The sequence below is a fragment of the Sciurus vulgaris genome (genome assembly GCF_902686455.1).
Source record: "Sciurus vulgaris genome assembly, chromosome: 7".
In the NCBI taxonomy this organism is placed as follows: domain Eukaryota; kingdom Metazoa; phylum Chordata; class Mammalia; order Rodentia; family Sciuridae; genus Sciurus; species Sciurus vulgaris.
Genome location: NC_136467.1, coordinates 47,556,355 through 47,628,443, shown reverse-complemented (window position 1 = coordinate 47,628,443; position 72,089 = coordinate 47,556,355). Strand labels below are relative to the sequence as shown.

At 36.0% G+C, this 72,089-nt stretch overlaps 3 protein-coding genes across 10 annotated transcripts in view; 2 read left to right on the top strand and 1 right to left on the bottom strand.

Annotated features, from left to right (window-relative positions):
- GOPC (golgi associated PDZ and coiled-coil motif containing) overlaps positions 1–2,721 on the bottom strand; it is a 42,482-nt gene extending 39,761 nt beyond the window's left edge. Inside the window, exon 1 of one of the 3 annotated variants that reach the window (XM_079149021.1) lies at positions 2,241–2,721. In XM_079149021.1, coding sequence (XP_079005147.1) covers positions 2,241–2,528 — 288 coding nt within the window. In that variant the 5' untranslated portion in view covers positions 2,529–2,721. The remainder of the gene's footprint in view (positions 1–2,240) is intronic. The other 2 variants (XM_079149019.1, XM_079149020.1) reach the window with 2 other exon arrangements.
- Positions 2,722–2,913: 192 nt separating this feature from the next.
- Positions 2,914–25,409, top strand: LOC306666765 (nephrocan-like; the record flags this gene model as incomplete). 2 transcript variants are annotated; one of them, XM_079149018.1, is made up of 4 exons in its annotated part: positions 2,914–3,330; positions 11,598–11,745; positions 17,637–18,538; positions 24,781–25,409. In XM_079149018.1, 3 exons carry the CDS (start codon positions 11,671–11,673, stop codon positions 25,226–25,228), a joined length of 1,425 nt encoding a protein of 474 aa, XP_079005144.1. In that variant the 3' UTR covers positions 25,229–25,409. The 2 variants fall into 2 exon arrangements, with proteins under 2 accessions (XP_079005144.1, XP_079005143.1); XM_079149017.1 differs by lacking the exon at positions 2,914–3,330 and having other exon boundaries at positions 11,557–11,745.
- Positions 25,410–45,317: 19,908 nt separating this feature from the next.
- On the top strand, positions 45,318–71,880 carry NUS1 (NUS1 dehydrodolichyl diphosphate synthase subunit). Of its 5 annotated transcripts, XR_013765359.1 has the most exons (6): positions 45,320–45,786; positions 59,219–59,344; positions 60,175–60,324; positions 65,184–65,283; positions 67,861–67,985; positions 68,289–71,880. XR_013765359.1 is itself a non-coding variant. In XM_079148825.1 (5 exons), the coding sequence occupies exons 1-5, from the start codon at positions 45,372–45,374 to the stop codon at positions 68,377–68,379; spliced, it is 882 nt and encodes a 293-aa protein (XP_079004951.1). In that variant the 5' UTR covers positions 45,318–45,371; the 3' UTR covers positions 68,380–71,880. The 5 variants fall into 5 exon arrangements, 4 of the variants coding, with proteins under 4 accessions (XP_079004951.1, XP_079004948.1, XP_079004950.1 ...); XM_079148825.1 differs by lacking the exon at positions 67,861–67,985 and having other exon boundaries at positions 45,318–45,786; XM_079148822.1 differs by lacking the exons at positions 67,861–67,985; positions 68,289–71,880 and adding an exon at positions 66,159–66,507.
- Positions 71,881–72,089: the final 209 nt, after the last annotated feature.

Genomic DNA, 72,089 nt, shown 5'->3' with positions numbered 1-72,089 from the left:
TCTATGTAATTATAACAATAAAATTAATTCAACTGCTTAATAAGAAATTAAGTAAGAAAGCAAAGAAACCTCGGTTTATGATTTCAAGATCTCGAGCTGCAGTTGTAGCTCAGAGGTAAAGTGCTTGCCTAGCACATGCAAGGCACTGGGTTCAATCCTCAGTACATTAAAAAAAAAAAAAAAAAAAAATCAAATAAAGGTATTATGTCCATCTACAACTAAAAAAAAATTTAAAAAAATTTCAAGATCTCTGAAAATTAATAAAAATTCTCAAATTCTGCAGATAGTATACCCACAGGGCTATTTGGAAAAGAATTGCTGACAATGAGCCCTTCCACAGCAATATAGAAGTGATTCCATGAAAACTATATAAGATGCTTTATATGTAGAAATTAACACCAAAGACAGATGAATCAGCTATAACTGAAAATACTTATTAAACAAAAAAATCCAATTTATGTGTCTCTCCTCACCATTTTCTAAGACCTCTCAATCAATCAGGGTTTTAATGTCCATTGAAAAACCATGCTCATATTGTGATCTGCTAGCATTTATTATTTTGAGAAATACTGCTACCACCTAAGCTAGGGCATGAAATCAGAATAAGTAATTATAATTTCTGAAAAAAGGAATATGCATAATTTATTATAACTCTGAACACGCAATTAAATATTTAAAGATTTTTTTAAAAAGAGGGCATTACCTCCTACTCATACAATGAGCCTTTCTTCAAAATTAGATTTTATAGCCGAGATCAAAAACATGGTTTATTTTCTTTAAGTTACTTAAAAAATAAATTAGAGATTGTTTCACTTTTAAAAAGCCATTTATCCCCAACAGATATTCAAAGTTGTAAATGATATGAAAGTTCTCATGTGATTAAAAACTACTCTTGATCTTTGTTCTTTAAAACTAAAGTACTACTTCTAAAAATTATCAAATGCAATTTCACTATCTGTTAAAATAACTACTTTCTAGAATTTATCACTAATCAAGAAATCAAGAGACATATTAATTTACCCACAATAAGTGACTGCCTTCATATCAGCACTTTAGTTCCAACCTTTTCCAAAGGGATGGAAGAAAGGAATGGTCCTCTCAGTAAAAAAGCCCACAAAATCATGCCTATGTAAATCTATGCTAATCAGTGGTTAATTATACATTTTTCATAGATAACTAAAGAAAGAACACTGACCACTAAGCCAGGAGAGAATGTGTATCTGACATACATCTTAATTTGGATGCAATGAGCATTCTCAATTAATTATAATTAGTAGAAATGATGATTTTTCTTAAGAAAGCCAATGCTCAAAGAGTTTTGCACAACACTGATGATCCCATTTTTATATACGTTAAAATGAAAACCAAATTCTCTAAATTGCCTAGTTAAAAAGTGTTCTTTATGTAATAATGTTAATCAATCATGATTGCTAAATATTGTAATTATGCCCTAAATTTAATTTTCTGCATGATGTGGTGCGCTTTTTGTTGTTTGTTTTGTAATCACCAATACTCCACCAACATTCTACCCAGGACTAGAGACTAAAGCAAATAATCATTCTTTAAATATTCTCAAAAATGAAGCCAGACTTCTGCAAATACAGTATGAACACATAAGCCTCAATGTTAGAGGCTATTTGAATAATTACAAGGAGCTCTGGAGATATCTGCTTGTTATTTAAAAACTAACTGTGGATGTAAACCAAGAAAGACAACGACTCTATTCAATATATATTCCACTGAATTTTCCTAAGAGCTTTTGATCAGGTCCTCCTAAATAGTTCATGCATGTCTCTGTGTGCAATCACAGACGTTGATCTGAGATAGTTAAAAATGAACATAAGTCTCTGTCTGAAAATACACCAATCTGGTTTATCAATGTGAAAGCAGATTACAAAACTCAAATGCCAAATGGTGGGCTAAGGTATCATGACAGAGAATCTGATAGGTTTGTCAATGTAACACCAAGAGGGAGACTAAATCGTTCTCTCCTCGTAAAGATATTTAAGGTGGATGACAGGACTCCGCGACACCCCACACGTCGGTCACATCGTTTTCTCCCCCAACCTCACCTCACTCCTTTCCTTCACACACATTTATACGCACTCTCCCATCACACTCGATGCCCAAGTGCCCAGTGGGCAGTTTTCTAGGGTCGTTTCACTGGTGCGTTAAATGGGATCTAACGTCCCCCAGTAGCCTGGGCTTGAATGCCATCGCGGCCAGCCCCCACGACTCACCTCTAGCTTGTGGTTGATTTGGGACACAGTCTGCGCTTTGTGGCAAAGCTGCGCAAAGCAGGAGCTCAAGCTGGTCATCTTCTGTCGCCCCTCATAAGTGATGTCCGCCTGGTCTGGATCAATCTCTCCCAGAAGCAGATCCACATCCACAAAGGCCTTGTCGAACTCCTTCTCCAGCACCTCCAGCCACCGGAACATGGATACCCCGCCGGGGGAGACCCCAACAGCGCAGGAGGCGCCCCCTGGGCCCCCTCCGGCTCCTGCCGGGCATGGGCCGCCCGCCGACATGGCGCCGTCTAGGGCCTCCCCCGACTGCTGCTGACCCTCGCCACCCACACCACGCGAGGGGAACTGCTGGGACTACGGGGACCCCAGCGCGCGAACACACGCTCCGTCAGTCCCTCCTTTCCCCTCGCGCTGCTAACGCCGGCAATGCAGCCCCACAGTGGCAGGAGCTGCGAGGCTGAGGCAGCTGCGGCGGCGCACACGGAAGACTCGGGCCGTCCCACCTCCTGACCCGCCCCCGCTGCGCATGCGTAGAGAAGAGCGGGACGGACGCAGCCCGGAGGGACGAAGTGGGCGGGACCGAGATGCGACCTTGGCCTATGACAGGCTTCGGCCTAGGACCAGCCTGTCAGCGGCCATATTGACAACTGGCAAAACTTTGCTTCTATCCTTAGAGAAATGGAGGCGCGTGGTGCCTGCTTCCAAGTTGGAAAGAGAAGGGCGTCCACGTCGCAGAAAGTAATGGCTTCCGCCAGTTTGACTTCACAGTGGACGGGACCGGTTCCAAAACCTCCAGGGAAAGTTGCTGTTGTGTCCAGTGGCAGAGAAGGGCGGTGTGAGCATGCGCTAATAGCCACGTTTTACCTTTTCTATTCCAGTTCCTGCTTAGGGTGGGGTGGGTAGATACACAGGCTCTTCTTGGCAAGCCCTGCAATACATTCCTGTTAGTAACTTCCTGAAGCTGCCCATTGAAGCTGGCTTACCGGGTTTTGCTGATTAAAATCAGACAGGCCTGGGTTAATGTTTTACACCCCATCACATACTGGAAGCCTGCCGTCCGAAACTTACTTCACTCAGCACTAAGGTAAATGTTCAGCTTCAGTGCTTGGCAGATGGTGTTAATCTTGTTACACCATAGGCCACACATTTCTAAAACAACTACTTTACATGGTACAATTATTATTTTTAGGGGAGGGTACTGGGGATTGAACTCAGGAGCACAGAACTACTTAGCCACATCCCCCCCCCCCGCTTTTTTTTTTTTTTTTTTTTTTGTATTTTATTTAGAGACAGGTTCTCACAGAGTTGCTTAGCGCCTCGCTAAATTGCTGAGGCTCGCTAAATTGCCTCTGCCTCCCAAACTGCTGGGATTACCAGCGTACGCCACCGTGCTCGCCTTGGTGCAATTTTTTGAAAAACTATTACAGTGTTCCCACTCATGACATTTCAGAAAAGCAAATATATGTAGGAAAAGAGGAAATGCTGGAAAATGATACTGGCCAAATTGTGTGCATGCAGGACTATGCAACAACAAAACCCACCATTATGTTTATAATACACCAATAAAATATGGAAAAAGAAGAAAATGAAGATTCATATGGTCATAAATACATTGAATGCAGACCCCACTTGCGGCAATAAGGACACAAAAACTAATGAGACATTACCTTTACTCAAACTGAGCTCAGGTTAGTGAGGGTAACAACTACAACTTGAAATTTTGCGTGCATTTAGAAGCATTGAACAACTGCTCTTTGCATTCTGCCTACCCATTCTCAACCCTCTTGTCTAAGAGTAGACAGTGCTGGAAAGGGAAGAAGAAACCAGTCTGATTAGAGTAGGCTAGTAGGAACTGTCTTTCCTGCATTGCTTAGGTTAGTATTTAGGACTGAGTACAGAATCTTCTGTGATTTGTTCTTTGGACAGACCCTTCTAATTAGTCATCGACCAAAGCCTGTACTCCGTGCCCCTCGTCAACTGCAACACCAAAGAGAAACAAGAAATCATGGCTTCAGTTTACACTCCGGTTACTTCATCTGCTGGTTAGCATCAGGGAATAAACTTATCTGGCTTCAGCGAATTTAGCTGTGCAAAACTTATCACGAGATCCTTGCCTTGAACTTAAAAATGGACCTTCACACAGGTCTTAGTATACCATAAACAATATAAAACTAAAATTTGCATCCCACTCCGTTCTCTTCCAAAATTATCTTTATTTTCATCTGCAGTGTTTGCAAGAATCATTACTAGAGCTACCAAACTCCTAGCCACTTTCTCTATATTTAGCAATGCATTTTCAGGAACTTGAAGTAAAAAGTTAAAAATTTGTGGCAGAGGGAGGGAAATGTATAGAACTTCAATAATAACAATTTTAATCATTGGGTATGTAATATGTGTTAGGCATTGTGCTAAATGCTTTATTTTGATTTTCACAAAATCCTCTGAGGTGAATATCATCACTTTTTAATAAATGAATCACAGAGAGCTTAAGTATCTTGGTAAGATCACACAGCTAGAAAGCTACAGACTTAGGTTCAGTCTAGGAGTTTTTTTACTCCAAAGTCTTTAACCATGGGATATAGACGACTAAGGGAATCCATTTCTTCTTGTATAAGTTTCCAGTATAATAAATTAGCAAATGAGTTCCAAAGGATTTTTTTCAAAAAGTTCTTCCCAGTTATAAGCTATATACAAATCTAATAACTTATAAGAAATGTTAACAAAAAGTAATTGAATATCCATTTTCTATTATGACTGTAGTATACATGGCCCACACTTGAATATAATCTTTAAAAAACTTCATTCAACTTCCAACTATATTGTGTGGGTGCAGCTCAGCTGCTTTTTGAGTATTCATATGTGTCCAGTGCTGTGATGTTTGATGCATACCTCTATTTTCAGAATTGCAGAACCCAGCTCCACTTCTGTTACAACTCCACAAGTCACACTATCTGTGTTTCAGAATAATTTCATGTCATGTTGTCCCTTCTATATAGAAGTTGCTGTATTTGTCTGTACTTGCCATCTTGTTACTACATGACCATTTCAAATGCTCCGAAGGTGCTCTAATATGATCTTTAGCCCACAGAAAGGTTTTGCAATTCTGCAAGTCAGAGCAGAACATGGAAGTGTAAAAGAGGGCTTGGTATTCAAGTGCTGCCATCTGTTGTCAGTGAACTCTATCTACATTTGTGGTCTTCACCTCAGGAACTTGGAATTGTACTTAATCGCAATACTTGTGCAATTTGATTTCCAAGAGATTAAAAAAAATCTTGACACTTTTATTTGCAGTTGGATTGGCATAAACTTCCAAAAACTGTTTCACAAGTTATGCTTTTGTGATATAAAACAACGTAATATAAATAAAATATGACAGTCTTATCCCTAAACAGTTTTGCCATTAAGAACAAATAGGGTGGAGACTGAGGAAAATGAAGAAAGAGAGAAGATGCTAACAGTTTCTTGATAGGTACTAGTCATTAGTTGTGAGATATAAAAATACTTGTAGAGCATGATTAATTTCAAAGACACTGTAAACAACATATGCCCACCTTGGAAAGGAGAGGGAGACTGTTTATTCACCTCTTCTGTGTTCCAGGTTCTATACTGTTTCACTTGTTTCATTTAATTTCCAGTAACTCTATAAAAAAAAAAAAAAATCAAGGGCTGGGGAGATAGCTCAGTTGGTAGAGTGCTTGCCTTGTAAGCACAAGGCCCTGGGTTCAATCCCCAGCACCACAAAAAAAAAAAAAAAGAAAGAAAAACCCAAAGAGTTTATTAAGTGCTATTGGTGGTTATAAAAAGATGTATGATGAATAACTACAGTCAAGAAAATTCACTGCCACTTTATTTGAGCATTGTGGGAAAATATTGGAATATTATGCTTATATGTATTATTCATATTTATTAAATTTATTATATGTTTGCCAATAATTTGAAATAAAGAAGTAAATTTGGGCATTCTAAAGTGATTTATCATCTTCATTATCCTTGTTTTTTTTTAAATTATAAAGGGATAGCTTTGCTCTCTTGTTTATAAAACTTGAGAATTTTAGTGGAATAATTTGAGAGTACCTTAGACACCTTCTTCCTTCTCATATGAAGCTATGGATTCCATCACTATTTAGTTTTTTGCAAATATCTGCTATAGCAATTGTCATATTCTTTTGGAGCCCCCTAGACTATAAACCCCTTGCTTATCTGTATCTTGCTTATCTTAGAATCTCAGGTGCTAACACAGGATCTGGAATGTGGCAGGAATGCTATAACTGTGGAATAACTTCAATAATGAGATATTCCAGCAATATATGTAGGAAATTTACAGACACTTTGCAAGACATACTTTTGATACATGCTAGAGAACATAGTAACATAGACTTTAATATTGTCTTGGGGATTAGGGATATTTATAAAATACACATTAATTTCTAAAATTCAAGGAATATTTTCCTCAACCAAAAAAAGAGGGCTTTATTTAATAATGTTCTGGCTTCTTTGACTAACAAATCAAGCATAACTTAGATTTCAAGAATTATTTTACCCATTTCAGAGTTAAAATTTACTAGATACTACATTTTCTATGGTATGGTCAAACCTAGAAACAAAGCTATTTTGATCCCTATTACTACATTTCTATTACTTTACACAATTAAAGATTGACTGTAACTGCTTTTCCATGGTTGCCTGGTCTACATTCACATTTATCCTTTCCCACAGCTCCAGGTTTGATTCAATGTTATTGAAAACCACCATTTATCAACAGTGATATCAGAGTTTACAAGTCATTGATTCTCTTCTTTCATCTACTGTCAAGTCACTGTTTATTTCTTAGATTGTCAGACTTTACAGATCAAACACACACACCTCCATCAGCCCCTGTCATTTGTTTCTTATAGATTAGTCCTATAGGGACCTCCCAAACAGGTTCATTCTAAACCCTCTCAACATTAATTATCTTTTCTTTGCACTTTGATTAAAAATCTAAGAATACTGGGTTGGGGTTGTAGCTCAGTGGTAGAGAACTTGCCTAGCATGTGAGGCACTGGGTTTAATTCTCAGCACCACATAAAAATAAATAATGGTATTGTGTCCATCTACAACTAAAAAATATTTTTAAAATATATAAGAGTACTTTCAATTATTGATAAGAATTTGTATAGTCTTATAAATTATCAAATCAGAAAATTATAGTGAAAACAATTACACAAAAAGTCATGTCGCAACATGACTTATTTTGTCTCTGATTGTGACTCACTCAAAAATTGGATCTTGTGGCAATGTTGAACAGAGGGAGTGAAGAAAAAAAGACTTCTCTAGTGAAAATTTATCACTACATATGGGGACCGTCTGTATTTGAACTCCCTTCCTCTATTTAGGGAATCCCCTACCTTATGTATCTCCTTGGTGGGAGATAGAGTCCTTCCATAATGTACAGGAAATGTCAATTGCTTTTCCAGTTCTGTGACAACTGGACCTAGGCTCAGCTAACTATAATCATCCACCTCAAATTTTAACGGGGAGATAGTGAAGTAGTGATCAGTATTGTCTTTGGTAGGGAGTAGAGAGGAAAGTGGAGATAGGAGCATCCAATTTAATCAGCAGTTAAAATGAATGTATTCCATTTCTGGTTATAGTAGAGGCCAGGTGATCAATGTTCTGTCCTAGCAGTAGTAGTGCTGTCCCCACTTGACTGAGGTGCAATTTTGCTTGTGATTCTGGCAATGTAGACTTCTTTTTATTCTTGCCCATTCCCAAATTTGTTTTCAGATTTTCCCATATTCCCATGTACTATGCAGTTTTCTCCCAGTATTTCCTTTTCTGCTTAATTGGCGAAAATTTGTTTTTGTTGCAACCAATAAGCCAAATGGATACAACTAGCATTTATACCTTTTGCACATGGATTAAACAAGCCTTGGTCCATTTCATCTTTTCCTTTTTGTAACACGGAAATTATTTCCCTCATTTTTATCTGCATTTGATAGGAGATAAAAATGAAGGTTAGGGGTTTAAGTAATGGAAGCATTTCTTTTTCTGTTTTACTTTAAACTTACACTTTCCATGCAACATGCTCCAAAATAAGCAAATACCTTTAAAAAGAATCATGTATACTTTTTAAAAATTCATTATAGTATCTTTTATCTGAGGGAGGTTTTAATTTTTTAAAGTCTTCTGTTTAGCTTTTCTGATCCTTTTTATGGTCAGAATCATGAGCTGATGATTCCAGTATCAGGTCAGAAAGAATTTATATTAGTCACTTTCCTTCCTGGAATTAAATTTCCCATTGACAGTAGGAAAGAGGGTATTGATTTAGATGATCTCTAAGGTTCCTTTCAGTGCTGACATTCTAGGAAACTAATAAAAATTCATCAACATCAAACAAAAATGTTAAATCTTCCTTTTGAGCAAAACATGAATATTCCTTAAAAATTTGAGATTTCTGCAGATTTTTAAAAATTCTGGTATAATACGCTTTCATTAATAGCTTCCAAAATAGTACACATGATATTAGGTAGCTTCAGGGTTTTGGCCAGTTATTGCTTGCCTTTTGCTTTTAATAAGTAAGGAAACACCAATACCTATTTCATAGAGATATATACATTGTGTTCATCTCACAGTTTCTTAACAATGGCACCATTGCAAAATTCTTTGTTGGGCGTGCTATCCTGCTCAGTGAAAAGTGTTTAGCAGCATCCCTGGCCACTATTTACTAGAGAACAGTAGCACGATTCCCCTTCCCTCACATTTTTATGACAATCAAAACTGTTTGTAGGGAAAGTGGGAGAATAAGTTCAAAGGAACCGCTGGTTTAAGAATCTGAACCAGGAATCCAATCCAAATTCAAATTCAGAACATATTGCTTGAGATTGCTATCTTTCCTGTGTTGAAAGATTAAACCTAGATTCTGAGCTGTATTTTGAACAGAGTTGCTGGTTGAGTCATTGAGTTTTCACACTTGAGAAAGACACCCATGTTCTATTATTTGCTTTCTTATCCAAAGAAACCAAATAAAAATAATCAGATTAGGTGGTGTTAACTCTTTGGGAGGAAAGGATTGCATGCCTTACACTTCAAAGTACTCTTGAGCTGAAGAGCTAGAAGCCTGAACTTTATACCCTTGGCTCTTAATCACCATCTGAAAACTCCAAAACTCAGCAGAAAGTAAGATAGAAGTTGAGTAATGGTGGCAGCTTCTATGGCTTACTTCCTAGTACAGTAAACAGGCAAAGGAGCCTGTCACCTTTAAAGCAAATACAACAAAACATGCAAATCCTTCAAAAACTCAGGCTGTACCTCTATATCATACTTTCTCTGCAGTTTATAGTATCAATAAAACTTTGCCTTCTCCTTAAAAAAAAAAAAAAACTGAATTCTCAATGTAAATGAATAGATGTAGTCTGGGAATCACAGTTCTTGTATCTGTCAGAGATTTCCTGAAATTTGTTTGATGGAAGTTATTTACATTTACAATGGCAAAATTGGGAAACAACCTCAGAATTCAGTAGTTAAAAATTAAATTATGGGCAATAGTCTTGATGGAGAATTATTCAGACATTCAAGTTTGTGAATACCATGAAATAATATGAAAAATATTATAATAGTGAAGAGAGCAGAATATAAAGTTATATATGAGTGTTCACAAGCTGATTAGATAAAATTATATAGTGTAATATTAGAAATTATGCCAAAATTATAATAAAGCTGATAGAATTACCATAAAAATAAGAAAAACTTATACTCAAAGGAAAGAGAATCCTATTGTCACCAAGAAGAGAAAATAGAACTCACTGCTATGCTACATAACAAAAACTTATTGATTGTAGATGAGATTATAAGCTTTTATAGGTATTTTATTTCATGTAACATGAATTTGCCTTTTTAGCAACTCACAAAAAAATGTTCAGTGAGTATTTCTCTTGTCTTTTCAAAGCCTGGGCATAGAAAAGAAATAGAAATAGAAATAGAATATTTGACTTTGGATAGGACTAAAGGTATTTTTTTTCTTCCTTGCCATTTTTTCAAAATTTATTTTATTGAGCATTATTTGATATTTGAAAATTCTAAAAATTAGAAGAATTCTATTATGAGATAAAAAACAATACAAAAGATTGTAGAAAGAATATTGACAGAAAAGAATCATCATTATCATTCCATGTCTCTGATAGTTAAAGAAGAAAAAAAAAAAGAAACAGGAAAAAGCATCAGAAAGGGGGAGTAGAAAAAGTCTTTTTGGAAAAGCACATAAAACTCTTACTCTAGGAATGAAATGAATTGATTATCAGATCAAAGAAGCTTTAGCTTTAACTGACAATTATAGCAGTGGTTGAAGAGGAGTTTCAATGCTAAAAAGCATTTTGGTTCTTTGGAGCAACCAGCTGAGGCTCATTATCAGGAAGAAATTCAGTTCTTCCACTTAAGGGGTTTTCTACATTATCTACATTTTCTGCTTAAAATGCTTTTCCTTTTTTAACCATTTATTTTTTAAAGCACACTATTGAAATACTTTGCAAAAGTCTCAGCAGGTATACTGGGAGCAAGACAAAAAGCCACAACAAAGAAGTGCCCTATACAAGTGAACTTTCCCCTCTGCAGTCAGTGAGGTTTCAGGACTGACAAATTACCTTGAAAAAACTAGAGACCTGTTCTACCATTATTACAAATAAAGATGTTTTGTTCTTAACATGGTCAGCAATATTTTTGAATGACAAAGATATTTTCTAAAATATGATATTTGGATGGATCAAATGATAGATGAATGAAATAAGTTATCTGTGACCCTAAATAACTCTCCATTGTATTCCATTGTTTCATCTAGCAATAAAATGTTCCTAAAACAACAATAACGAATATAAAACCTACCTATTTTCCCTTACTAGTTAATGTGAGAAGAAAACACCTGCCAGTTTCACTCCTACAAAAATGGTTTTAATATAGGGTCACAGAAAATTCAAAGGTTTTATGGCCCACTATAAAACAGCTCTTTGTCTTTTCCCACTAATTCCCTAGTGTCACGTTTAACAAAACAAGGAAACTACAGATAATAGAGGTGTTTGCAGATTAGCCTTCCAAGCCATAAATAACACAGGGTTTTGCTCACCTACAAATATTAAGGCAGCTTATCAATGTTTAAGCCCCTTCCCCTTTGTCATGGTTGCTAACATTTTAACCCGGACAAATTGAGAATTTTTTCTTTCCTGTCTTCTTACATTGACAGAGTACACATTCATAAGATTCTATGATCAGATTTCATGGTATAAAGAGTGAGACATCACCTAAACTCCAGCCTGCTACCTGAGAGCCCCTGATTTGGAAGATGCAGCTGCTTTATGCCCTTCTTGTTTTGTTCTCTCTTAGCGATGGTTTCAGTCCTAACTGTCCAGGAAGATGTAGTTGTGATTCTGTGCAGTCGGTGCAATGCTACAGACTGATGGAGGTGCCATCAGGTATTCCTCCCACCACCAAGAGGCTCTACATTAGCCATAGCAAAATCCAGCACCTCCAGGTAACCAAGTCATTCTGCGCTCAAGTTGCTGCCGTTTTATTTTGTGAGACATAGTGTTGGGTGAGTGTGGGGTTGTTAAATTTGATTTAGATATCATAATTGAAAAGTGCTAGTTATCAAGTTAGGGTAGTTGTACTAGCTACCTGCTTGCTCTATACTACTGAGATGGCAGTAGAAAAACCTCTGGGTATTTCTTTTTAGGAAAAAAGCAGGGGTGGGGGAAACCCAGAATCTATAATTAATAATATTGTATTTCAATATTTGAAAAAATTTAAACTGTTTTGTTGCAAAGTAAAAGTAAAGAAGGGCCTATTTCTTTAAAACAAAACACACAAGAAAAGAACATATTTTCATTTTATGACCCAGAATTAAGAATCCCTTGACCTTTCAAGGGAAAACATTTTATTTTATGCTATGCATGGCAGATGACAGAGTACCATAAGGCTATCAGGATGAGCTCAGTGTATCAGAATAATTCACACAAATCCACATATCAGTCAGGTATCACTGTCTTTGTGGAAACCAATACAGAGGAAATACGTTTTTGTTGTGTCAGGTTATCTACAGATCTCATTCTGTGTGTTTTTAAGTATGACTTTTAAATTATGCTCATTTATCCAGAGGACACTGTGAAGAATGCTGTAGATTTTTCTAACTTTTACAACACAAAAGAACTTTTATGTTTGATCTTTGCTTTTTTGAATGGTATCAACAAATTAGGGTTCTCATTCTAGTTTTCTCAATAGAGATGTCACTCTTGACAAATAGTTAAAAACATCTTCGGGCCTCACATTTTGCCAAAGTAAGTTATCTCAGGCCTCTTCTAGATAGAGCATTCTGTGACTCTCTTGATTTTCCCTTTCCTGCTTGCTGCTACTTCTTCACAGTACCAAATTCTGAGAAAATACCTCTTAATTAGTCAGGTACAGAGAGGTAGCAAGTAGATGTATTCTTCCATCAAATAAAGACAATCCCCTTCTGCATTTGGTTAAAATATTTTCATGTAGGCATCAGAATTTAATATATGTGCCATGGTATTTATGTCCAGGTTCAATAGTCATAGTTGCCTCGTCTCCATCTGTTTATGTTCCTTTTCTGGCCCTGTAGTGCCTAAAGTCAGAGTGAGTCTGACCCTTTCAGGTCAAGCAATTTAAGCAAGACACCTGGAAGGTGTAACACATTTCAACCTGATCTGTCAATGAACTGGCCTGTCAACTAAGCCTAATAATGATTCTACTCCGCCACTTTGTAACCTATAAGATGAAATTATACCTCTCATCAAAAAAAAATCAGTTATTGATTGGATCAGTTTGTCATTGATTTAGGCTCCTTAAAACATGGCATTGCCGCTCCCCTAACTTTACACTACTTGTCTCTTGGAAGGACAGATCACATTAGAAAGACGAGCGAAAGACAGAATTGTTTCGTTAAGGAAATAAAAAGCCCTGAGCAATGATAATTCTCTTTTGAAAATGCTCAGGTTTTAAATGACCGTATTTCACTTGTATTTGATGAATACATTGTATATTCTGTTTATTTGGTCTGAACTTACAGAATCAAGTACCTTTACTTATAGGAAAAAAGTGCCTTAAAATGAATCATTATATTAATATTAATAAAAATTACATATAACTATGTTTATGTTAATAAATATGTATCACAATTTAAAATGTTTATGTGACTTATTCCTATAAATCAACTGTTTGGGACCATGAATGCTGTGTTTGAGGGTGAATATAAAATATTAAAAATTCATAGTTTTTGCCCTCAGGAAAAAAGAGATTTTATTTACACTTTTATCTATAAAAATTCCTACCTCTTTGAGGTGCATGCCATTGGGCTGTAATAGTCTTTCTTTGTTTTTCTGTTTTATACTGTGTCTCTTGTCCCTTTCCTGCTGGTTCACAGTCCTCCTTCCCATCCTAAGACCTGCATCTTCTTGGGCACCTTTAATGTTCATGTGCATGGCTGGTCTGATGTCCCAGTTTCACACTTTCTTGAACTCATAAAAACAAGTACCTATCTTCTTTTTGACTTCATTTCAGCCAGTTTGATTTTATCACTTATTTATATCATAATCATGTATCATACTTCTCTACCCAGAAAATTTTGAATTTGGTTGTTATCTCGTCTTTCAGCTGTCAACTCTCTTTCTACCTTAGGAATTTTTTTTTTTTTTTTTTTTGCAATGCTGAGGATGTGATACCACACTTTTATGTCCTCATTATTCCTCTCTTATATGTCTTTTCTACTATTTTTGTAGGTTTCCTTTCCTCTAACGCGCCTCCCTTTTTGGAGTTTCTTCAAGGAATCTGAATCTTCAGCTATGCTTTTTCTTCTTATACTCACTCCCCTTAGGTGATTTCATTGTATCTAAGTGACAGTGGCTCCCATAACGGAATTTCTAATACAGATTTTCTCCCCATATTTCAGATTTATCCAGCTGCCAACTGGACTTTTTAGATATATGAAAAGGATCCCAAAACCACATATCCCAAACTTAATTTAGTCTTTTCCTCTAAATTTGTGATCTTTTGTGACTCACTTCTTTCACCTAGCATGTCCTCAAGTTTCATCCATGTTGTAGCACTTATCAGACTTTCCTTCCACTTTAAGGCTTACTGGATTCCATTATATGTATATACTAAATATCATTTATTCACTCATCAGCTATTAGACATTTGAATAGTTTCTTCCTTTTAGCTATTATGAATGATGCAGCTGTGAATATTCATATTTCAACCTACCCAAGCCACTCCTATTTTGAGGCATGCAGGTTCAGTTCAGTACTTTGTGTCCACATATGCAAAACATAATTTAAATATGCCTTACTGTTACTATTCACGCAAACCAAAGTGTTATATTCTCTTCAAAGGCAAAGGGCAAATGCAAATGTAGTTATGGTGGCAGACAATTAAAATGATTCTATTTACATATTTTGTAAGAGAGCAGCCGCTTCATCTAACTTCTCCTTGGTAAGAAACATGTAAACACAGTTTATAACAAGTAGTGGGATTATGAATTATTTTTATTTTCTTTCCATATTTTTCCAGAATTTTAAGATTGTTTATACAGAACAAATGTTGAATTCCAACTTTATTTTACAAACTCTTCACTGGCTTGGTTTACACAGGTCTGAAGTCATATCTTTGTGGGTATGTGGTACATTGGACCCATAAGAAGACCAAGGAAGGTGTGTGGCCCTCTACTGCTTGGAGTAGAGCCTGCAGTGAATTGAAACTAGAAACAAAGCCTTTTGTCAGAAAGCCAGCAGGAGCAACCTCGTACTGTACTTGATATTACTTGCCTTGTTTTTTAAAGCAACATTGAATAAGCTGCCAGCTCCAAGGTTAGCTCTAGGGCAAAAGCATCTTTTTCCACATCTTGTGAGTACACCATTGCTGAGGCCATGGAAATGAAAAATTAGATCTGGCAGGTTCTTCCACCCATTAATAGCTCTGTAAAACCCACAGAAAAGTTGAAAATTGGTGGGTATCTTCTTCATTGCTTGTGACACCATGACTTTATACTCTTGCTAGCAGGATGTGCTTGGACAGGTGATTTCACTTTATTAAGCCTTTGTTTCCCTTTCTGAAAAAAAGCAATAATAATGCTACGTATAGGGCTTTATAAAGAGTAAATTTTGTAAATACTTAGAAAACGGTAGCCATTTTAATATTAGTAATTAAAACTAGTCTTTATTGACTGACAAAAAGAAAATGAACATGTATTCTTTGCTTAAAGAAAAAAAAAACTAGCTTCTAGATTCAGGCAAGAATATGAAGGCACGTTTTGATTTCCCTCAGTCACTATATGGCATAAATAGAAAGGAAAACAGAGAAACTTTAAACATCACACTTTGTCTAGTCCCAAAATAAATTGCCTGTCCCGATTCATGTCACCTTTGAGACCACATAGTTAGCAATCTTTCAGGGTTCTTGTCACTTGGATACCAGTGAAAATATTAGTAACACTGGGTTCTTTTGGGAGTTCAGCAGTCCAAGAAGTGAAGATCCATGACGACAGTCACTTCTGAATTTATGTGAAAGATAAGTCAGTTTGAATGGAGCACAGATTAAAGATCTCTTGCATCTTAAGCAGATCATTTAACTTTTTGTGACTTGAAATCTACCACTGAAATGGTAGGTTTAGACTTATTAGTCGCTAAAATATGTCTTTTGAAAACTTTGTGATTGTGTTCAGATCTTGAGTCTCTTAAAAAAAAACAAAAACAAAAACATTAATTGTAGGCCAAATGCAGTAGAAAATGGTGAAGCCAAGGAAGGAAATGCTTTGGAGTCACATAGATCTTGTTCAGTTCTTGACTCTTTCATTTCCTAATACCCTTATCTAGAAACCAGTGTTGACAATAGCAAACTTACAACATTATCTGAAGATGGATGATAACATATAAAAAAGCATTTGAGGACTGGGGATGTAGCTCAGAGGTAGAGTGCTTGCCTGGCCTGTGCAGTGCAAGCAAAAACAAAAGCACGTGGCAGTTGTAGATATTCAACAAATGCAAGAATAAAATTGCAAGCATTATTGGGACTAAACAAATTAGTGCAACTGATTAATTCTTATTAATTCTGATTAATAAGAAAATGTCAAATATTAGCAGCAATATATAATGCAAGGCAGCTGCCAAAAAAAGGAAGAGTAAAAACGTCCATTTATGGAAATTTTAATCCCATCCATTTATGGAATCTTTCTAAAAGAATAATATATTAGAAGATGCTTATGTACCATAATACATGTCATATGTCTTTCCATAATATAGATACCTACAATAAATATGTGATACAAAATTAACTCACTTTGAAGGTGTTAAGTCACACATTGGTATTATAAAAGGACTCAACTGCATAATTAAATCAAATATTTAGAAGCCATGGATAATAAAATTCATACAATTGTGTGCTAAAAATTTCAGCTAAATCAAATTCTGCAACACGTTGAAAATTTTGTGACTATTTAGCAACCTGAAGAAAACATGCTTAAACACAACCATACTTTTACAACCAATACAAATATTGTATCATTGAATAAAAGAGGTGGATGTCAAGTTAGGAGGTTGGCAGACATGCAGAGAGATAGAGGAGCTTGCAAAACATGAGGGACATATATCAGACTTAGTAATTATGTAAATTCCAGGAGAAGAATAGCTTTAGGTCTGGAATATTTGGATGAATGAAGTTCCCTAGAGATGGAGGGAGATTCATTTATAAATTTGTTTCTTTATGGATCTTTTCATTGGTAATGTGCAAACTGGGGATAGGAAACAGGTGAGCTCATTTTCCAAATTATAATATAGTTGAAAATGTTTCTTAGTTAAGTATATCCTACTGATAGTGGAATCTGGAACATTTGGAAGTTTTACTTTTAATTTTTTTAAAGGGAAAACATTTTTAAAATGTCATAATTTCAAAAATCCAAGCAATCAAATATCCTTTGTAATCTTACACCCTAGAATTACCAAGTGTTAATAGTTTGGTGAAAGATTTATAGATTGTTCAATATCTGGCTATGATAAGGTAATAAAACAAAAGAGCACTCTACTGCACAATGAATCATTATGCAATTTGTAAACACTTCTTCCTAGAAGCAAATTTGTGGGGTCAGAGAATACACAGTTAAGAGTGGACCAATATTACATGTCTAATAGTGTGTGAAAGTGCTTGGGATATTCTTGATATCTTAAATGGATGTTCACAATCATCAATAAAAGTAACAGGATCTAAGTGTCAACCCTTTTCCAAGAGATAATTTTAAATAGAACCTGAAAGGAAATCTGGATTATCATTAGCATCATAATGATAATTTATGCAGAATTTTTTCACTATAATCTTGTTTTTTTTTTTCCCCCTTCCTTGTCCCCATCTCTTTTGTAGCAATCTAACTTCACCAGAATGTTGTCACTGGAAGATTTTATTCTTCTGGCCAGTGGAACAGAGTCTGTAGAAAATGACACCTTCAAAATTCTGAGTACCCTGAAGACCTTAGAACTCTGGAAAAATAAGTTAAGACGAGTCCCCAGTGCTCTCCCAGCCAGTCTCGAAGTGTTGAAACTAAATGATAATTCAATATATGCCCTACATGGATCAGATTTTGAAGGACTGAAAAAATTGAAAGTTCTTGAACTTAAAAACAACCTGATCTCTTCCCTGTCTCCAAGCATGCTCTCCTCCCTTGTCAGTTTGCAAAGTTTGATGGTGGATGATAACAACATAGAGTCTGTAACTGAACCCCTCATTCTTCCCCACTTGAAACACATGAGCATGGAGAATAATAAGCTACATCTTATATCGGGTAGCTTCTTTACTTCCCTGCAGTCTTTGCAGTTTCTCAGTTTCAGTGGTAACTTTCTAACTAAAATTCCTATTAATCTACCCAAATCCTTGCTATCTTTAAAGATGGAGAGAAACCAGCTCAAAGTGGTGAGGTTTCGAGATGTGAAACACTTGGAGAATCTTTCCCATCTTTACCTGTCAGAGAACCTCCTCTCTTCCATTGATGGGGCACAGCTCCTTACCAATTTAACTACTCTTGAGGTGTCCCAAAACCAACTTCAAACACTGCCCCTCAGACTACCAGTAAGACTACAAAAGCTTGACTGTAGCAGTAATCAGATTCAGAGAGTTACAGCACGAGACTTTCAGGACCTACAAGACTTGAAACATCTGTTTCTGGACAACAATGTTGTCAGCTTGTTTGAAGCTGGAGCCCTTCAGAGGTGTTCTCAGCTGTCCAACCTGGCCCTGGAGCAGAACCTGCTGTTGTCTATACCTTTAAGGTAAGTGCGTACTGTCATTTATTGTAGCTATTATAAGCATTTTCCAAAGATTGGGACATATCAGCATATTTCACAAACAACGAAATGAGTCAGCAAACATAACAAGGGCTTAGGGATAGAAGTTTTAACTGGAGGTTTGAAATCTCCAGCTCTCAAACCAAATCTAGCACTAACTTAATTTATCTTGTGCACAGGACAAGATTCTGACAGGTGATATCTATAAAGACAAAAATAATATGATGATATTGTAAAAAGCATCAAGGCTTCTAAGTATGTATTATATAGATAACCAACAGGCAGGCTGGGCATGAGTGGCCACCAGCAAAGCAAAGATACCAGGAAAAATTGAGGGATCATATACAGTAAGACTAATATTTTTTAAATAATTTAGGTAATAGCTATGGGGGAAAATTGAAACTTTACAATGCAATTCTGTATTTGTTTTGAATTATTTATTGGGGAGCCTCATATTCTCAGTGCTATAACCTTTAAAGGGCTTAATTAAGCTGGCTCTGCTTATTTCTTCATGTGTCTGCATGAGTGGGTGAGTCCATCTGTGTTGGCCTTACCTTATGTTTTTAGGTATCTCTTTAGCTCTCTTCTTCTCTGTTCTTTCCTCTCTCCCTTTCCCTCTCCCCATCTCCTCCTCCACTCTTCCTGTTTTGAACACTTACCACATGCCAAGTACCAGGTACTTGGAACACATAAATGTAAGAAAAGTGATACAATTTGCGGTTCTGTACAACCTAAATTCTAACAAGAGAAGACTGACAATAAATGTAATATACAAGTAAAGTATATAATATTTAGACCACGTTAGGTATTATAGTTATAACAACAACAACAACAAAAAAGGCACAAATATACCAGGTCTGCAGTATAGAAGGTGGAATGGCTGCAATTTTAATTAGCGTAAGCACAGTAACCATTATGAAAAGGTAAGCTTTGAGCAAAGACTTGCAGGAGGTGAGGGATTTAGCCACGAAGCTATTTTTAGAGAAAAGTGTCCTAAACAGAAGAACCGCCAGCACTAGCCCCTAAAGCACGAACAAGCCTAATACTTGCTACTTAAGAATTTTATTACTAGCCTTATTTTATATTACTGAATGTTCCTACTTGAAGAAAAAAAAGTTGTATATAAAATAAAAACTATAAAGCAGGGGATAAGAAGTGACTGTCATATAAGGACATGACAGCAGGCTGTGACAACCATGGGCAAAATGTCAGTGAACTTTTCTACTCAGTGACTTTTAGAAGGCATTTAGTTAAGTCATCCTGCTAAGTTTAGTGAATGAAAATAGCTTAATTATATACTCCTACAAGAGTACTTGTGTGTTTATAAGGGACTAGAGAAAACACAATGCTTTCACTCAATGGAGTATAATAGAATTGCAAACTGCAGCTAGCTATAGTTCTCAAATCTGACTTCACAATAAAATATCTAGAAAAACATGAAACACCATACTTATGCCCAGATCTTACTTCAAACCAATTAAATCAGCTGCTCCAGGGTTGGGGCCCAGGCATCAATATTTTTTAAAATCTCTTCAAATGAATTTAATTTGCAGCCGGGGTTGGGAACCACTCAGCAAGGACAATGGAGCAAGCAATGTAAGGTGGGAGTGGGCTTTTCATGAGGTTTAAGTTAAGTAACACAACTTTATGTCCCATGAAGGACCTTGGCTAGCTATGATAGCAGAATTCCTTTGGTTTTTAAGTACCCCCAGCACCATTATCCCCTCTTCTTGGCTTTTCTTTGTACTGGAAAATGAAAATGATCCAGAAAATGTTCTCTGTGGTTTTCCTCCGATAAAGAATAAAAACATAACAGTTTTCATTCCCTATATTTGAGTTTAAAAGCTTTTATTTATGAGCTTTAAACAGTACAACTTTTCTTTTTATTTGCATGCTTATTCATACATAAAATGTGTACTATAAAACTCAGTTGTCTAGAAACATTAGTAACCTGCTCCTATTATAAATAGGATTTCTACAAACCCTTTCTTTTTCCTACCATCCACCATTTTACATTTCATCCAGAAGATAATAGTACATGGTTTGGGAAATACACATATTCAAATACATAAATAAATTTTGTGTTTATATGAATTTGCCTCAATAATAGAAGGTGATATCTAGCATTTATTACATGCTTGCTAAAATCAGCAATGAAGTTGGATACATTTGCTATTCTTTGTTACTCTATACAACAATCGTATAAAAGTAGGTTCATTGCTTGACCTATTATTTTACAAATTAGGACACTAAGACTTAGTGGTATTAAGAAACCTGTTGAAATTCATTGTCATGAGAGAGTTATGCCATTAGCACAGGACACATTTTTGTCTTTCCACAATGTTAGAATTTATTGAATAACAATAAAGTCACAAGCTACATCACTTTCATTGGTTGAAATTCACTGATTACTCCTGGGTCATTTAGTAGCCAAAAGAGCTGGCAATTATGGGTTTTTTATTCCAATCTTAATTATTATATCTGTAACACTCAAGTCACAAATCACACAAGTCACACATCACACTTTACATAATGGCATATAGGTTATGAAAGGGCAAGAAAGGGTTAAGACAGCTACAGGGTTTTAAAAGGCCACACTGACAGCAGATTCAAGAAGAATCACTGCAGGTAGTCAGATAAAATTAGGAACCTGCCAAAGAACTTGTTTAGGGCACAGTGCTGTCAGGGCATAGAACTTATTCTAGGACAGTGTCTGGATGACAGGCAATTTGGAAAGAGGCTATGCAAGCAGGGAAATGGAGCTGAGCTGAAACTCCAAAGATAAAGCAGGAGTTAGTGTTGCCTGCTGGCCTATGAAGTGTTCACTAGATGATCTGATGACCGGTCAGTGTGTGCCGCCATATCACCTTTTATGTGTTTTAGATAAGGGTGTCTCTCCATTTATATGTTTTAGATGAGGGTTTTGCATTATTTGGGGATCTGGTGTGCCTAATAAGCTCATGTGCCTGGTTTCCTTGATATGGGTTTGCTATGCTCAGGTTCTGTATGTCTCTGATTTAATTTAATAAGTTCACAGGTTGTCTGTTTTTTTTGTTTTTTTTTTTTAAATATGAGCACAATTTACTTATCAGTTTTTGTCTTATGATTGTGCTATTCTGATGGTGGTTGTTTACTTGTACAAACAGGGATTAAAGGATTTTGCATTGGCATTTGTACTCAAGATGGAATCACAAAGTACTGCTTTATAAAATGGAGTAGCTAAGAGTAGGGCACAGCCTGCTCTCCATGCATATCTTCAATAAATGGATTTAAACACAGTAGTTTAACTCCATTTCCAGGGAGTTTTAGCCACCTCACGATCCCACCTTTGTGATTTACTCTACTGTCAACAATACTTTACTATTTAGAATGCTCAAGATCTAGGCTTCACTTTTTTTTTTTTTTTTGTACTGGGGATTGAACTCAAGGGCACTCAATCACTGAGCCCCTTACCCAGCCCTATTTTGTATTTTATTTAGAGACAGGGTCTCACTGAATTGCTTCGTGCCTCACTGTTGCTGAGACTGGCTATGAACTCTTGATCCTCCTCTTAGCCTCCTGAGCTGCTGGAATTACAGGCCTGCGCCACCTTGCCCAGATAGGTTTCACTTTTTGCTGCTTCACATTTCACCAGTCTGCATCTTGGTGAACAAACAGAAGTTACATCATCTCTTCTTTATTCTCTCTTTAGTTAATTCAAATTTAGAATAGCTTTCCATTTAATCTTATTTACACGTAAGCCCCACTAATGGCAAAACCCAAAGAATATATGATGGTATTTCTAGAGGCACATTTGCCTTCAAATCACAACAACCTTTTAATATGAATCAGATTTATGTAGACAAATTATAATAAAGCAATAAGTAACTTGTCAAATTTTATAAAACCAGAATAATTAGTATTTTTTCTTATGATGTCATTTTGGCTATAAGTTGACTAGAAACATGAAAAAAAGGAAAAGGATGGAAGGAAGGGAAGAAGAAAAGAAAGAGGTATACCTAAAAACAAGTACAATTTCTACAAACAGCCAGAACTTAATAATTGTATTTGTTTCAAAGAAAATTGGCTTGTTAATTTTTATTTGCTAACATATGTAACTTTTGGGTAGTGAGCACTTTCATCTGTTAGGGTAGAAAATCAGAAGCTTCAAGAACATTAGTAACTTACCTAAAGCCATATACTGGTAAATAGAATGATCCAAGATAGAATACAGGTCTTAATAAGTAGGGATGTTTTTGACTCCTCAGTTTACTCCACTGTCTTTTCCCAATTAGATTCTGTTGTCCTCTGCAATGGAAGTGGAGTCTTAGTTACTATTACAACTAAAGTCTATGAATAGTTCATCTTTCCTTAGGGAAGAAACAAAACAAAACTATGTGTAAGAGATTTTTCCATATACTTTTTTGGAGACTCACCTTTTATAAACTGGTATATGCATAAAATTGTATTTCTTGAAGATTAACTTTAATACTGAATTTAATGCTCAAACCATTCAGTATAGAATATTTTCCCCTGGTAAATTAATCTACTTTGTTAGGTAAATTATTCCACCTAAGAAGACACTTTAAATAATTTAGGCTTTAAATACAGTCATGTGTCACATAACAATGATTCTATCAAGGATAGATTGTATATACCACAATGGTCCCAAAAGATTATATCATTTAGTGATATCATTGCTGACTTACGTTTTTTAAGTACACAGTGATGTTCGCACAATGAAATCACCTAATGACATATTTCATAGGATGTACCCTCCCATCAGGTGTTGTGTGACTGTACTAAAAAAGTCTAAATGCTTCTGTGTGTTTAGGTACTGCATAGTTTGCAATTTAATTAAAAAAAAAAAAAAAAAGAAAGAAAGAAAGAAAGAAAGAAAACCCAAGGCCAAAATTTAGGTTAACTGCCAATAATCCAAAAACACTAACTTTAAGGAATGAAATTCATAAAAGATTAATACTATGACAAGCAAAAGGTAATACTGTCATAGATTATGGTTAAAGTTGTTTGTTTTCTCTCTTCCATATAGCAATAATATAACTGGGTCTGCCATAAGTTTCTGAATACTAAATATATGAAGGTTTATCTAATGTATTCAAACTATATGCAAATAATGTAACAGAAATCGTCTCCAGTTCATTCTGATTTTTGAAAATTTTTTAATCAACAGGCATTAGCATGACATTTGTCAAACTGATATTCAAAGTATTAGGAAAACTACCCCCCGCCAAATATTATAAACCAAAAACTGATCAAGGTTGAAAACTTAGTATGCCAAAAATTAAATTCATCTGTAGTTGCTCAGTCAGAACCATGTCTAGACATAAGCACATAATCTGTTTTCAAATATTAGGGGTCATTCAACTATATATTTTTCCACTTAATATTTTAGAATATTTTTTTCTTTTTTCCCCTTTTCTCTCTGTTTTTCTCAAGTACTGCTATAGACTTCTCATGGATCTTAATTTATTTAGTGTGTTATAATCATTTACAGTTGCTGTTCCCTTTTGATATTCCCATTATCCCAAATTTGGCAGTGGGAGTCATTCCTTCCAACTGGATCCTGTGTTTGTGACATATGACTCAGTTGATTTTTTAAAGGTTTGTTAAAATACACCTAACATAAAATTTACCATCTTAATCATTTTCATCTTATAAATCAAAACCTTAAAGAGTTTTATGATTAGGAACCAGAAAAATCAGGGGTTAAAAAGTAAGACCTATGGCCTGAGGTGTCTGGTAGCTCTGGTAGCTTTCCAGGCATGGTGCTCCACCCTCCTGTCTTGGTCTTCTTGGGAGTAGTCTCCCATCATGCTGAATTGTCTTCCAGGAGCAGCCCCTATGGGGCCCACTGAAGGGCTGGCCCTGTCTGGTCACAAATTGTGAATGCAAGGAAGCCAGGAATACAGGTTGCCTTGATGATTTAGGTTTTAATTTTGTTTTCATTGTGTCTGACAAGATACAGTTATGATGATTTATCAATTGTTATTTTAATACAATAGATTAAAAATTTAGGTTTTTAAAAAAAGACAGACCCATGAAAAAGAGTTGAAGACCTATAGGATCAGACAAGTTGGTGCTTATATTTAACTTTCTAACCTAAAGTTTGTTTCCTAACTTGATAAGAACTGTACAGAAGAGGCAGGTGATGCTCAGTTTCTGCTGCCTTCTTGGTTGTGGAATGATGGTCGTGACCTTCTCTCACATCCTGTCTCCACACTTTACAGGCTCCCCAAGACCTTAGCCAGGCTGGACCTAAAAGGCAATGCCATCCAGGATATTGCTGAGAGGGAGCTCAAGGATCTCAAGCAGCTTCAAGTTCTAAACCTGAGGAACAACAAGATCTCTGCCTTGGACCTCAAAGCCTTGGAGGGTCTGCCTCGCCTCAGGCACTTGTACCTGGATGGAAACCCGTGGAACTGCACCTGTAGTCTCCTAAGAGCCAGGGAGATACTGAAGGCCAAGGGCACAGATGTGAGGGGAGGACAGTGTGCAGCCCCAGCGGAACAACAAGGGGAAAGCTGGATGTCTTCCAAGAAGATAATGAAGCAATGCGAGCAGCACTTACACTTGATCGAGAAAAGCAAAGAGGTCAAAAAGAAATCAAAACAGGAAGACTTCTCCAGCATCAAACTCAGCATGGACGATGATGATTATGATTATGAAATAGATTAAGTATGATCTTTGTTTACAGCTCAGAAAACAATTTTCAACATTTAATCTCTTAAGCAGAAATATACTATACTTTAGATATATAAACTTGTCTTTCATAGTTTTTGTTTTCGTTTTTTGAAATTGAAGGGAATAAGGGTTAAGATAAGTTGGGGTGGGGAGTAAAGTTGAAAGAAACAATGGTAAGAAGGTGTTTTCCTAATTAAAAAATAATAATAATTAATAGTAATTTGTTTATGTTTTATCCTGAAACCTAGGCAAATGATAATGTCAAATAAAATCTTATATAGCTAAAACTTCCTGCAAGTTGAGTATTTTATCAAATAAGTGATGAGTTTGATGACTTTTGTATATGAAACTGGTATTATAGGCCTACAATACAGGCTTTTGGGCTGTAAACAATAAAAATGGTCTCTGATTTACTTAAGCATAAAAGAACTTATGGGAAGATTTGGGTTAGCTCAATCAAAAGAAAAACTGAAAAGGAAAGCATGGACAGTGTGTTAGTCACTGTCACCATGACAAATTACCTGAGATAAACACTTCTGAGGAGGAAAGATTTATTTTGGCTGATGGTGTCAGAGGTTTTGGTCCATTGTAGCTTGGCCTATTGCTTTGGGCCCATGTAAGAACAATACATCATAATGGAAGCACATAGTAGATGAGGCCTGTTTACCTCAAGGCAGCTGGGAAGCAAAGGGAGAGAAGAGGTCAAGGTTCCAATATCCCCTCCATTGGCACACCCGCAATGACCTAACTTCCTCCAACTAGGCCCCACCTTTTAAAGGTTTCACCACCTCCCAATAGTGCCACAGGGTGGGGACCAATCCTTTGACACATAGGCCTTTGGAGAGATTTCAGATCCAAACTGCAATAGATAGGGATCAGAACTGCCCCGGGGCCCCATGGAGAGACCCTTAGCTTCTTCAAGAGCTCTCATGCTACAGAACGAAGCACTTTCCACTATTTTTGGTGTCTGCTTCCCTCCTTTCAAGATTTCTGTCCTCAGAGGGAGCAGTGAATTGGCCTGGCCTGACTCACATGTGTGTGTGCCTCTTGGCTAGGGGAGAGAAAATCTGTTTGATAGTTTCACCAAGACCAACAGAAATCCAGAAAGGGAAACGCAACTGGTATCTTAAATATCACAGGTGTTCCAAAAGGGCCTTCCTGAAAAGAGTTGTACTTTCATTTTTATTGTTTTCCTGAGTTAACCACAATCCCCACAATGCCTTCCTTTTGATTCACGGCATGCTTTGGAGAGTTGCCTATTTGTAATAGCAATATGGCTATAGAATAACTTTTTTCTTTCAATCTATTTATGGATACAATCTTTCAACCTACTTGTGAATACACTCAAAACTATATCCAAAATTAGTTTCTATTCTCATTAGTAAGATTCATCTACTGCTGTACTTAACAAAGTTTTCCATCAAAATACTCCTAATGGCAGAGGAAGTAAATAGTTGAGATTTTGTTAATGAAAAAAGATGCTACAAGAATAGAGAAATTTCTCCAGAGTGTCATGTTTTAACTTAAAATTTCATGCAAATTTTGCATTATTGCTTTATGTTCATATTTTCTTCATTCAAATTTTTATAAAATTGATACCCCTTGGAGAAGAACGTTGTTAAAATTGTGGTTTCTTGTACTCCCTAGCACACAAACATGTGCCCTCAAAACACAGAAGTTTTAAGATATAAGAGCTTTTGCATGATTTTTCTTGTGATTATTTGGAGTTTCACCTCTTTTTAACACATTAGAACTATAGTTTTCTCTAAAAAATTAACAATGGGTGATACGTAATCGTTTATACCTATTGACATTGCCTGGATATTTATAATCAGAATTTCCAAGCTGTGAGAACCTTCAGAAAGAATCCAGTCTTTTGCAGATGAAGGAGCTCAGTCTTACAGGGGTGAGATGACTGTCGGGTTCACACATACAGACAGGCAGAAACAGCGTCAAAACTTGATTGTACCTGGATTTTTGTTTTGTTTTGTTTTATGCTAGGGATGGGATCTATGGCCCCAGCTCTTGCTAAGTACACACTACCACTGAGGTACAGTTTGGAACTCTAGGAGGAATACCTGAATATGGATGTTTTTGTTGTTTTATTTGTTTGTTTTACTGTTTTACTTCAGTCCTTTGCTATAGCATTCGTAGCCATGTAAAAACCATTCAGTGGCCATTCTACTTGTAAACAATGTCTAGAATAGTAATATGTTCAAGAAAGCATCTGTATTCATCTGCTTGGAAAGCCATAGCAAAATATCACAGGCTGGGTGGCTAAACAACAGAAATTCATTTTCTCACAGGTCTTGGAGGCTAAAAGTCAAGATTGAAGTACATCAGTATTGGTTTCTGGTGAGGGCCCTCTTCTTGTTTTATAGATAACCACCTTCTTGCTATGACCTCATAAGACCTCTTCTCTATGTATATACAGAAAAAGAGATTTCTGGTGTCTCTTCCTCTTTTTATAAGGTTACAGTCCTATTAGATTAGGGGTCCAATCTTAATTACCTCTCTAAGGTCCTGCCTCCAAATACTGTCACAGCAAGAATAAGACTTCGATTTGAATTTGTGAGGAACACAATTCAGTCCTTAATAGTATCTACCTATCTACCTACCTACCTATCTACTTACACATCAATCTAAATTTCTGGTCATTGATTAATTTATAAAAGAAAAAGAAAAAGGGGGAGCAACAAAGTAGAAAAGGGTAAGGAAATTTTAAAGCCTGATTATCATATATTTATACTTGTGTACATACTTTAAAAAAAAATCTTGGAAAGTAGCTAGAGATCAGAATTGGGATGTAGGGCTAGTAAAACTTGGAAGAAAGATTGAAATATGGAAAGTTTGCTTCCAGGCCCTGGAATGTGGTGTAGGGTAAGAGTCACTGGAGTTGGACAGACCAGTCCTCTTGGCAAAAGGGTTCATCTGATGCCTAAGGAAAGGAATTTCTTAGGGACAGATAAAGAAAAGGGCATTTGCAGAGACCATTTTTTCCTGTATGGCCTTTCAGTGGTTTATTTCCTCATCTGTGAAAAGGTGATTATGAAAGTGCTACAATTAAAAGTTTATGGAAGGAAAACATTTTCTAACACCCGCATGTTTAGCAAATCTGCTCCTCTCTTCAACTGGAGATATTGTTCAACACCCCAAATGCCAATCACATTTCTTATGTAAATAGGGTAATGTAACAGACAGTGTGAGCCCATCCTGAAGGCTTTCCTTTTCCCTCCCTGGAATCACCAACATTTCAAGTCATGCCCACTGAGATCTGCAAGAGTCAGAACTGAACCACAGTCTGGTCTTAACGCCTCCAAGTGCTCCTTTAATAATATAAATTCTGATTTAAGCTTTTACATGGCCCCCTGTGGGGACTTGATTGTTCTCAAATGAAGAATTAGTCTCCCACTCAGACTTGGAGGAATATCATCCCAGTTTGGAACTCTAGGAAGAATACCTGAAATAAAGAATCCGAAAAGAGGGTGCTGGTTCTCCCTTCTGGGACACACGTGTGGTCTAATGTGAAATAACTACTTTTATCAGAAATGCTCAAAATTTGCAAACTTTGAAGGGTTTCCGCACAAATTTTTGGCTATGCAAAAGAGCATAGCAGGAAATGCTATACACTTGTCTCCCTCCAGTGTGTGGGCTTTCTGCTAAGGCCTTTGTAAAGTGGCTCATGAGTCTCAAAATCTGCTTATTGCACCTATGAGTCTTTATTTTGGAGAGAGAAAGTTTGTGGACGTTTGGCTTTATAAAGGAAAGAGGTCTTCAAGTTTATCCTAAGAAAAACCCTCCTTCCTCGGGGGTGCTTCTATTATAGCTCTTTACCATGTCCCGTTGTCAAATAATGTTCTTGTAGGCTGTAGTCCAGAATTCAGCTCTTTTCAGTATAAAAGAAACATTGGTGTGCATGTGTTGGGAGGGAGTTGCTGACAGCATTTCACTCTTTCATGCCTTTTACATACAGATTATACGGATTTCACCGACACTGAAAAGCTGAATTGAATACATATGTTCAGCTGAATATTTAAAGCTCTATCTAGTCGGGAGTAATGGTTCAGTTAAGACACACCTCATTTAATTAGATATTTTGATATTAGCAAAATTTGCTTAACAAAATATGCACACAAATGAAATAATTATTGTCTTTGTAAGTCACTCAGAACTCAATATTTTTTCATCATATAGTTGTGTGGTGAATTTAAAAACTGGATTCTTGCCAAAATATCAATCTGAAACCCTAGGGAAGGGTAAAAGCTCCCCAAATCACAGTTTCACAAGAATAAACCTTACATGATGTAATAATAATGGATTATCTTAACAGTTTGGTTTAGGGATCTTGCACTCTCTCTGAGACCTCGGCTTGTCTTTATTTTAGATGGTATCTGTTTTTGACAGGAAAGAACCAGTATGATGGATTTCCTTATCTTTTCCTCTCTAAGGCAAGATCGTGTTTTAATATACTCAATTGGATTCTATAAAACGCTGTCTTTAGGAATTCAGTATAGAGGATTTGATTTAATAGACATTATTCAGCTTTTGAAATAGTCACTGACAATTGCCTTGAGAATGAAGGTGTGTTCTTAGCCAGACCTATCCTGGATTCAGAAAGATACTCTGTAGTCAGCTATTCTCTTTCCTCACCACACAATCCCCACCCCTAACCACATCCTCTTGACCCCAGGCTGGATCACTGTTATTTGGACTTACAGTTGTCTTTTTTTTTTTTTTTTTTTTTAAGATAATCACAAATGCTACTGAAAATTATTTGACTAGGCAGTAAATTCCCATGTATGCAAAGTAGTTCATGATAATGATTTATCTGGAAATGTAATAAAATTCCAAAATAGGATCTCTGTGTTAAAGACTATGTGCACTGTCAATTTCATCAAAGATTATGGTTGCAAGAGATTTTTGCAAAGATTATTTTCTTCAAATGAGATATCAACTCATGTTCCTATTGGCAGTGTCTATGGTTTCCTGTTTCCATATAGTCATCAGCATTTATCCTCACTCTTCACTTTATGCCAATCTGATGAGTAAGAAAATGTATAGCATTTCTGACTACTAGTGAGGTTGAACATGATTCTATTGTCTTTGCATACATACAAACACATACATAAAGTAAGAGCATGTTGATAGATATGATATGTACGTATATATATGTATATATATCAAATGATCAACCAATATATATAAATATATGTATATTTATCAAATGAACAATGTTTTAGTATTCCATGTTGTTTGACATTATCTATATAACTGTATTACTCAGTTAACCTGATTTAATATGTTTTTAAGTTCTTAAGTTACTTAAGGATTTTGGAAATTCTATTGAAGCTGACACTATGATATGAAAATGTCATTGAAATTTATATAGCTCTAAATTGTTTAGCATATAATTTAAAATTTTTCCTAATTTTAAGCATTATGTAGGAGTAAACTTATCTGAAGTAATTCGGTGCAAAAAAATTCAGGAAGTTTATATTAACAAGTCTCTTAATGAAAAGACAAATCCAAGGAACAGACTCAGAAACTTTTTAAAAACCAACCTAAACTGTCAAGCAGGTTATTTAAGAATTTTGAATTCTTATATAAATGTTTTCGGCCTAGCAATTTCTGTAAGAAAAGGGTTTTTTTTTTTTTCACCTTAAATAATTAGCATGTAGTTTCTTATTTTCTGGGTATTCCAGAACATCCCACCCAAGGTGTCATGAAACTCAAGAAAAGAGGCCAATAGATCCAGGATTACATAAAGTGCAATTTATTTGGTGGACTTACGGACAGGAGTGTGGTCCTGGGCCACAGCAAGCCGAAGTGGTTCCCTATAACTTCAGTTCGAAGGGTGAGAATAGAAACTGATTACTGTTGGGGGCTATGCCATACGGACTACGCCAAGATGGCGCCTGGCAGCCAGCCAGAAGTTGTTTTGATCACATCGGTTAACATAAACACACTCAGGTGCTTTATTATTGGCCGTATTCAAATAAGTCAACGCACACAATGCGTGCACATGTGTTCCCGAGTGCTCCTGCTCGGTGTCTGCTCGTTTTGACCTTTGCCGTGATCGGGCAGCTGGCTCCTCACCTGAGCTTTGCTTAACTGGCGTGGCCCTACTCTCTGCCTCTTGGAGGGAATATAAGCGGGCAGAAGGCAAAAAGCAGCAGCAGCAGCAGCAGCAGCAGCGGTAAGCAGAAAGCAGCAGCAGCAAAAGCAGTAAGCAGTAGGCAGAGGGCAGATGGCAGATCGCAGAGCGGTGGACTAAGAACACACCTCTAGGTCGCAGATCACAGATCGCAGTACGCGGGACGCACCACTAAGAAGCACCACTGATAGACAGCATCTTTAGCACTCACCTCTAGCATGCACCTTTAGTTCGCAGGATGCAGGACGCACCTCTAAGAAGAAGAAGCAGAACTCTAAGAAGAAGTAGATCTCTGAAAGCGTAGCAAGTCTCTTTTCCTCTAAGGAAAGTCTTTCTCCCTCTCAAAGCCTTTCTTCCTCCAAGATCAAGCAAGCCTCTCTTCCTCTATAAGCTAGAGAATAAGCAAGCAAGCAAGGAAGCAGCTCAGGAATAGAAGTAGTTTATTTCCAGTCACCTCCAATAAATACCCACGAGATTGTTGCTGCAGGCGGTAACAAATATCCGCAGGATTGTTGCTGCGGGCGGCGACAGATTAGGACAGAAAGTGACTTCATCCTAGCTGGAATGCACCTCATTTATCTTAATACTAACATCAGAGTCTGGCACATTCCTGGGCTCCAAGGTCCAATTGGAGAGTTCCACATACCATTCTAATAGTTTTGTCTATTTATTGCTTGCTGGCAGGAAAAAACTGACAGGGTTACTCTGAGGCAATCATGTTGGTTATAACTCAAGATAACTGCAATCATGTCAAGCCCAATCCATACACTGGGAATTCTGGGAACTCTAGGAATATTAGATTTACATAAGCAATTTTTAGCTTCTACAAACCAATTAGAATAAAACTCCTTTTACTAAGAAGACTTTATAACCTAAAACAGGTAGTGGAAATCTTTTTATGTAAATGACTAAATGATATATGTTTCAGATTTTTGTGGGCCTTGAGTTCTCTGTTGCAACTACTGAACTCTATCATAAACCATTCATAAACAAATGGATGTGGCTATCTTCCAAAAAAGCTTTATTTACAAAAATAGCAGGTCAGACTTCTCTTCCCAAATTGAAGTGACTAGGAGGTAAGTACTGAAAAATTACAACTTGCTGGAGCATGAACTGATGAGCGAAACCTTCAAGGGAATTAGTGAAGCGGGTAGGAAATCTTGAACTGTATTTGATGAACTGCCATAGGCTCACTGAGAACAAGTTTGAAGATTTAAAACCCCAGGAAGGCCCACTCGTAGGGGACCCAAATATTTCTGTGGGTTTTGCCTTTAAGAGTTAGAACAGGTTCTCCAAGTGAATGTTGCCAAAATACCTCTCATCAGAGGAAGGAGAAAAGGACCATATTAATATACAACACAGCACTGTTCTTATTAACACGTCCTGCCCTTAAGAGAAACTACTTTATCAGAACCTAAACTATTGAAGTTTTTATCAGAGCCTAGTCAAGGAAATACTTAATTCCAGCCCACTCTAGTCATCCTGTCCCACCTAATGAAGGATATTGAGAAGTACTTGTAAAGTTCACATCCAGAGTCACAGACTCACTAAACAACTGAGGCCTAATTGTAGGAGAATAGGATGTTTCTCCTCCTCACCTGTATTAGTTAGCTTTTTGTTGCCCTCACAAGAATGACTTAAAAAATGAAAAGTTTATTTTGGGCTAATGGTTTCAGAGGTTTAGTCCATGGTCTGCTGACTCCATTGCTCTGGGCTCAAGTGAGGCAGAATATCATAGTGGAAGGGTGTGGTGGAGGAGAACTGCTTTCCTCATGGAAGTCAGGAAAAGGAAAGAATGCAGGAGGAGCCAGGGACAAAATATATAATCCCCAAGGGCATGCTTCCAGGGACCCATGTCTTCCAGTTACCCTACCTGCCTTGTTCTTACCACCCAGCTAGTCCAAATTATTAATCTATCAAATGGATTAGTCCACTGATTAAGTTACAGCTCTCAGAAACTAATCATTTCACTTTCTGAATTAATGCAGGAGATTTTGGGGAACACCTAATGTCCAAACCATAACACCACCCTCCCATCTTACCTTTACATCATTAATGGTCTATTTACGGCAGTACCTTTTACTCAGCATGGCAGGTCTGACTACCAACAAAAATTATGAGACACAAGAAAATGCAAAAAATACAGTTTGAAAGAGACAGAAAGAATCAAAAATTGACCTGGCAGGGATGTTGAAATTATCAGACTAAGAATTTAAAACATTTATAATTAATACCCTATGGCCTCAGGCAGGATATAGCTCAGTGGCACAGAACTTGTCTAGTATGTGCAAGACCTTGGATTCTATCCCCAGTACCAAAAATAAAGAGAGAAATAAATACCCTATGAACTCTAATGGTCAAAAGGACATCTTGTAAAAATAAATAGGCTATGTAGGCAGAGATAGAACTTCCAAGAATCATAAAGAAATATTAGAGATTAAAAACTCTGTAGCGGAAAAAAAGAATGCTTTTGATGGACTCATTAATAGAGTGGACACAGCTGAGAAAAAAACCTTTGAGCTTGAGCACATATTATTAGAAAACTCCCAAAAAGCAAAGCAAAGAGAGAAAAGTTTAGGGAAAAAAGGAACAGAATATTCAAGAAAAGTGGGATACCTACAAATAGTGTAACATACACTTAATGGAGAAGAAAGAAAGAAACAGAAAATATATTTGAAGCAATAAGCTGAGAACTTCATCTAGGAAACTTCAAGCAGGATAAATGCACCACCCCCAAGAACCACGCTTAAGCATATCATATTTCACATTTTGAAAAGTCAAAGATAAAGAAAAATATGTAAAGAAGCCAAAGGAGAAAGACATTTTACCTATAGAAAAGCAAAGATAAGAATTATATCTAAATTATTCTCAGAAACCATGTTAGCAAGAAGAGTGGGGTGAAATATTTGCAATGTTCAAAGAAAAAAATCCACCAAACTAGAATTCTGTACTCTGCAAAAATTGTCCCTCAAAAGTGAAGAAAATAAGGTCTAGCTCAGAAAAAAATGTAGGGAATTTGTTGTCAATAGCTCTAACTCCAAGAAATGTTAACAGAAACCCTTGGAGAGAAGAAAAATGGGATCAGTTAGAAATTCAGATCAATATAAAGAAAAGAAGAGCATTGGAGAATGAATACATGAAGCTAAAACTGAAACTCTTATTTTTCTAATTTGTAATTGATTTAACAGATAACAGTTTGTTCACAATGACAGCAACAAAGCATTCGATTATGCACATATGTATTTGATTATGTCTGGATACATATTATATATGTATGCACACATAAATGTAAGTGAAATGTAAATGAAATGACAGCATGATAAAAGGGAATGGGAAGGAGGTATTAGGATCATCCTATTATTTTACAGTATTAGCATTACCTACAAAGTAGTACAATATTACTTGAAAGAGGACTGGGATTATTTGTAAATAAATATTGCCAACTCTAGCACAACCACTAAAGACTATAAAAAAAATGGAGGATAAGTGATATGCTAAGAAAGGGGTAAAAACAAGAGTCCTATAAAATGCTCAATTAAAACTACAAATGGTAGAAAAGGAGTGGAAGGTACAAATAGTAACAAAGAGCAAGTGAAAAGAAAGAACAGTAACAAGCAGGGTAGATATTGGTCCAAATGTGGACATCAATAATCATTTTAAGCACTAATGATCTAATTACACTTATTAAAAGGCAGATTGTCAAAATACGTAGAAAATTAGGTCCGAAGAGGCCAGGTATAGTAGCACATGACTGTAGTCCTGCCTACTTGGGACGCTTAGGTAGGAGGATCACTTGAGTCCACACTGGGCAACAAAAAGACCCCAACTCAAAAAAAGACAAAAAAAAAAAAAAATCACAAAAAACATGATCCAATTATATGTTATCTCAAAGAAACTGTAAATATCAAGACAGATATGGTTAAAAGTAAAATGATGGAGAAAGATACACCATGCTTACACTACTCAAAAGAAAGTAGGAATAGTTAGTTTAATTTTAGACAGACCAGACTTCTGAGCAAATAAAGTTATAAGGGAAAGTTACATGAGGAGAAGGTAGATTCTCCCAGAAGAAATACAAATCTTTTATGTGTACCCACTTAAAATAATGTCAAAATATATGAGACCAAAATTCACAAGAATGTAAGAAAAAAATAAATCACTATTATAGTTGGAGACTTCAACATGTTTAACAGAAATGGGCAGATCCTGAAGGCAGAAAATCTATAAGGACATAGTTGCTTTCAAAAACACCATCAAGCAATTAGATAAAATTGACATCCTTTGACTATTTCATCCATCAACAGCAGAGTACACATTTGTCTCCAAATCACATGAACAATTAATGAAAGACCACATTCTTGGCCATAAACACATATTTTTTAAAACATAAACATATCATTTATGTAGCATATACAATATTCTTTAAAAGTGTATTAATATATTAATTACATAATTGACATTTTCTTCTTCATAAGATCTTTTCAGCCTACACAGATGTTTTTGTTGTTCTTAATATACATGACAGTAGTGTATTTTGGCATATTATACATACATGGAGCATAATTTCCCATTCTTGTGGTTGTACATGACATGGAGTTATACTGGTCATGTATTCATATATAAACATAAGAAAGTTATGTCTAATTCATTCTACTGTCTTTCTTATTCCCATCCTTCCTCCCTTCCCTTCAATCCCCTTTGTCTAATCCAATGAACTTCTATTCTTCACTACTTCTCCCCTTATTGTGTGTTAGCACTCATATATCAGAGAGAACATTCAGAGTTTGTTTTTCTGGGACTGGCTTATTTCACTTAGCATGATAGCCTCCAGTTCCATCCAGTTAACCAGAAAATGCCACAATTTCATCTTTCTTTATGGCTGAGTAATATTCCATTGTGTATATGTACCACATTTTCTTTATCTATTCATGTTGATGAAGGGCATCTAGGTTGGTTCCATAGCTTGGCTATTGTGAATTGAGCTTCTATAAACTTCAATGTGGCCATGTCACTATAGTATGATGATTTTAAGTCCTTTGGGTATATGCTGAGAAATGGGATAAGTGGATCAAATGGTGGTTCCATTCCAAGTTTTCTGAGGAATCTCCATACTACTTTCAAGAGGCGTTGCACCAACTTGCAGTCCCATGAGCAATGTATGAGTGTACCTAATTTTCCCCTCATCCTCACCAACATTTATTGTTGCTTTTATTCTTGATAATTGCCATTCTGAGTGAGACGGAATCTTAGAGTAGTTTTGATTTGCATTTCTCTAATTGCTAGAGATGTTGAACATTTTTTCATACATTTGTTGATAAATGATATTTTTTCTGTGAAGTGTCTGTTCAGTTCCTTAGCCCATTTATTTATTGGGTTCTTTGGTTTTGGTTCTGTTTTTGGGTTTTTTTGGTGTTAGGTTTTTTGAGTTCTTTATACATCCTGGAGATTAATGCTCTATCTGAGGTGCATGTGGTAAAGATTTTCTCCAATCTGTAGCTTCTCTCTTCACATTATTGATTGCTTCCTTTGCTGTGAAGAAGCTCTTTAGTTTTATCCATCCCATTCATTGATTCTTGATTTTACTTCTTGCACTTTAGGAGTCTTGTTAAGGAAGACAGTTCCTTAGGTGACCTGGTGGAGATTTGGGCCTACTTTTTCTTCTATTAGGCTTAGGGTCTCTGTTCTAGTGTCTAAGTCTTTGATCCATTTTGAGTTGAGTTTCGTGCAGGGCGAAAGATAGAGGTTCAATATCATTCTATTACATATGGATTTCCAGTTTTCCCAGCACCATTTGTTGAAGAGGCTATCTTTCCTCCAATGTATGTTTATGGTGCTTTTGTCTAGTAAAAGATGACTGAATTTATACAGGTTTGTCTTTGTGTCTTCTATTCTGTACCATTGGTGTTCATGCCTGTTTTGGTGCCAATACCATGCTGTTTTTGTTATATAGCACTATAATATAATTTGTATGATATTGTGATGCCTCCTGCTTCACTTTTCTCGTTAAGGATTGCATTGGCTACTCTGGGCTGTTTAGTTTTCCGAATTAATACCATGACTGCTTTTACTTTATATGAAGAAAATCATCAGAATTTTAATAGGAATTGCATTAAATTTGTATAGCACTTTTGGTCATATGACCATTTTAAAAAATATTTTTCTAGTTGTAGATGGACACAATATCTTTATTTTATTGCTTTATGTGGTACTGAGGATTGAACCCAATGCCTCATACGTGCCAGGCAAGCCCTCTACCACTGAGCCACAACCACAGCCCTGTATGGCCATTTTGACAATATTAATTCTGCCTACAAAGAACATGAGAGATCTTGCCATCTTCTAAAGTCTTCTTCAATTTCTTTCCTTAGTGTTCTGTAGTTTTCATTGTAGTTTTCATTTACCTCTTTTGTTAGATTGATTCCCCAATTTTTTTTTTGAGGCTATTGTGAATGGGATAGTTTTCCTAATTTGTCTTTCAGTTAATTCTTCACTGATGTATAGGAATGCAATTAATTAATGGGTGTTAATTTTATATCCTGATACTTTGCTAAATTTGTTTATGAATTCTAGAAGTTCTCTGGTGGAGGTTTTTGGGTCTTCTAAATATAGAATCATGTCATCTGCAAATAGGGATAGTTTGGGTTTGTCTTTTCCCATTTGTACCCCTTTAATTTCTTTCTTCTGCCTAATTGCTTTGGCTAGAGTTTCCAGGACTATGTTGAATAGTATTAACAGGGAATACTTCCAGTTTTTCTCCATTTAGAATGAAGTTGCTTTTATAATGTTGAGGTATGTTCCTAGTATCCCTAATTTTTCTAGTCTTTTGAACAAGAATGGATGCTCATAAAACACGTTAACATATATAAAAGAACTGAAACTCTACAATGTCTATTCTCAGATCACAAAGAGATTAAGCTAGAAATCATTAACAGAAAGACAGAAAAATCTCAAAACACTTGGATATTAAAAAACACACTGGTGGAAGAGGAAAAATCATGAGAAAATAAAAAATGCTTTGAATGAAATAAAAATACAATTTATTAAAATATGTGGGATACAGCAAAAACTGCTTATAGATGAAATTTATATCAACTAGTGACACACACACACACACACACACACACACACATACACACATGGAAGCTCTGAAATCAAGAATATATGGTTCCACTAATGAAGAACAAATTAAATATAAAGTAAGCATAAGAAAAGAAATAATAGAAATTAATTAAATCAAAGATAGGGAATCAATAGAGAAAAATCAAATGAATACAAAAGCTGGTTCTTTGAAAAGACCAGTGAAAGTGATAAATCTCAGGCTAATGGGAAAAAAGAGAAGATACAAATTACTAATGTCAGAAGTGATAGGACAATACTACATGGACATTTAAAGGATAATAATTGAATACTATAAACAACTCTTTACCCATGAATTGAATAAGGTAGATGAAATGGACCAAACTCTTGAAAAATACAATGTACCAAAACTAACACAAGAAGGCATGTGCCATTTGAACAGCCCTAAATCTATTAAAGAAATTCAATCAGTAATTAATAAACTTCTAAAATAGGAAGCATTAGGCCAAGAAAGATAAAATGATGAATTCTACCAACCGCTTTTTTATAAAAAATTATAACAATTCTCTACAATCTTTTTCAGAATACACAAGCTGGCAAAATGCTTCCTAATTCATTCTATGAGGCCAGCATTTTTCTTATACCAAAACCAAACAGGACATTACACGAAGAGAAAACTATAGACCAAAATCTCTTATGAACAAAGATGCAAAAAATCCAACAAATATTAGTAAGTCAAATTCACAATATATAAAAAAAAATGATATACTATGACCAAATGGGACTTATCCTAGGAATACAAGGCTGTTCAACATTGAAAACTCAACTAATGTACTACATCATGTCAACAGGCTAATTAAGAAAAACCACATGATCATACAAATTGATTATGAAAAAAGCACTTGACAAAATTCAACACCCATTTATGTTTAACAACTGTTAAAGTAGGAATAGAAGGAAACTTCCTTAACTTGATTAAAGAACATCTACAAAAGTCTTAAAACTAACACACTTAATGGTAAGAAACTAGAAGTTTTCCTACTCAAGTCAGGAACAAGGCAAGAATTTCCTCTCTTACTACTCTTTTTTCAACACCATGTTAAGTTCCAGCTAAGGAAAAAGACAAGAAAGAAAAAATAATATATACTGATTGGGAAGGAAGAAATAAAACTGTTCTTATTTGTAGACAAAATGATTGCCTATGAAAGAATTAACAAACAAACAAACAAACAAACAAAAAACGACAGAACAGGTAACCAGTCATAGCAAGGTTGTAGGATATAAGGTTAATATATAACAGCTAATCACTTTCTTATATACCAGCAATGAACAAGTGAAATTAAAATCACAATGCTATCTACATTAGCCCCCCCAAAATGAAATCCTTATGTATAAGTCTAACAAAATATGTACAATAGCTGAATGAGAAAACTACAAAGCTGATGGAAGAAATCAAAGAAGAACTAACTAAGAATAGTTATAAATCATTAGATGTTGGAAAGAAAGACTCAAAGTCATCAAGAAATCAGCTCTTCTCAGCTTGGTCTATATATTCAATAAAATCTCAATCAAAATCTCAGTAAGTTATTTTGTGAATATTGACAGTTCGGCATTTACAAATCTAAACATACTTGTACCATACGATCCAGCATAATGCTCTTTGGTATTTACCTAAATAAGTTGGAAACTTATATCCACACACAAAAAAACTATCTACAGATGCAGTAACAGCTTTACTTACAATCATAAACACTTGGAAGCAAACAAGATGTCCTTCAGTAGGTGAATGCATAAATAAACTGTGGTACATCCAGGCAAGGGAATATTAGCACAGAAAAAATAAGATAGGAAACCATTGGAAGACATTAGTATGCATCTTCGAAAAAGTAGGCAGCATGAAAAAGCTGTTTGATCTCAACTGTAAAACATTCTGGAAAAGGCAAAACTGTGGAGACAGTAAAAGGATCAGTGGTTGTCACAGGTTAGTGGGAAGAGAGGAAAGAATAGGTAGAGCACAGAGGATTTTCAGGGCAGTGAAACTATTCTGTATGATACTACAATGGCACACATCCTTACACATTTTTAAAAACCCATGGAATGTACAACACTGAGAGTGAACCCTAAGGAAACTATGGACTGTGTGAGGTAATTATGTGTCAACACAGGTTCAACAATTGTTATAAATGTACAACTCTGGTCAAGATGTTTATAGTGAAGGGGTGCGTATAAAGGTGGTGGTTATATGGGAATTCTCTGTACTGTATATCTTTCTTTTCTTTTTCTTTTTTTTAGTAATTTGGTCAGTCAACTTTTCATTTCTGGGACCAAAATACCTGACAAGAATAACTTAAAAGAGGAAAAGTTTATTTTGGGCTCATGGTTTCAGAGATTCAGTCCATGGTTGGTGACTCCAATGCTCTGGGCCAAAAGAGAGGCAGAGCTTCATGGCAAAAGGCATGGCTGAGGAAAGCTGCTCAGCTCATGGCAGGCTGGGGGACAGGGTGGGGAAGGGGGGATGAGAGAAAGAGAGAGAGAGAGAGAAATGGATGTGCATGAGAAACCAGGGACAAGATATAATTTCCAAGGGTACACCCCAGTGACCTACTTCCTTCTGCTCCCTCACCCACCTATAGTTATCACCTAGTAATCCATTAAAATTACTAATTCATCAAATGGATTAATCCCTTGATTAGGTTGCAGCTCTCATAATCTAATCATTTAACCTCTGAACTTTCTTGCATTGTCTAACATGAGTTTTTTGGGAGGACACTTCATAGCCAATCCATAACAATAATCCATAACAATAAGTTTTTTGACAAGTACAGCATGCTGAAACATGTTTTCATGTTTCCAAGTACCCTTCTGTCATTATTCTTGTTTTCAGTTTTAAGGTTTAGGATTTCATTAGCAAGGATGCGATTACAAATATTAATTTAAATTCAGTCTTATTTTTTGGGCTTGTACAATTCACAAACTATTTTAAATAATCTTCATTTTAAATTCTTAATCTTTGCTCTATTCTTAGAATGTGATTCAAAGGAAATCAAAATTTACTATTTTAGTCTACATATTTTTCTCAATATTGTCATTCCTTTTGCTTCAAGATCCAGCAGTTGAACTTGTATGGTGTCTCCTTTATTTTCACTTAGAGGATTTTTACCTTTTAATGAGAAAAATCATCCATTTTAAAGGGCTAGTTATATCAGTCCAACCACAAGGCTACAATTGTCTAGAATAAATAATGTACCATATGACAATGCTATTTCTAAAACAGGATGCTGAAATTTTGTCTTTTTTTTTTTTTTTGCAGTATATTAAATTACTGAGCTTTCACTACTGACCAGACAGTGTGCTAAACATTGCAAGTCCATCATCACCTTAGTTTTCACAGCAAATCAAAGGCCAGATAACATAACCCTCTCTACAGCGCCATCTCCAGTTTACAGATGAAGATGCAGAGAAAAGAAAAAGGATGAGCAGGCTGAATCCAGTCTGTTGAGTTCAACTTCTTATTCACTGTCTCAATAGTCTGATAATCTCTTTAACCATTTTCCTTCCTGTAAAATCACTTGGGCAACATAGTTCATATGTAGGTGGTGAGGATTAAGTTAAAGTAATGTAATTTTGTAACTGAAAGTAAATCAAATACTCTCCCTAAAATATTTGGGACTTAACAACTTCTGAGGATGCATAATTTTTTTCTACATTTTTTTTCCTGTCCCTGGGCTAATTTTTTTTGGGGGGGAGGTAGAAGGTTAAATGTGTTTAAGAAGGCCAAATTTTATATTCTGATCTCCCCAAATTCTTAAGAGTGCCACAACTGTTCCTTTAATGAAGTGACAAAATAAGAAAATTTTCAGGAGAGGGAGGACTGCATAATTTTGGATTGAATGTATATACAGTGTGGTTTTCTTGTCATTCCTGAATTATGGCTAAAAACAAAAGTCACTGAATTTACCTCCTTTTAAATGTAAAGAATCAGCTGTAGTTGGGAACAACTACTAAATACAAAGCAGGTTGCCATGCTCTGGTTAACCACTTCAGCCCACTGGACCTTGGGCTACATTTTGCCTACTGCTGGAGACTGGTCAGGCAGACCACTTCCAAACAAGTTACATGAAGTGTGTTTATTAAAGACAGGCAGGAAGGAGGCAGGAAGGGATATCAGAAGTCTAGGATTCATGCTGAGTCTGTCCCGCAAGGATCAAGAAGGCTGCCCAGGGAGGATGGAGTCTCATTTGCATGTGTCTTACTTCCACTGCAGTTGAGGGATCCAGAAAACACCGTACCCTAGGTTTCATACCTTGGTGCAACTTAATTTGCTAGGCTAAAGTGTTGGAGGACATCCTGTTTCTAGGAGAAATTAGAACAGAGGTAGGGTGTTCTGGCAAGTAGTTTCACATCTTAAGATGTTACATTCCCAAGTCGTCCAACAATTAATCTTGAGAACTACAAGTGAGAAGCCTTTGGTGTGTGTGTGTGTGTGTGTGTGTGTGTGTGTGTGTGTATGTGTGTGTTGATGCAATGCCACAAAAAAACTGTCCTACAGAAGATACCTCCATCCTTAGCCTAACTGAAAGGTGTCAAAGAAGAAAAGCAGGCCCTCATCATCCCACCTCTCTTTAGAAGGTTGACTGTCCATTAGTGCCTCTGGTCACTCTCTAGCAAGGAAACAATTGGGGAGAAATGTCAGAATTTTTGTGTTTGCATGGATTATCAGATGGAACTATGACTAGAATCTCTTTAAGCTTGTAATTCAACAAAGTACAAAAAAATGCAGCTTGCATGTGCCTAGAGATCTTAAGAGTTGATCGTGGGGACACCAGATAGATGGCTTTAATCTTGCAGAAGTAGCAAGCATTGGGGGTAAAGAAGTGAGTATAACAGAGAGGTGGCAGAGTGTCAGCTGTGCGGGTATAGGAGTAGTGTCTGAAGAATACATGGTGAAATCTCAATGAATGTTTAGGGAGCTTCCTTAGCCAAACATTCCTTTTTTGTTCTTTTTAGTTATACTGGACAGTAGAATGTATTTTGATGTATCATACACATGTGGAGTACAGTTTCCCATTCTTGTGGTTGTACATGATGTGGACTTGTATTCATATATGAACATAGGAAAGTTATGTCTGATTCATTCTACTGTCTTTCCCATTCCCACACCCCCTCTACTTCTCCTATTCCTCCCTGTCTGATCTGGTGAATCTATACTCCCCCCCCCCCCCTATTGTGAGTCAGCATCCACACATCAGAGAAAATATTTGGCCTTTCCTTTTTTGGGATTGGCTTATTTCACTTAGCATGACTGCCTCCAGTTCTATCCATTTCCTGGCAAATGCCATAATTTCATTCTTCTTTATGCTTAGTGGAACATTCTGAGGCAGCAAAAACAGCAAGTTATGACCAGTGAAGAAGAAGACTGCAAGCTTTTCTCTGAGATGGCCTTTCCCCTCATCCTTTTCTTTGTCCATCATCCGAAAAGACAGTGCAGAGAGACAGAAGTGTGTGAGGGCTCAGACTGGTGCCCAGCTGGCACTTCCTCAAGCTAAGCTGCCAAAAAGAGGACAACTTTGAGATAGAAATGAAATTCGAGTTTTAAAATAAAGTGAAGTAAGTCTTAGAAACTCAAATTAGTTTAGCTGAAAAAAGGACAATGACCAAAAAATAAGGCAGGTAGAAAGAAGTCAACAGATGTTTCCCAGTGGGGAAAGGAGAAAACCAATGCACCAATGCAACTGTGTGTTTGTGTTTGTATGTACATATGTGTGTACACATAATTGAGTATGTATCATGTAGGCTAAACCTTGAGAATGGGTTGGGATTTGGGCAATAACTGGTTGTGAAACAGGAATTCAGAAGGGAAGAACTTGAGTAAAAGGAACAAAAATAGTACAAAATGGATGCTGGGAAGTAACAAACTAGCCTAGGGGACCACTCAGAAATCCAGCTTGGCTAGAACACTAGGTTGTATAAAAGGTATGACAAGGTTGGATGGTGGTGGTGACTGTCATCAGATGCCATGCCTATTTTCCTCCCCACTCTAAACCTAACTCCTAGCTGGTGGTCAGGAATCACTGAATGAATGAATAAATTGATGAGGGAAGTGACTGAATCATCAGGCAGTTGAGGCTCTCTTTTATGTACTAAGCACTGAACAAGCCAGTAAGGATTCCGTTTTGAGAAGGTGTGTTTCAGGAACATTACTGAAGATCTTCATTCCCACTCTAGGAAGAGATCATTTAGGCTGGGAGGTTGAACAAACAGCAGTAGCAGAACCTAAGGAATACAGTCCAGTCTTTGGGGACACTTTCCTTTGGGGGCCTGGCTGATCCCGTGTCTAAATTTGCTGAGGACTGCTTTCCACCTTAGGTTCTTTTTCTTTAATTTCTTAACCACTAGATCACTTACAACCCTTGGAAATCGTTTCTGTTCTGGCTGTGAAAGGAGACCGACAGTAAAAGACGCCCAGGATGCTGATCCCAGCAGCCGCCCATTCTACCTAGGACACGTGTGCCTTTTCTGGGGCCCCGCCGGGAATGGCCGGTGGCACGCGCTCCTCGCCCTCCACACCACCAGGGGGCGCACTGAGTCCGCGGCCAGTCCAGTTTCCAGGCGCACACCTTCTCTTCGCCGTGCAGCGCTAGGCCTCGTCCTCAGGCCCAGAAGCCGCGTCAGAGTTTCACGCCAGCCAATCAGAATTGTCCATGTACTAACGGAGGCGGGGCTGCTAAGGGAGGAGGAAGATGGCGGCGGGGGCGAGGTGAAGTGTTGGCAGTGGAAAGGGGTTCGGGCGCGGGGGGTGGGGGGACACGGAGCGATGGCCCGCGACGGCAGCAGGGGAGGATAAAAAGCCATCACGCCGCGGGTGTGGGTGGGAGGGTGGGGTGGGCGCCCGAGCGCCACAAGAGTATGACGGGGCTGTACGAGCTGGTGTGGCGGGTGCTACACGCGCTGCTCTGTCTGCACCGCACGCTCACCTCCTGGCTCCGCGTTCGGTTCGGCACCTGGAACTGGATCTGGAGGCGCTGCTACCGTGCAGCCTCCGCTGCGGTCCTAGCGCCGCTCGGCTTTACGCTCCGTAAGCCCCCGGCAGTAGGCAGGAACCGCCGTCACCACCGGCACCCGCGCGGAGGGCCGGGTCCGGCCGCCGCCCACCCCCGGCTGCGCTGGCGCGCGGACGGCCGTTCCCTGGAGAAGTTGCCTGTACACATGGGCCTGGTGATCACCGCGGAGGAGCAGGAACCCAGCTTCTCGGACATCGCGAGCATCGTGGTGTGGTGTATGGCCGTGGGTATCTCCTACATTAGCGTCTACGACCACCAAGGTGAGGCATGGTGTTGGGTGGACTGGCAGAGCCATCTCTGACCTCCAGCAATGGCCTATCTGGCAGGTGTGCCCTGGTTACGCGCACACTACCGCTCTCCTGGCCCTGGGAGTGTGCAAGTCTCAGTGACAGAGCTTTCGAGGAAGGGAGTTTTATTGAACACCTATTAAGCCCCTGGATTCGATTCAGTAAGTTAACAGTTCAAAAATGTTTATCATTCTTTATAATATCCTAGTAAGGTGGATGGTTTTTGTATACCTCTGTTTCACAAAAGAGGGAGTTGAAGTTCAAAAACATTAACTGATTTATCCAAGGTCACAAAGGTAGTAAAGAGGAAATTGGAATTTTAGCCAGTGTGTGCATTCTCACAGTCGTTACCCTTTGATTACACTGCATCGTTTCCCAAAGAGGTTCAAGGCACTGCTCTTAAGTGCAGTCATGCTTTGTGGTAGGTGCTGGAAATGGGAGTGGTGGGGGCCAGATATCATTTGAGCCAGTCTTATGAAAAGTGAGTTAGAGATTGAGTAGGCACAAAGGAAGGTGGTTCCCTTTTTGTCTTTGGAAGCCTGGGATTATGTGTGATTCTTGGTCCTCAGTGGCCAGGACAGTACTTTATAAAATTGTCCTTCCTTAAGTTTTGATTGAGGGAATGAATTTCAACACAGAGAATTTTTATAAGTACAGAAATTCAACACTTATTGGGTGGAAACAAGCCAAAAACACTGTGCCAGACATTCCTCAGAATCTTGCCTTTAATTCCATGGATGCTCAGGCTTGGGGAGAAAGGTACATACATAGGTGAGATGGGACATTTTGTGAGTAAAGTAACTACTATTAGAAGGAAGGAGAGAAATTCTGAGTGGAGGAACTTGAGAGCACTTAGGGAGGAGATGGGATTTGAGCAGGCTTTTGAAAAGTATCTAAGAGATAAGGTTGATAAAGACCCTAGAGGTCAGGTTTGGGTTTTAATCAAGTCCTGACTACATTGATATTTTAATTCATTTTGTCCCATTGTCCCAGAGGTGAAACATGTATAAAAACTTAAAATGAGCAACAAATATACCACTATGGTCACTTTGAAATGATTATTGTTTTTAGAGGTCTGTTCTTTTGAAGAAAGTAATAGATGTGATTACAGCATTTGAAAAAATGCATAAAGGATATATAAGCTCTAGGTTATGATTTCCAACCTACTTTAATGCACCTGTGTCGATAAAATATTCACATAATTGAAAACTTGAGACTTAGTGGATTAAAGATAAAGATGTGATGATTTTGGAGTACTGGTATGAAGGGAAGAAAATGAATGTTTTATTTTCTGTTCAATAACATAGATTACCTGTGTGCTCTAGAGAAGCTCCAACTTGATTTTTACCTTTAAATCTTCGTCATATAGGTAGATTTAAGTGCAGGGTTTCTTCAGGGTAAGTAGTAATCTCCGACTGCTCTATCATCTTCCTTGCAGTCAGCAAGGAATATGATTCAGTATCCTGTAATCATCAAATGATGATTTGCCCTAGAGGGTAAGGTTTAATATATTCAGAGACAGACATTATAGAACTTGCTAAAAGAACTCAGCAGTCCAATAGAAATTGTCAGGAGGTGATACAGTCCTTGCCTAAACCAATGTAACCAGTATTGTCTGGAGAATAAAATAAAATGAATTAGAAATGGAAATTAGTTAAAGACATTGAGCAATGTGCTGGATTGACTTATATCTAGGTGATTCTTTTAAATCAAGTACCTTTGTCTTCCAGTAGGGAAGGAAAATATATAGCTAAATTGTTTGCGTTTGTGACTGTGTCTCCTAACTCAGGTTATAATATTGCCACACTTCCTTGTTCCGGCTATTCCTGTTATTGAATTTCTGATGTGATTCATTCATGTCTTGTGTCATACTGACTAAAAACAAAATGATTGGTAATGAAAAGGAAGAAGTCAAGTTCAACCAAGTTTTGAGTGAGAACTGAATGGAGGTTTAAAGATTAGAGGATTTTATGTTCTACTGTAAAAGTAGTTTTTTTTTTTTTTTTTTTTTAAGAGATAAGGACAATTTCACTGCTTGATTAAGAGACTTTCAATTTATTGATTTTGATTAATTCATTAAGCAGTTTACAGTTGAGTGTCTTAAGTGCCAGATATTCTTTCAGGTATGGGATACAGAAATGAACCAAACAGATAAAAATCCTTGCTCCTAGAATCTTAGATTTTAGTGGAAGTCAATTTATATAAAATATTTAGTATATTATAATTAATATAAAATATTTGGTATTGCAAGTTCAAGGAGGAAAAATAAAGGAGAGAAACGGGGCAGGTATAGGAGTGCTGAAAGTCAATGGTACAGGAAGGGGTGCCGTTCTAAATAGGGTGACCAGGGAAAACCACAGTGACTTGAGCATAGCCTTAAAAAGAGGGGAGAAAGTCATATGAATATGTAAGAAAAAGTGGGCTTTTTTCAGGGAAGTATAAATATCTAAGCTTTATTCAGTTTTTCCCAAAGAAACTTCGGTTAAACCTATTTCTCAGTAAATATTTAACTTAAAAAATCCTAACATACTCAAGTGTGATGTTATTGAATACTATAGTACAGAGCACTGTAATACAAGGAGTATAAGAAATGATGCCCTTAAGTTTACAATCAAGGAGTGATACCTACTAAAAAACTAATACAAGCTAATATATAAATGTTAAGTGAGTTGGAAGAGACTTTAGAGAATATTCCCTCAGGTGAAGCTTTATCCTCATATGTCCTGTAAAGAAAAGGAATTGACATTTGACCTGTACCTAGCAAAAATAGGTAGAATTTGGATTAGTTTGAACAGTACAGTGTTCTTTGAGCGTGTGTGAATTGGAGTTCCCCAAAGGCATAATTCCCACTAGACTAGTTTGAGCAATAGCATTGAATAGAATATTGGGATCAGTGAACATAATAGGTAAAGTTAATGACGGGAAAAGTTTTAAGAGAGGTAAGAGGAAGGTTTGGATAACTCTTCTGTTTATCTGTTGCTTTGTAAAAATCTACCCAGAAGTATAATGTTTTAAAACAGTTCATATGTTGACACAGTTCAATTGGTCAGTTTTCCAGAGTCACTCATAATAGGATTGTAGACAAGTTGGCACATAAAGGTTTTTGTTTTCATATGTCTGATGCCTGGTTTGTGAAAGCAGGTTGCTCTGTCTTTACATGATTGTTTCACAGGGTTAGTTTTAGCTTCCTCATTTTATAGTGGCTTCAGGGTAATCAGACTTCTAACAAAGTAGTGGACTTCCTCTGGATTAAGTGTTCCCAGAGACTGAGCCCAAGACCAGAGCTGCAAGACTTATGACTGAGCTTGGGAAATCAAAGTCATGCGTCTGCCTTGAATTAAGGAAGTGGAGAAAAGGAGTTCAGTTCTCAGTGGAAAAATGGCTTTTGCAGAAAGGTGGGGAGTTGAGAAGGTTGATAGCAGCCATTTTGGAAACAAGCTTACCACCTTTATTTTTTCCTGTCCTATACCTCTTTATCCAAATATTTGTACTTAAACAAGCATTCATTCTAATTATGTAGGTTATAAATTATTTTCAATCTTTAGACAAAAAGCTCTGTTTTGATACTTAACTTGGCCCTACTTTAAAAAGTGCTTGCTTTTTTTTGGAATGGGGGAGGTGGGGGCACGGTGAGGGGGCCTGGGGATCAAACCTGGACTTTCTTCTTGCTAAGCAAACACTCTATGACCGAGCTACACATCCAGCCTGATCTTTTTGTTTTTTTTTTTTTTTTCTTCTCTCTCTCCTTTTCTTCATAGTAGGGATTGAACCCAGAGGCACTCTACCAATGAGCTTCATCCCCAACCAGTTATATTTTGAAACAGGGTCTAAGTTGCTCACACTGAATTGATTTGCAATCCTCTTGCTTCAGCCTCCTGACTAGCTGGGATTACAGGCATGCAACGTCATGCCTGGCTACCTGCAGTCTGTCTGTCTTTCTTTCTTTCTTTCTTTTCTTCACTTTTTTTTTTTTTAGCAAGAATGTACTATTTTTATTTTTTTATTAGAATATTACATAGTAGTTGTATTCATTTTGACAAAGTCATACATGCATGGAATGTGATTTATTCCATTTCAGTCCCCATTCCTCTCCTTCTCTCTCTCCCCTCTCCAATTCTTCCTGTTCTGATCTTCCTTTTTGCTTGTTTATTTTTGAATGATGCTTTTTACACATACATAAAGGTGGAATTCTGTGTGGTATGTTTATATATGCACATAGTATGATTTTGTTAAATTCATTGAGCTTTTACTCACCTTTCCCATCCCTCTTTACTCTTTCTAGATCATCTTCTACTCTACTGATCTTCCCTATATCTTTATAATATTCGATCCCCACCCTTTTTGCCCTTATTTTGCTTTAGCTTCTACGTATGAGTGAAAACATTCAACTCTTGGTTTTTTGAGTCTGGCTTATTTCACTTAGCATGATGTTCTCCATTTCCATCTATTTACCAGGAAATGCCATAATTTCATTCTTCTTTATGACTGAGTAAAACTTCATTGTGTATATATACCATTCATCTATTAACGGGCATCTGGACTGGTTCCACAATTTGGCTAGTGAATTATGTTGCTATAAACATCGTTGTGGCTGTATTGCTGTAGTATGCTACGCAGTATTTCTTTTTGGGGGTTTGGGTACCTGGATTGAACTCAGGGGCACTTAACCACTAAGCCACAACTCTAGCCCTTTTTTCTATTTTATTTAGAGATAGGATCTCACTGAGTTGCTTAGCACCTCGCTAAGTTGCTGAGGCTGGCTTTGAACTCAGGATCCTCCTGCCTCAGCTTCCTGAGCTGCTGGGATTATAGGTGGGTGCCACTGTACCTGACAGTATTTCTTGATTATAATAATTTCTGCTGGTATTTCTTTCATCTACTAAAAACGAGTCTACTTATGTTTGATCAGGATTTGTGTGTGTGTGTGTGTGTGTGTTGCTGGGGATTAAACCCAGGGTCTTGTGCATACAAGGCAAGCACTCTACCAATTGAGTTATATCCCCAGCCCTGATCAGGAATTTTTTGAACTCAGAATTCTAGTAAGAAGACTGATATTTTATTTACATGATTATAACTTATGATTAGAACTGGGATGCTACAAAAGCCAGGATGTGGGATATGACTGTGACTTAAATGACTTTTGCTGTTCAAGCCTAGGGGTGTTATGCTTACCTGTATCTTACTTGAGGTACACCTAATTTCAAGTTATCTGATTATGTGTTATTATCTTTAGTGATAGAACTTGTTTAGACTGTTTTTTATCACGCTGGTAACCTTGCTGTAGGACATTCTTTTTCAAAACATCTGTGAATGAGTAATTGGGGATGCTTTTAAGAAATACTGATTGAAAACACTTTTCCTATTCAGACTGAATTAAGGTATTGGGACCAGGACATCTCAGTTTTAATCAAGCTGTTTGTATCATTCTTCTGCACAATGAAATCAACACTGATCAAAGAGTACTCTGCTACTTGCCTTACATAAGATTGTTCATCAAGTTCTTTTTTCTAAGTGATGTTAGTTTGGAGTGAACTTAGTAGTATTTGTTATAACGATTGAGAGTAAGACATTGCTTTCTATATAAAAATTCAGCAGATCTTTAGCTGTTTTACAGATTAAGAACCTGAGAATTAAAAAGCCAAGACTCACATTCAGTTAAGATCAGTTCTAGAACTTGGACCACGTTTTATTCAAAAGCTTTTGTACTTAATCTTTGTGTTGTATTGATTTCCAGTAAGAGAATCTGACCACGAGAGTCATTTTTTAATACTAATTATTTTGGATTATCTTAAAGCCTTGGTGAAGTGATACTTATCTACAAGTGATAGAAATTATTTATTATTAAGTCAAATAGAGCAAAATCTTCATGCCACCAGTATATAAGTTCCTCCTGAATCATAGGACGTACTTTTTAAATCAACTCAGTTTACAGCACGCTTGCTCTATATCAGACTATTAATTTATCAAATGAGAGCACAGGCTGCGAAGATTTTCATTTTTAAAATGTGCAGCCTGAGCTGGGGCTGTAGCTAACTAGAGCACATGCCTCACATGTGGTAGATCCTAGGTTCAATGATTGGTAAACAAACAACAACAAAAATAAATATGTAGCCAGAAGCTAAGAAGCCCACATGACTTGTTTATGTTAATTATTTCCTGTGCTGATGTGCCTGGACTTTAAACCCAGCACTCATTCCATCATCATACTATGCCACCATTACACCAATTTTAGTATGATTTTTATTCTGTGGGGTTATCTGGAGGCTCTCTTTATTTTTTATATTTATAAATATTTTTAGGTGTTGATGGACCTTTATTTAATTTATTTATTTATTTATATGTGATGTTGAGAATCAAACCTAGTGCCTCACACATGCTAGGCGAGCATTCTACCACTGAGCCACAACCCCAGGGCTCTCTTTAAATAAAATAGCCAAATGGCTTCTAGGATTTATTTGGTTATGACTACTTTAGTCATGTAAATTTTTAATAGTTTTTTTTTTAATTTTAAATAATTGTATCATAGGTATATGTTTTCTTCTCTGACCATTCCCCTCTAAAAGTGTTACAGTTGGTTTGTTAGAGAAATTAGGATAATCATCATTAGGTCATTTAATTAGGTATCTAGTTTAAAAATAAAAATAGGCAGTTGACTTTGAAGAATGGGAATTTGTTTATAACTAAGAGTTGCTTTACTTCCATAGCTGGTGAGATGCTTGATAACCAGGAGAATTTTTTTTTCCAGTGTTTATAATCTTAACTATTCTCCCTTCTTTTGCCTTATAAATACTTGTAGATATTTCTTAAAAGATTTGATCCATAGAAGGGAATTGTTTTAGTCAACTTTTTTCGTTGCTGTGTTCAAAACAGTTTTTAAGAACAATATAGAAGAGGAAAAGTTTATTTTGCCTCATGGTTTCAGAAGTTTCCATGGTCTGCCTGCTCTGTAGCTCTGGGCCCCAGGTGAGAAAGAGCATAATGGCAGAAGGGCATGGCAGAGGAATACAGCTCAGAACATGGTAATGAGGAAGCAGGGAGAGTCCACTCACTAGGGACAAAATATATAGCCCAAAGGCACACCCTCATTGACCTGCCTCCTTTAACCACACCTTAAAGTTACAGTTATCATCCAGTTAATCCATATCAACTCATAGACTACAACTCAATCTAATCATTTCACCTGAAATTTATTCCATTGTCTCATACATGAACTTTTGGGGGTCACCACATACCCAAATCATAACAGAAATGAACAACAGTAAAAATTCTGATTTCATATTTAAAAGAAGATATATTCAATGTATTTTTATTTTGTTGTTTTGGGTACTGGGGATTGAATTCAGGAGCACTTGGTCACTGAATCATATCCCCAGTTTTTTTATTTTTATTATTATTTTTTTTTTTATAGAGACAAGGTCTCACTGAGTTGCTTAGGGCCTTGCTAGGTTGCTGAGGCTGGCTTTGGACTCACAATCCTCCTACCTCAACCTCCTGAGCTGCTTGGGATTACAGGCGTGCGCCACCACACCTGGTTCAATGTGTATTTTTAAAACCTCATTTTATAAAATTGATTACACATTTCACATAAACTTTAAAAGAATAAATATTTAAGGAATACAGACAAAATTTGTAACACTTACTTCTTTAAACTCCTTGTTATTTAGTTCCCTTATTTTGAAAAATGGAATGTCATGACTTTATTACCTAGTACATGGGTTTAAGGGCAGACCAACTACTGAAACGTGTGTATAATTCCAAAATGTCAGGGAGAACTCGTGTATAGGTTAATCTGACCATGAACTCTCTAAGTATGATAGCATATGCTGGGGTGCTTTTTTCATCTTGATATGTTCTGTGACCAGAGAATCTACATCTAAACCCTTAAGTTCAGCATTACTATCTGCATTTTTAAGCATTTGCAGCAGAAATATAGCACTCTTTTTGGGTCACTAATCCTGTGTTCAGCACCACTGGACGCACCTCCCAACTCCACCATGGTGGAATGAAATTCCTTTTTTTTTTTTCAGGCACTTGGGATTTTTCAGATATGTATACCTTTGATGACCTGGGCAGTCATGGGTGTTCTTAAAGTGAACATAAAGATTTAGACATCTTGAATTGCATGATTTTGTAGGATTTTCCAAGACAAGAGCGTAGTGAACCATTTTTACAGATCACTTCAGGCTACTTTACTGGAAGAGCTTGTACTAGAAACTTGAAAAGATTCTAGTAAGATACCTGAAGGTAGTGTATAATCTAATAGGTAGATTGGGTTTACTTTTTTTTATTCTCCTTTAAAACATTTTCTGCTCCTGGCTTCCATGATACCACATGTGTTTGGATTTCTTCTGTCTCACTACCTATTCTTTCTGATCCTTATGTCTAACTTTTCTTCCTTTGTTTCACTTCTAAATGTTGTAGGAGTTTTGAACTGTATGTATATCTTTTTCTGCTTAACTGGGTCAGTGTATCCTAAAAACAGCCCTGCTTCTATAGGGGCCCTGCTCCTATAGCAGTAAGTTTTCTGACCACTGTGCCAGATGAACTTTCCAGTCCTGTGATTTTTAAGTATCCTCTGTGTGCTGACATGCAGTTTTGTTTCTCCAACCCTCATTTCTTCCATAGTTCCTATCTTCTATATCCAACTTCTTTGTAAAATCACTTTTATTTTATTAGACTTCTCTAATACCTAATCTGTCCAAAACAATAGTCTTAAAAATTTCTCCCAAATCTCTCACCTCATATTTTCCTCATCCCACAAAATATTACTTCCATCCAGTTGCTCAGGCTAAAAGCTTAGTTATCATGCGTGAGTTCTCCATGTTCTACTTGTGATCCATCAATAAGCAGGCCACCTTGGCCATACTGCTAGAGTATATCCCAAATCTACCACTACCACTTGTTTTGTTCTCCTTTGCAGTTGTCTTAAGTTTAAGTTGCAATTATCTTTCACTTGTATTCTCCAGTAGCCTCTTGTTCTTCATTTCTACTCTGGCCCCTGTATTCTTAATCCACTAGCAAAGTTATCTGTTTTTCATAACATCACTCAAACTCTGAATAAAACACTCCAGCAGCTTCACATTGTACTTAGAATGCTTTCTAAATTAATATCCAAAGCCCCTTCATGTTATAACCACTTTTAATGTCTGTGGTCTCATATTACATACCTCTCTATTTATGCATTGCTCATACTGATATATTTCTTTTCCTTAAATAAGATAAATTCTGCATTCTGAGAGAATATTCAGTCTTTTCTAAAATAGTAATTAGCTGATAAAGTACTGCTTTATTTTGGTGCTGGGGATCAATCCAGTACTTCATGCAATGCTAGGAAGTATTCTATCACTGAGCTAAACCCCTGACTCTCAAAGTACCAATTACTATATTTTAAGAATTAAGCAAAATTAGCAAAGTCCTTTTTTGTTAAATAATGCAGTGTTAAAATAAACATGAGAAGGTCACCAAGGAAGTATTCATAGAATTGAAAAGAACAAGATACAAAGTTGCATAATCATGTATACCAGGAGTGCCCATGCATGTGGACATGGAGTAGTGAATATTAAAAATAGTCGTCTTGCAATGTAAGGTTAGGGACACTTCAAATTATTGAAATTGGAGGGTTCTGTTATTGTCTAAACTTCCTTTATATAGTTTTTAATACTAGAATTTAAAACAAATGTTTCTTAGAATATTAAAAAGAAGCCTACATTTGATTCCTAATGTGTGTAGCTAATGTTATTCAAGAAATACCAAAAATTTTATAGTTTTTCTGGGGTGTAGTTTTCCTAGAATAGTATTTCATTCTTTTGTGGAAATTGGAGACTTTTTGCATTGTGTTTTTTAAAAATGACTTTCATATACCTTTTCTTTACATATTTTTTATATTGTTTATGTTTCAGAGATTGAGTCTTCATGAGATATAGTTGCAGAATGTGAGATAAGATAGTTGCCATATGTGAACATAATGTGAAATTTCTTAAATCATTATTGCAAAAACTTTTACTTTAGATTCCTAGGTCACTCTTAATTCAAAATACATGTTTTGTTTGCCCTGTAAACCTCAAAAGCCTTTTATGAAAGAGCTGGGTGGGTGGGGGGGGGGATAAAGCTATAGTTCTACTCTTTTTAAAAAAGATATTACTTATTTGTCTAAAAGATCATTTTTATTTAATAGAATTCAACTTTTTAAAGAGAGGAATTAAAAATGGGGATATAGCTCGGCTGGTAGAGTGCTTGCCTTGCATGCATAAGGCCTTGGGTTCAATCCCCAGCGCGCGCGCGCGCGCACACACACACACACACTTAGAATCGTTTAATAGTATTGTTCATTTGTCAGAGTTAAAAATAGTTACTGAATAGAAATTAAAGTCAGAGACCAGAATTTCAAACCAAATTCTTAAGACACTATAGCATCATTGCTTGACTATTCTGGATCTATTTTCTCATCTGTAAAAGGATAGAATAATATTGTTCTTGAAGCTCAATATTATATAATTCTATAAAATAATAGTTTTCTCAAAAACCATTTTGTTTAAATGTTTTTTCCCTTAAATCACTTATTTCTGAATGAGTACAATCTCAGCTTCTATTTGTGTAAAATGACTTTCATGATAATTTGTTTACTTTTATGCTATCATTTGACTTTTGTTTAAATTCTAGAAGGAAGACAATGGATATGAGAGAAAGAAACTATATATACTGTTATCGCTATAGAAATTTCTGATTTTAAAGTTTCCCTTACATCTTTTTGCATTTCTTGTATGTCATGTGAAGTATGCGTATGTGTGTATTGCCTTTGAATCCTGAAAAAATTGTAAGTTGATATTATTATTTGTGGGTGAAATAATTACCATAGAGTATAATGAGATTTCTTGATGGGTGTCAAACTGTGAGATGTTGAGAATCATCTTCCTCATAATCTGTTTCATCTAAGAACTTAGCGGAAACTGCACTTATTTATTTTGTGATGCTGGGGATCAAAGCCAGGGCTCAAGTGTAGTAGGCAAGTGCTGTTTAAAATAACCTTATGAAAATCTTCTTTATAAAAGATACTTTGTAACTGTGTCTCTGTAATATTCTTCCTTTTTAAAAGAGTTCCTGCCTGTGTGCAATAAGGAAGTGTCTACTTTTATTGTGAGAGGTTCCTGGAAACAAACAAACAAAAAAAGTTTTCCATTCAGTGGCATGCCCTTTTGATTTTGTTGATAGGTGGCATTTTGTGCACTGATAATTCCGTTTATGAAGTAAACATTGAACTTCAGGAAGAGGAACTTAAGTTCACAAGTAAGAATATAGTTAGTTTAGTGGTGGTTGTGGTGGTTGGTTAAGCTATCGCTATTCTAAAAATAATATTTGTTTTCAAGGGGTTTGAATAAAATGGGGGGAGCACATCTGACTCAGGCTTTGGGACAGGCTCTTAAGGGAGGTGACATATCAGCAGGCATGTGATGAATTAGAAAAATTTGAAAAATTTTACAGGCATGCCCTTAGGAAATTAAAGGTTAGGGGTTAGAGTCACTTCATCTATTTTTTGAGAAACATAAGGTAGTTCTTGTTTGCTGGGGTATAAAGTACTACAAAGAAATACTTTGACTTGTTTCATAAACATGAATTATTTGCCTCCACCAGTTGTGGGTACATAGTCTGAAATGCTGTGGTTGAGCTGAGCTGTTTGTTATTTATATACTAGGCATTTTAGGAGCCATTGAAGATACTGAAGTTGGATTGTGCCAGGATTGAAAATGACCTGTCTTTCAGCAGATATTTGTTGAGTGTTTGCTCTGTGCCCCAGGCACTATGTTAGGCCTGGTGAGATAAACAGATAGGAAGGATCCTTTATCTGCACAGTTCTTATAGGACCCTCTACTTCTGTCTCATGTCCCTTAATCACTTTTATTGTAACACCACTGAAATATTCTGTTATTTACTATCTAAAACTCAGATTTTTTTTTTTTTTTTTTCCTTTTACCCAGTTCTTTTTGCAGAATTTGGCCACTTTTTTTTTTTTTTTTTTTTTTAATCATTTTCTGTGACCTAGAGTAAAAGACTTGGAACGTTATACATTCCCCCGTAAGTCATGTACCACGTCCTCTCAGTTCTTCCTTTGTGGTGAGCCCTTCTTTCCATTGCCTCAACCTGCAGTAGTCTGCTGCCTGCCTATGGTAATGCTAGGAAAATTTCCTTAAAGGTATAAATTTCTATACACTTCCACATTGCTCACACATTATCTGTTACCTGTTTGGTAGAGTATGAAATAAAAATTAGAACTGTCCGCTTGCCCCTTCTCTCTTAAAAAGCCCTTGCTTCAGTAGCATTTGTCTGTCCTTTGAACATTCCAAACTGTGCTTTTTCTTAAGGATTTTCCCCCTTCTAATGTCCTCTCCATTTTTTTCTCTTTACCTTTCAGAGTTCAACTCCAGCCCAAGTCTCACTTCTTTTTCAAAGCCTTGTTCACTCAGAGACTGCTTTTATAACTGCTGTCACACATATACTACCACTTTGGCACTGTGCAGCAGATTCTTCTGCCTGTCTCTCTCCATCCACAGGGAGACATACACACAGTGTTTTCTCCCAACTAATCTTTACTACTACTTAATCTACTGTACCACTACTAACTATTTTAACATCAGACCTGAGAGTATATAAAGTACACCACCAAATAAAGATCAAAAAAGCAGTGGTAACTAGAAAGCTGCCTCTTTGAAAAATAATCAAAAACTTTTGTTTTTTAGTTAGAGCTCTATATTAAATTTACATTAAATGTATGTCACATTGTTCCTTTATCTTTCTCAATGACCTGATGTAAAGTGTAAAATTTTTTGTGTGGAGTTGGAGGAACAAAAACTGTTTTATGTAGTTTATTTCTGTGCTTTGTTTGAATTTGTTTGATTTTGGTTTTATTACTTTTATCTACTCTGTACTTTTTATATAATTCATATAAGTTCCTCTTAAGGTTAAAAAATCAAATTGAAATTGGGGTGGTAGTATTTAATGTACATAATAAATCTGCAGAGAAAATAATATTAGGCTAGGAGTCAGGAATAAATAAATTCTTGGACAAACTTTCTAAGGATATTGGATTTCTTAATTTGTAAATAAAAGTTTCAAATAAACGAGCTCTTAAAATTCCTTTCAAGGTTTAAGTGGCTGTTCACATAGCCACTAAGTTATTAAATATTATTATTATTATTATTTTTGAGACTAAAGCCAGACTTTTGTATTAACAAATCTTGTTATCATGTTTTTCTTATAGATTCGGATTTAGGATTAGTTCTTACTGTTTTATTTCAGATTTGTTCAGTTCTGAATTTAGTATTTTTTTTTTTAACCACAAGCATCCATTAATTACTGAAGAAGATAAATGAACCTAGTTGTGATTTGCTTGCTTTTTCTTTTTTTCTTTAAGGTATTTTCAAAAGAAATAATTCCAGATTGATGGATGAAATTTTAAAACAACAGCAGGAACTTCTGGGCCTAGATTGTTCCAAATACTCACCAGGGTTTGCAAATAGTAATGACAAAGATGATCAAGGTAAGCATGAGTGTAAAATTGAATATGTAACACATGAAGATGTATGTTTATGTTTCAGGGCAAATTCTGTCAGTCATTTTTCATTGATTTTGCTTTGTTAGTCTTTATTGTCAGCATCTTTAATCATCAGATTGAGACTTTCCCTCTTCATCATGTTAAAAAATAATTTTCAGTAAAAGATAAAAATAGTTTATAGATGTTAAAAAGTAAACACATGTTAAAGATCTTATTTAATCAGATATATTATTCAATAGACAATCCATAGATCAATAAATGAATATGTAAACATAGGCAAAACTGGTTTTTCCATGGGATAGGAAGAAAAACAATGGAAAATATACCAGACTAGAAAAAATTTTCATTTCTATAGATAAAAAGTTTACATTGTTATCAGTTACCTAGAATTCTGTCAGTTGAAAAGCAACTCTCGGAATCAGATAAAGTGTGTGCTACTTAGTCCATTGAAACACAGTTTTCTCCTACAATTTTCACTCATTTGTTTTATTCTGTTTACTGCTATGATTGTATATGGGGTTTTAGATGAATAAAAATCCTATTTTCTAGAAGATTTATACACAGTAGAAGATCATTCTGAGCACTTGGAAAATAAGACAGCATAATAAATATATACATAAACATGATTTTGAGTGCTTTGGTCTTTTCAGAGAATAACTAACTATGTTTTGATATTGAAATTGAAGGGAATAAATGATTCTTGTTATAAGAACTCTACCTTTATTTTAGTCTGAACTTACTATTTCATAAAACTGATATTGAAATAAATCTGGAAGAGTGTGTTTTTAAAATATCTTATTTGTTTTTTCCTCCAGTTTTAAATTGCCATTTGGCAGTGAAGGTGCTGTCCCCAGAAGATGGAAAAGCAGATATTGTGAGAGCTGCTCAGGACTTTTGCCAGTTAGTAGCCCAGCAGCAAAAGAGATCTACAGATTTGGATGTAGATATGTTAGACAGTTTACTTAGTAAGTCATATATATGTTTTTAATTTTGTCCCACAAAGATACACTATGAAAGAAAGTATTTAGGTTCCTTTCGTAGTATAAAACCTGAGTTTTGTTTTTATACTCTTATAGTTCTGAACTTTAAAGGACAGACATGTGAAGATGGTTTTGAGAGAATAAAATTGGTAGTCAGCTCACTTACATGAGAACTTAATGGTAAAGAAAAAGGACTTCTGAGTTTTTTAAATAGTAATAAATACTCTTGGAAATAGGACTTCTGCTTGTCAGCCTTCTTATTTTCCCCCTTTTCTTTTTTTTCTTTTTTCTTTTTGGAATCAGGGATTAAACCCAGGAGCACTTGACCACTGAGCCGTGTCCCCAGCCCATTTTGTTTTTTTTTATTTTGAGACAGTAGCTCCATAAGTTGCTTAGGCTGACTCTGAACTTGCTATCCTCCTTCCTCAGCCTTCTGAGTCCCTCTTTCTTTTTAGTTTTAAAGTTATTAAGTTTGAACTTAATAACTTTTTACAGGATAATCCCAAGAATGTAATCTTACCATCATCCTTTTTTTTAAGTATTCTTTTCTGTTATTCTGTACCAAATAAACAACTATATTTTTGTATTATACCAAAATATAATGTTTATTTTTTTTTCCACACTATTTGTAAATGCCTTTGTTTTGCTTATTCTCTATAGAGCTACTATAAGAACTTTTTGCTTTAACATCCTGATCCTTCTAACTAGAAAGGCAATCTTTTTAACGAGTACATGTCCATTCATAGCTTCTGTAGCCATATGTGACCAGGTTTTCATTTATTTTTTATTTATTCACATTTAGTATCCATTTATCTTACTAATCCATTTTCTAACTCAGTGACTCCTGATTCTTTGTTTCTTCTACTTTGACATGGCCATCATAGAGTACAGTCCCCCTTTGTTCTCTTGCTCTAACTTCTTACTTTCATTGACTACTCACTTCTTGCCTTATATTGTTTGTGATTGTGTAACTGTAGTTGGGCTTGCTGAAAAGTGGACCATTGTAGAGGCACTCTTTTTAGAAGTTACTGGCATTTTGACTGTTTCCTGTATTATGTCAGGCCCACCCAGGCAGTAATTTATGTGTACATCCTAAAAGTTGTCCTGGGCCACACCGGTGGCCTTTAGGTTGCCCATGAGAAAGTGCTGAAGTGTTGAGCTCAGGTGTTGCCTTCAGGGATTGTAAACTTACGACAAGTTAGTATGTATGCTGTCCTTAAACTAGTTAATGTGACAGAAACAAATGTTCTGAGTACTATCATGCCCAAAAGTTCCCTTGTGACTACATTCAGTTCCTACTTCTACCTCCCAAACCAGGCAGCCACTGGTTTGTTTTCTGACATATTTTTGTGTTTTCTAGAAATGTTATAGAAAACAATCATATAATGCATAGTCTTTTATCTCTTGTGTACTCAGTCTAATATTTTTGAGGTTCATCCATGTTGCTTTCAATAATAGTTCATTTCTTTTTATTGTTGAATAGTATTCTGTTTTATGGATAATACCACGTTTTGTTTATCCATTCATCAGTTTACTATATTTTGCTTGTTTTCAGTTTTTTAATAATGCTGTGACTGTTGGCATACATGTCTTTGTGTGGACATGTTTTCTTTTCTCTTGGGTAGATATGTAACAGTGGAATTGCTATATGTGGTGAGTGAATTTTTAATTTTTTGAGAAACTGCCAAACTCCTTTCCAAATAGGCTATATGTTTTACATTCCTACCAGCAAGGTAGAAGGTTCTAGTCTCTCCATGTCCTTACGAAAAATGATACTTAAAAACTTTTTAAATGTACTTTGGCTAGTCTAGTGTGCACATAATAATATTTTTCTGATTTTAATTCACATTTTCATAATGACTATATTATGTTGAATATTTTTCATGTGTTAATTAGTCATCTGTATCATCTTTTTGTGAAATGTTTGTTCCAATATTTAGCCCATTTTTAACAAGTTGTTTGTATTATTATTGAGTTTTAAGAAGTTCTTATATTCTGAATACATGTCTTTTATCGGTGATACGATAGGTACACTTACACTTTATGCTAGTCCATGGCTTACTTTTTCATTTTCTTAATTGTTTAAGTTTTTAATTTTTATAAACTCCAATTTACCAGATTTTTTTTCTTTTATGGATCACATATTTGGTTTCATGTCTAAGAGATCTTTGCCTTATCCAAAGTCACAATTATTTTTTCTTGTGTTTTCTTCTAGAAGTTTTAGATTTTGTGATTACATTTAGGTCTATAATCCATTTTGTCTTAACCTGGGTAATCAGTGCGAGGTTAAAGATCCTAGTTATTTTTTTTATCAGTAATTTTTGAGGAGAATTTTTTTTTTTTTTAACCATTGAATTATCCTGTTTTCTTTGTTGAAAAAAAGAAGTGGCCATAAGTCTCTGAGTTTAGTTCTGAGCATTCTATTTTGTTCCACTTGTCTTTATATCTGTCTTTACGAAGTCTGTCATGATTACTGTAGTCTAACGTAGTAATCCTAGAAATCAGGTAGTATCAGGTCTTTAACTTTTTTGTTTTAAGTTGTTTTTTTGCTACTTGGGGTCCTTTGCGTTTTAATATAAATTTTAAGGTCAACTTTTCAATTTCAAAGAAAGAAAGGAAAGGAAGGAAGAAAAAAAAAAAAAACCCTGCTGGAATTTTGATATGGATTAAGTTGAATCTGCCACTCAATTTTCAGAAAATTGCTGTCTTAAAGATATTGAGTCTTGGGCTAGGGAGATAGCTCAGCTGGTAGAGTGCTTACCTCACAAGCACAAGGACCTGAGTTCGATCCCCAGTACCGCAAAAAAAAAAAAAAAAAAAAAAAATATTGAGTCTTCCAATACATAAACATAGTTTATCTCTGTTTGAGTGCTAATTTTTCTCTTAGTGCTGTATAATTTCAGGTTTTAGAGTTTCAACTTCTTTTGTTAAATTTATTCCTAAGTATTTTATTCCTTTTGATGCCATTGTTAATGGAATTATTTTCTTAACTTTATTTTTGGATTATTGATAATATTTATAAATACAAAGTTTTTTAAAATATTGATTTTTGTATCCAGCAACCTTGCTAAAATTCGCTTAATAGTAGTAGTGGCTCTTTCTATAGAGATTTGGAAGTTTTAAAATATAATATATTGTCCGTAAAGATGACAACTACTGTCTCTACTTGGTTTAGTAATTGTTTTTTGTTTTTGCGTGTGTGTGTGTGTTTTTTTGGTCTGGCTTCCTGTATCTGCATAGTTGAGTGGTCATTGAGTGATTTGCACACAGATGCTTAAGTTTGTAAGACTTTAGTGATTTCTGTGTGGAATTGGAAAATGTATTCAAAATTGAGAACATTTTCAAGTCTCCTTCCCCCTTACTTTTCACTTCCTGCCCTGCCCTCTCTCCCTGCCTCTCCTGTGTGAATAGTTTCCCAGTCAGCTGTAGAAGTATGAGATTTTATCTGAGATCTTATTTCCAGGATCTTCCTGTTAAATTTCTGGCTGCTGAGTCTGCCACCTCGGGCCAGTAAAGATATGAGCTTTTCTTATTCCTTCCCCTTTGAATTTCCTGCTTGTATCTGGCAAATCATGGATTTTCACCACTGTTTTCTTCCTCCTGACTACAACTTTCAGTTTCAAATTCAGTCCATATCTTTTTGCTCTAAGAAGCAAATCTGCTGATTTTTGTCATCACCCCTGTGCTAGAAAAGTTACTGTTCTCTGCAATTGATTGTTTATAGGCTAGGTGTGCGGATTGGGAGCAATTCCAGGTAAGACTTCTACCATTCTTCCCCGGAGCTGATTTAAGAATGATATTTTTTGCCCTTATCCAGTATCCAGTGCCCTTGAATGACTGATTTTGTCTAATTTAATATTTATTTTTTTATGGAGAGGATTTGGAAGCCTCTTCAGGAATATTATTTGATGTTTCTGATTTTTTTAACTAAAGAGGATTGCTTTTCAGGTGGTTGAGGAGTATGTTGTTTTGCTTAGTCTGCTTGCTTTACCACCATGGACTTTAAAGGGAATTTGTCATTGAAATAATAACCTCAGTATTACTGCCTAATCCAATCTCCTTACTTCAGAATGATCTAAGCTCAGAGAGATTGTGTGACAAGCAAGTGAGCTGAAGATATGAGGAAATGTTAGAACCTGGGTCCCTCAGATTATAGTATCTTATCTGCTATACCAATGATTCTTTAAACTTTATTCTTAAGCAGTTGAAACATCCTTATCCTTCCCCCCACCCTACCCTAAGACAGATCTCATGTGAAAACCAGTTCATAATATTGATAAAGAATTTCCCTGTACTTGTTGAGGCTCAGTAGTCTCCTGTTCTTCTTTGAGGTCTCTTAGGCTCAAGGGAATACTGAAGACATTGATTTTGTGGCACAAATCAGCAATTGTGCCCTAAGAGCATTCTTTCCCAGGATGCCAAGAGAGTCTTTAAAGATAGAGGAAGTTGGTGTTGGTGGTGGTGGGGTACTTACTGGGTTTAGGGTGAGAATTGGGTTACCTTCCTCATCAAGAAATCCTGGGGCTGGGGATGTAACTCAGTTGATAGAGTGCCTGCCTTGAAAGCATAAGGCCTTGGGTTCATTCCCCAGCACCGCAAAAAAAAAAAAAAAAAAAAAAAAGATCCTGTTAAGTGAACTTTTGAGAAAATTTCTACATTGGAATGAACATAAATATTAAACTATATATTCAAGAATGATGTGAGGGGGAAATATACAGATGGAAACACAGGTAAAACTTCTGAAGAAAAACGGTTATACCAGTTTAATTAACAGATTTTTGTCCTTGGTCATTGTTTTGATAAGCAATGCATGTTAATTTCACATGTGTGTCTTTATTTCCAAGGTTCAAATGGTTTCCCTGATCCTGATTTAGTATTGAAGTTTGGTCCTGTGGACAGCACATTAGGCTTTCTTCCCTGGCAAATCAGATTGACTGAGATTGTGTAAGTAATTAAATGTACTGACTTTGTTTCCATTCAGCCCAGCACATGTTTTCCTGAGCCCAGCACTGTATTAGATCTGGTGGGAATTCCCCAAAAATTATGTTACTACATCCTTTACCTCAGGTACTTCACAGTATCAGTGGCAAAGTAAAGATCCATATAAATAAGGTAGACCTAAGAGAGTATATGGTTTTATACATATTTGATATTAACACTGATTAGGAGATCAGGAGTGAGCAGTATCTCTATGGGCCTGAGTTGTCAGTTCTACAGAAAACATGACTTATCCAGGTTATATAAAATGGATATAATTTTTGTATTTAAAATAAAATAGGACATGTAGATGGTAGGAGGAAAACAAAAGAAAATCTGGAGCACATTTTAAAGAGATAGAGAACTGGCCCCACCAGAATAGACTATTAGACAGTAGAATGAAATTAAATAGTCTAGGGGTGTCAAAAGTTGGAAGTCTTTAAATATTAATGTAAGGAATGCGTATAATTGTAGACAGAGACTTGGAAATTGTTGTGCCTGTAGCTAATAGGGAATGGTGGTTTTGGAAGATTTGTATGGCAGCTATGGGTATGGAAAATGATGGAGTAAAAAGACAAGTGAAGAGGTTGTTACTATAATTCAGGGAAGAATATAGTGAAGAGAATGAAATTGTTTATTTAGAATATGGTTTGGCAAACTTTTTCTGAAAAGGGTCAGATAGTAAATATTTTAGACTTTTTCAGGCCCCATCTCTTGTAACTATCTATCCTTCATAACAGCAACTCAGCTATGCAGCTAAACAATCACAGACCATAGATGAACAAGTGGGTATGACTATACTCTGAAAAGACTTTATATATCTTTTTTATAAATAAGATCAGGTGCTGGCTCCAAGAATGTTATTGCTGACCCCTGATTTAGAATAATGGAGAGACTTGGTAGCATTAAAATATATTTAAATCCTGATCTTAGAAGGATCAGATTCTGCCATGAGAAGTTTTACCAGGTATGATTACAGACCTAGCACTTTTCTAATTGTGGTAAATGTGAGAGAAGAAAGTGATTCCTAAGTTGTAAAGCCTAAGTGATGAGGTGTTTTCAAATGTTATTGAGAGGAAACCATAAAGTGAAGGGAGCACATATTTTTGAAAGGAAGATGTGGATAATTTGAAGCCATAGTCTGTTTAGGTGGAAACACTTAGGACAGAGAAAGGTGTAAAGTTGGTGACTGGTTGGATCATCAGTACCTAGGAAATAGCCTTAAGTATAAGAACAGAGGATCTCTCCCAAGTGTACCAGCGGCCCTAAGAAATGGAAGCTTGGGGGGAAGGAAAAAGGTATCAAATAGAGGCAAAAGGGTTCATGTGGTGTGCTCAAGAAGGAAAGGACTGTAAATCATCTGGTCCCACCTCATTGTACAGGTAAAGAAAATAGGGAAGAGACTTTTAAGTTTGTAACAAAGTGGAATTAGAACCCAGATCTACAAACTGGGTGTCCTTAGGGTGGGCATACATGTGTCTTACTTGGTTTTCTCCAGGGGTTTTCCAAGTCATTCATTTCAGTGCCTTTTAGGTAGACTTTTAAGAATGGCTGTAGTGATACTCTTGTGAAGTTGAGTGGTTGAAGTTGAGGGAAGAATGTTTTAGAACAAATAGATCTTATTTGAATCTTGGCTATGCAGCTTCATAATGTGGTTTTGAAAAGTTAAAACTTTTGTATTTGTTAAATGGACATTTTAAGTTAGAGTTGGGGGTTTAAATCTAATAATGAGGAACAGATACTTGAATGTAACAGACTCTAACATGGACCTATCTCCATATCTGTCATAGCTCTCTCTTTGTTATGTTGAGGCTCCATCAGACTGAGCATCATGATGACAGGGAAGATACCTTAATCATAAAATGGAGAAGTAGAAGATTGAATTCCTGATAGATCTGGAGCACTGATGGGTAGTGACTCTTAGTGCTTCATGAAGAGTAACAGGAGATGAAGAGTGTTGATGAGAAGTGTAAACTGAGGCAGATTTTGGAGGTTGAGAAGTTTGAGGATGATGTTTGAAACAAGCTTTAGCAAGAATGCCATTGAATGTATCTTTTGAGGATATCATTTAAGTAGAAAATGAAGATATAAGATTGATAGCAGATATTATCAAGAGATATTATTTGATGTTATGAAGAAATGATTAGAAATGAGAAAAAGTGGGTAACTTGTTTCAGAATTTCAGAGGGAAAAACATAACTAAAGAGAACCACAGGGTCAGAGCAGGAGTTCTATCCTGATAGGTTTGTGTACCTTTCTGTGTGTGTGTGTGTGTATGTGTAGTATGTATAACTGTGAAATTCTGAATCTGACCACGTGGATCTGCTACTATTTGGCATTTCCAAACCTCATTTTAAAACTGTGTAAGTAGAGATCTTTTTTTAATGTTAATTGTTGAAAATCATTTTTAAATAATTAAAGGAGAGCCCTCTAGTTGTATGTTCACTCTGTCTGTAAAGTGCCTGTCTTCACATTATAAGTGTCTCCTTGAGCAGTTGGAAACAGTGGAGTTAAATGTTCATTTATTGCTTGCTCACCATATAGCTTCAATATGTCATCATGTGGGGTGCCGTGATGCACTGCTCAACGTTAAGCCTGGCTTTTGTAAACTGTTCACATAGTACTGGCTTCGTTCTGACTATGACGACGAATTCTAAAAGTGGATTCAAGTGAGATCCTTTATACACGTAGATGTCCAACTTTTTGTTAATCTAGGCTTTTGCTTTAACAGCTTATGAAGCTAACTTACTATAGTTGCTTTTCTTTTCTTGTGGAAAGAGGGGAAGATTAATTTTTACTTGAACTGTTTTACAATAAGTTTAACAATCTTTTAGTAGAAATGGTTTAGCATATTTTGCTTATAATTTATTTTCTTCTGCCCTTAACCTCATTTTGATTGTTATCCTTTGTTTCCCCCACCAAATTACAGTTTATCATCAATTGTTTTTTTTTCCCCTGTGCTTTCCTTTCAGCTCTTTGCCTTCCCACCTAAACATCAGTTATGAGGACTTTTTCTCTGCCCTTCGTCAATATGCAGCCTGTGAACAGCGTCTGGGAAAGTAGTGATCCCTGGTTGCATAATTTGATTTCAGGCTTTTGGAGAAAAGGACCCAAGTGACTCTGATGTTTACAAAGCACCTATGAAACCCTGTGCACACCTAGTTCATATTCCTCATAATTTATCAACAAACACAAAAAAGTGTCTTACTTGAGAGTGAGTGTATGAGTGTGTGGGAGTGTGCGTGCATGTGTGTGTGTATGGAAATAAACTTATAAATGGGGGAAGTATTGGAGAATGAAATAAGTAGACCTACAACTTTTGAGCAAATAGCAGCAATGTTTTAGGAGCTGAGATTTCACATGTAAAGCTTTGGGCCCCTACTACTTCCCAGTTTTTGTGGGGAGTAAAGGGAGGGAGTGACTAAAACTGTTTGGGTTGTTGTTTGGGGAGAAGGGAGTAATTTTTGTTCTGTCTTTCCTAGTGACCAAACTTTAATTTTTTAAAATAATATATTATTAAATGGAGGTATTCTTAGTTTGAGGGAGTTGCAGAGAATGGAGTTCTGTGTTGCTCACTTATTAAAAGTTTGCTCCTCTTCAGAGGAGAGAGAATACCTATCTTAAGATATCCGTCCATTTTCATTTCTTACTTCGTTGTAGTTAAACAGTGTGACTTGAGAACATTGCTCTGGAGTCTGTGTTCTGTGTTGTAAAGAACATTTGAAAAAGAACTCTTGATAAACTGAGATGCAGAATTTTTTAAAAAATTATTGAATTAGGCAGTCAGAAGGGAAAAAAAGGTGAATAAATTGTATTCTTTAAAGTAAAGATGGAAAATTTCCTAGAAAAGAGAAGTTTTGATTTTCTATTTCATGTAATGTTGCATAGTACCCAAAATTGTTTTAAAAAATATTTCCATTAACTATTTTTTATTTAAAATGAGCATTTGAGAGAAATTACCAGGGCAGCTCTTTTCCTTAGAAGTAACCTGTTCTTCCTTGAAATAACACCTGGGATTTTTTTTTTCCCAGTAAATTTCAGTGGTGACTTTGCATAAAAAAGTAAGTAGGATTGAGGCCTGTGTATGGGGAAAATATTACCAAAGTCTTCAAAAATAATTTAGATTAATTTTATAGGACAGAGAACTCGCTGGTTCTGTTTTTTTTTTTTTTTTTTTTTTTTAAATGAATAAATGATTTCTTGAAAAGTGTTTAATATTTTCCCCTCACTACTGATCCTTGGACAGAAACCATTCTTTATATTTGATGGACTGTTCTCAGAAAACTCTTTCCAACAAGTGTACAGTAGTTATCTAAAATTGTACATTTAGAATGGAGTATTATAAATACTAGGTCTCAGAAGTCTGGAAAACAGCAAAGAAGACTGAATTTGGAAAGCATGGTCTGGAATTGCTTGGCAGATTCTAAAGCAATGAATAAATGTTTCAGCTTTGGATTATAAAACCCCATTTATGATTTTTAAAATACACTTGAAATAAAAATGATTAAACTAAATTTTGGTCCAGTGACATTACTTTGCACTTCATAGTTCTTTATATAACCTTTTTTTAAAGTTTTAATTTATTGCCAAAAGTTTTGTGTGAAGCTACAGCATATCTAAACTTTGAGAATTTTTCATTTATTTCCCTGTGCTGTGATCTATGTTTTATTGAGAGTTTGTGTTTTTGTTTTTGGCTAATTTAAGACTGCATTTTTGCCTTTTGCAGATACGATAGATATAAATGTTATTTATAACCATTCTGGAGTATGTTCAGCTTTAATGAATTAAATTAATTGGCCAATTAAAGTGAAGGGATATAATGTTTGTTAAAATGAAGTTAGTCAAATTATCCATTGGCATATAGCTCAGGTCCCTAAAGAGTTAATATTGAGTTTTTACACTTCTCTCCTATTTCATAATAGTGTATGTACATCAAAATAAATCTATAGCCCATGACCTGAGTCTAGGAAGAAATACTTGAAACATGTTGCTAAGGGTTCTGAATTTGGATATACACATTTCAGAACCTTCTCAAATGAGTTTGACTGCTTGTACAGTCTGTACAATTTGAATAATATTGGTCATTCTATCATTCCTGCCAAAATTATCACAAGTTCTGTATCATCAGGGCTCCCTTTGCACTCCCGCCAAAAGAACTGATAGCTGTAAAGAAAAATGTATTGAAGGTTATTTTCTTTAAATTTTTATCAGCACTCCCCACAATGGAAAAAATTATCAAATTAAAACTACTTTATGGATGACAGCTTGTAGCATAGCAAGAAGTTGGAGAGTTTGAATTCCATTCCCAATTCTGGTTGTGCTTTGCTTCTTAAAACTAATTGGTTCTGTTATAAAGTTTAAAAGCTAGTTTTAATGTGAATAGCAAATTCTGGTATATTGTGACAGAGGCTTGAGATTGCCTGTCTCTGAGAAGATGTCATATTAGTGAGCAGTGCCAAATACACTGTGCTATCTATAATTTAATCTTTGAATGTATATTACTTAATTAGCTCCCTCCTGTGTGATGGTACCATGCATAGAGTCAATTAAATCCTTGTGATGTTTTTGTATGGCTGTAGACTTTGACGAAACATGTATATAATGTGTACAGCAAGTTTTTATGATTAAGGAATCAAATTTATTGAATTTTATTATTGAGAACAACATGTATGAACAAAACCCAATAAAAGAATATACTCTTTTCATGGACTGTAGTATTATGTGAACGTTACATTTATTCTGAACATTTAGGGACTGCAAAATGTAATGAGAAACTCATGACTAGATAGCAATATTTTTAGATAGTATGCCCTTGATTGAAATATATCCTCATTTTTAACAGGTTAAACATTTAAAATCTTAGTTTTATTTGCTTTTTGTTAGATAAAATTGAGCTTTGCTGTTGCTAGAATTGTCAAAGTCCACGGTAATTAAAATCTGAATTGATTCCTATTGCATATAGAATTGCCAAGCTAAAAATGTATATGTATACCCTACTAAAAAGGAATTTGATATTTCTTGTCAAGCCAGGAAATTGAAAGGTAAGAGCTGTGGTTTGTCTTATGCTGCATAGAGTATTCACTTTCTTACTTGAAGACCTAATTGTAAGTTTTTTTGTGTGTGCATAGTTTTCATTTAAAATCAGGATTATCAAAGGTCCCATTTTAACCATGGTTAATAGAAAATGCCTTTAACTAAAGTTGCCAACCATTACCAATATTTAACAAAAAAATCTTTTTTTGTTAACAAAAGGTAATTCTACTGTAGTAGAAGCTTAGGATAGTATGAAATAAAACCCAGGAAATTAGATTAGTGTCAGCAGTTGCTCAAGATTCTAGTTGTTAGACTATTTGGTAAAGTTAGTGGAAAAGGGGAAAGCAAAAAGAATCTGCGTAAGTTTTCAAACATTCATTTTAACGAGAAAATCAGAGGATTGAGAGGGAAAATAAACTGGTTGATTACATTTTTGGCGACAATCCTTCCAGAAATATTTTGTACTTTTATTTAAAAAAAAAAAAATGTATCCTGCTGTAACAGGTTTAATAAATTCTTTTAAAACTATAAGCCAGAAGTTGAGAGTTTTGCATTATTTTGTATTTTGCTATTGTGTCTGGATATAAACAATTACATTAGCCCATCAAAATAAAATGTTTGGAAAAAAGTATAGTTCACTTTCAGTTATCTTTAATGAATAACCTTGGTTCAAGTTCTTCAAATAATTTTGTACCTATTCTTTTCTTAACGAGTCAGAGACTACATTCTTAGCATTACTC

Excerpts from the sequence above, each read along its gene's own strand:
- NUS1 (XM_079148825.1), top strand. The coding sequence starts at position 45,372 with ATGACGGGGCTGTACGAGCTGGTGTGGCGGGTGCTACACGCGCTGCTC. Across the intron at positions 59,345-60,174 it reads TAATGACAAAGATGATCAAG|TTTTAAATTGCCATTTGGCA; the intron begins GTAAGCATGAGT and ends TTTTTCCTCCAG. Across the intron at positions 65,284-68,288 it reads ATCAGATTGACTGAGATTGT|CTCTTTGCCTTCCCACCTAA; the intron begins GTAAGTAATTAA and ends CTTTCCTTTCAG.